Genomic DNA, 72,089 nt, shown 5'->3' with positions numbered 1-72,089 from the left:
CTTAATAACTAAGGGATATTATTAACCAATACACACACACACACACACACACACACACACACATACACACACGTGATTTTTTCTTACTCTCTGGGTCATCTAAATACTAGGATAGAAAGTGGAGTTACATATCACTCTGGTATTAGAAGAACATCCACATAATCTTCAGGCCATCTCTTCTTGCTTCCCTGGTCTTCACTTACATGTAGCTCATCTCCATTTGATTTGCTTTACTCTGATTGCCTTCACTGACCCAATCTGTAGCCTTACACTGGGTTTTCATTACTGGAACCTGTATCATCTCTCTCTCTTTTTGTTTTTTTTTTGTTTTTTTTTCCAGTATCGGGAATCGAACTCATGACCTTGCGCTTGCCAGGCAGGCGCTGTGCCGCTGAGCTAAATCTCCAGACCCTGAACCTGTATCATCTCATATCCAACCACAAGTACTTCTGGTATCCTCGACTAATCATCAATTCTGAATCCGGGGTGGGAGTTTGATGCCTCAAAATCTTGGTTGTTTTCTCAGATTACTCTGTGTGTTGGTAACTTGGTGACACTGCACAGATGTTGATATGAAAATTTCCTCCAGTAATTGCCATTCTACAATTTAGGCAGGGAGTTTTCTATGGGGCTGTCACTTTCTATATTACACAGTAAGAAGCCAAGTAATTGGTCCTTTTTACTTTAAACTTAGAGACCAACATTCTCTCCTTTAACGAAACTTAGTCAGGTTCTTCTGAGTCTTCTGCTGGTGTACTCCTAAACTTGGGTTTCCTTTCTTCTCATTTTGGTGTCCAGTATGAGCAAAGATCTTGCTTAGTTTGGAGGAAACACCCATGTTTGATATCCAAACACTCTCACTATCTCATTGGAATTGATATATTTGTTTGCCTTTAACAATAATCCTATAAAGTAGATTTAATCATAAATCCCCTTATCCATGATGTTTTCCCTTAGTAATTTTCAACCTACTGAGCCCTACTCAGGTTGTTGGTTATAAATCCTCACTTGTCCTTGTGTCATCATTGAGGCCAATCTCTCTCTCAACTCATGCAAGATCCTGCTGTCCTCATGCCCATACCCACCAGCATAGCTCCTCTTTGAATAAGGTCTACCTTACATCTTTAGAAATTACTTGAGTAGCTTTTCTGTTTAATAAGATTTACAACATTTTCTTCATTATTTAAGGCCACGTTCAGAAAGCAGGACACTGGGCATGAGGACAACAGGATCTTGAATGAGTTGAGAGAGAGATCGGCCTTCAGTTGAAAGTGTCTTTACAAAACACTATCTCTACCATAAGGTTAGACTTTCAGAAGTAAAAATTCAACTCCTTGTTTGTTTTTTTGGTTTGTTTGTTTTACTTTTATCATCTCTTCTCTGAGTATATGGCCTGTAGAAAAACCTCCCTACTGCTTCTTTGGCTGAGAATTAGAAGAACATGGTTTCAATGTCAAACATTTCCCAGGTGCTTTCACCACTGCCAAAGAAATATTAGACTCAAGAGTATATGTATTTACCTACTCACCCACATGTGCTTTCTGACTCAGTGGTTCTTTCCACATATTTGCCTCTTCATATCTCCAAATTTTATGCTAAAATCCAAACTACATTTTTAAACAGGGCGTGGTGGTGCATGCCTCTAATCCCAGCTCTCCTGAGGCTGAGGCAGGAGGATCCTTGCTAGTTGGAGACCAGTGTGTCCTGCAAAGTGAGCTCAATGCCATCCTGAACTGCATAGCGCAACCCTGTCTCAAAAAAAAAACAAAAAAAAACAACACAACAGCAACAAAAAACCAACTAAAAATAAACTATGGTTTAGTTCCTGACTCCCACAAGTCACTTGCAGTCTAAGATACTCTCTTGCTCACTGGAATGGATATGGCAGCACATACGCACTGTTGTCATGACATAAGATAATTCCCACTAATAATGGACATTTTTGTTATGATTTATTTTCTGCATAGTATTTTAAGTGTCCTAAATATATCTTCTTATCAAAGTTCCTTATTCATCACTAGAGGTCTTGACAAGTGAAGTGTCTTGTCTTTGGAAAAGAATGAAATTAATTAACATATATGAGTGCTGCTGAATGAAACATTGCTTCAATTTCCAACATTAATTGGTCAAAGCCCTTAGATTTCTTCAGAGTCTTTCAGTATACATCAGTCTCCTAGCTCTGCCATAACAAAGCCCTACCAACTGGGTGACTTAGAAACCACAGAAATTCAGCTAAGAATAATGTGCATCTCAGCAGTCTTTGAGGGTGAAGCAGGAGGATTGCAAGTTTGAGCCCAACCTGAACAATTTAGTGAGAGTGTCTCAAAATTTTAAAAATTAAAAGTATGTGTGTCGGGGTATAGTTCAGGAAAAAGCCCTGGGTTCAATCTCTAATAGTTAAATGTTGTATCATTTACATTTATGTTAGCTACAAGTCCAAAATCAAAGCAGTGCCATGTCTCTTCCAGGTTTTCTCTGAAACACAAAGGGACAAAATCCTCCCTTCTCTCTTTCTACCTTCCAGTGGTGTCTGTCAGTTTTTGGCGTTGCTTGGCTTCCAGTCCCTCACTCTAATCTCTGCCTCTGTGTGGCATGTCTTCTGTCTTGTCTTTTTGTGTTTGGACCTGGTTGCCATGCTTACTGTTCATGTCTATGTCTGAATTTCTCACTTCTGGTAAGGACCCCGATCATACTGAATCGAGGCTCACCCTGATGATTTCATTTTAGTTTCATTTCATCTGCAAAGAATCTATTTTCAAACAAAGTCACATATACAGGTACTATGGGTTGGACCTTCAACATATTTTGGGGGAGATCCCTACTCAACTCGTAACAATGCTTTTCACATAGTAGGCATAGTAGGTATGATATAATAGGTATATAGTAGGTATTAAATAATAATTGAGTAATACAAAAAATTGATATGAGGTATTTTCATAACTTAATTGTACCTACTATGTACATAGCAATTTATCAGCATTTAGCAACATGCTAAATTTAATCCATGGACTTAATTATTGTGTTCACACAAAATTTCTATCATTGCCTACTTCTTTCTAAACAAGTCTTCATTTTTATTTTAAATAGTTTTGATCTGAAGCCACTTGCTACTGTGACTTTCCTGTTAATGGGCTGAGCCAATTCCACTTAATTAGTTTGGGCCCATTAACCTATTTCATTACTAATCACAGAATAATCAAAGCCAAAAGAAATAAAAAATGATACTATAAAATACATTTACTTATTTACATTGCTTACTGTAAATAAGCATTTACATTGTAAAATACATTTATTTATAGTAATATACATTATAGATTATAATGTATAATGATTACTTATAGTAAAATATAAGGTATATAGTAGGTATATAGTAATATACATTATATATTATAATGTATAATAATTACTTATAGTAAAATACATTACTACATTGTAAAATACATTTACTTATTTACAGTGCTTATTTTAACCTAAGCCTATAGGTCAACTGTTCCATTTCTTTTAAAATAAATTTAACGTAACTCACATTTTTCAACAAAGAGTGATCCCAGTATGTGTCATAACTGAAGTGTCTCTATATCATTTTCCACAGAATCGGCAGCCATGAAAACTGACACTGCATTGTATCACATAAATGGCATGTGTAGCTATTGATAATGATATAAAAATTCAAGGGTACGTCACTAATACAGTGGGTCAAATGACAACAGATTTGTGATTTCAATCAAAATTGCTTTCAACAAGAGTGAATGATTGGACTATTATCACAGTCCCACTGGAAGACAGTAAACTCCCACGATATTAAATTCTATAAAACAGCATCACTTATATTGGACATTACTCTAAAAATTCCAATCAAAATACTTTACAGCCACTGCAAGGTATGCATAATGACATTTCCAACATAGTAATGCATGAGAAGGCAGCGAGAGATAATGTTTGATATAAATAATTTTGAAAGTGTTTCCATGTGCAAGCGTAATATAAACCTTTTAAAAATCCACAAATAGACATTCCTTGAAATTTCACATTAATGTTGTAACTTACTGAGGAAATGTATCACCAAGAGTATTCAAATACACTTCATAAAAAACTATTATCTTTCATACAGTACAGAAACAAATAAGTCTGAAATGTTTGTAAATGTTTCGTAGTACAGAATATATATTGTTATTTAACATTGTGCTTGAAACTCTAATCTAATAAAAACAACTCAAATCTTTTGGTGTTTGAAGAAGTGACTTGCTTTCTTTCCTCATTATATTCTTGTGCCTTCCCTTTCCCTTCTTCTGTTCCTGTGCATGTTGGCCCTCCCATTCCTACGAGCGATGGTGAACCTTTTAAAGCTTTCAATACCTAACAGCCAGCTGTGGCATGTGTGCTGTAGGTTCACCTCCACTGGCCCCATATATTGTCTCTTTTTTCAACTGTCCTTTAATTAGCATAGTCCTCTGGCATTTATACCTTTCCCAGTAGAAGACCTCACTTAAAATCAACATGCATGTATGGTTTTGTTGTTTCTTTTTCTGATCAGTATTGTGTTATAATGGTGGCTCAGATATTTACTAATATCTTGAGATCATGTAGCATAGACTATTTGCCTGTAAGTTACTTCATGTGTAAAACTAGTATTAACTGGTACACTGATGTTTGAGATATGATAACGCAGTCTTCAAATAGGCTAAAATACAGTTTGGCATGAACAAATAATACCCCCTTCTCAGAACTTCTTGTCAAAGAGCCACTTCCAGAAACATATCTAAGTGTTCTAATGACTGGGAAATGAATAACATCTATTCTCTTCTCAACCCAAACCGCACTGGGCATAAAACTTATGATCTCCAGTAGGCTCTTTTCCTCTCCAACAATTGCTTCTATGTTTTACCAATTTACAGCCTTGAATACTGCTGTTTAGGATTTACAAATTTACAAATTCTAAAAGTTGAAGAAGATATTAAAATGGAAATAATATTGGTTGATGGAATTAATACTGTCAAAATTCTCACTTACCCAAAATAAAGTATAAATTCAGTGCATTTCCCATGGGAATACCAGTAATTTTCTTCAAAGAACTAGAAATAAATCCTAAAATGCATACGAAGCACAGAAATCCCTAAATATCCAAAGCAATTGTAGTACCTGATTTCAAGACATAAAAACAGAATGATACTAACATGGTAACCAAAACAGAATGATACCAATGATACCAAAATTAGACACATACACCAATGAAATACAATGTAATACCAGAAATAAACCTACATATTTACAACGATTTAATTATCAACAAAGGCACCAAAAACTCGCTGAGATAGGATAGTATCTTTGATAAATTATTCTGGCAAAATTTGATATCCCCAGGCAGAACACTGAAACTTAACTCCTATTTTTCACCTTGTACAAAATCAGTTATACAATGGTCAAAGACTTAAATATATGTATTATGACATGAGAAAAATACTAGAAGAAAACCTGGGAGAAACACTTCAAGATATTCTTGTGGAGTAGGACCCCAAAAGCACAAGAAATAAAGCAAAAATTGAAAAGTAGGAGCACATTAACCTAAACAGCTCTGCAGAGAAAAAAACAAAAAAACAAAAAAACAATAAAATGAAGAAACAGCAAACAAAATGGGAGAAAATATTCCCAACTATATATCTGAGAGAGGGTTAATATCCAGAATATAAGAAACTCAAAAATCTTTTTAAAAATGGGCAATGAAATAAATGGATACTTCTAAAAAGAAGAAATACAAAGGCTAATGAATATATGTAAATCATGTTTGGTATTTTAAGCCAACAGGGAAATGCAAATCAAAGCTAAGAAGAGATATTATCTCATCATAGTTAAAGTGGATAGTAATAAACAGCATAAAACAACAAATGCTGCTGAGGACAAGGACATAAAAGACCTTTTTATTGGCTTATATTTACAATACATAAAATTTATTTTTCACTTAGGGGAATCATACAAATGTACTAAAACATATTTTAATCATTTTTGATTGCCTCTCTCACCTCAGCATTCTCCCTACCACTTCCTCTCTTGGTCTCTCCCTGCTCCAAAAGATCTGCCATTATATTTTTAATTTATAATTGGGCTGGATGCTCATGTGGGAGAAACTATAGATGGATTTGTGACCATAATAAAAAGTAAAATAAGTCAGAAACAGATATTTGAAAAAGAACTCTTATACACTATTGGCACAAGTATAAACTATTGTGGGCATTAGAGAAAAAATAAACATTATGAAGACATCTCAAAAATCTAAAACTATGTCCATGATATGATCCAACTATACCGCTTTGGGTATACATGCTATGATCAAAAAATTGATTACAGCAAAAGACACACTGCCATTAATGTCTCTGAAAATATTCTTTACTTTGAAAATACCTATCCTATTTCTCCTGACACTTTATGAAGAGATCCCAGAAGTCCTGCTTTGTGGGTGTCCTTACAAGTTTGTAATAAAATATATAGTGAATGGTAGTTCTGAGTGTCATCCAACAGAGACAGGTTCAAAAAACATGGTGTTTCCTCATCTACCTCGTTCACCAAATCTGGTACCATGTGACTTCTGGCTCTTCCTCAAAGTTAAAAAGACTGTGAAATGTGAATATATTTAATCAAGTTTGGACATTTTGGCAGCCACAGCAAAAGACATGATAGAATGCTTCTAGAACTACTTTAGAAAGAGGCAAGAATAATGGGATAAATGTGTTTGAAGAAGAGGGGAGGATTTTGAGGAACTATCATGGTAAATGTAACTTTTTCCTTGGTTAAAGAAACTGGAATAAATATACAATGAAATATTCAGTTTAGGATTCTAACAGAAATTAGAATCCTGTTATCTACAGCAAAATAAACTGGAGAATATTGTATTAATAAGGCAGACACAAAGATACTACATGTCATTTCTCATATGTTGAGGCTAAAAAATTTCAAACTGAAAGTCTAAAAAATTTCAAACTGAAAGTCTAAAAAATTTCAAACTGAAAGTCTAATAATGATTACTAAATATTGGGAAGGGGTGGATTAAAACAGATTGAATTTGATCTGTGCATCCTGTACATTATGGAAATATATATATAATTAATGCTTGTGAATTAAAAAGCAAAACAAAAGATAAAAGAGGTAGTGGATAGATAATAAAAATAATATTTAACATAAATATATTGTATCCCACATGTGAAAAAAGATAAAATGTCTTTCCCATGTATTCATAAACAATTAATATGGCCAGAAGCTCCTTTATAAAAAACACCAATAACTCACATAAGATGAATATTATACAGATAGCAATTTCTGATTAAAGAAAAATAAAACTAGAAAATTGAAACATCCAAATGAGAAAACAAAGTGTCTTTGCTAATAGAAAATAATACAATTTTCTTTATCCAAAGGGGAATATCAAACCAAAATGAAAAAACATAGTTTTAACTACTCAACATAGTTCAATCAGTATTTTAAAACATAATTTTAAAAGCATATACAAGAAAATAAAAATTCACAGACATTCTGACTCAAAGTGTTGTAAAATAAATCACATATCCAAAGAAAAATTAGAGAATAATTACTAATAATAAAAGAATAAATTATATATATTTATAAGTTGAAAAATGTGTACCTAATAATATTAGAAGTTTTCAAAATAATCATATTGTGCCAACCAAATGATAAAAAGTACACGAAAATTTAAAATAGGGAATAAAAATAAAAAATGAAAAACTTTAAAGATTATTAAAACTTTCTGATTTAACAATAAAGTGCATTTGAAAATCTGGAGAAAATAAACAAATTTGTAGAAACTTTGCTCCATTTCCCACAAAATTCTAAGGTAGTCTTTTTGCACAGAAGAAATAATGGTAAAATTAAACCACCCCCAAAAAATGCTAGGTAGAAATTTATAAAATTCTTAATAAATGGATAATCTCAAACGTATTTTTAACTCCTCCAGAACATAGATTTAAAAGTAAAGAGCTAAGTCATTTTTTAAAGTCAGCATAACAGATACCAAAATCTGTCAGGTACTTTAAATTTCATATTAATATCATTTATCATTTGTACTTAAATAACTCTACATGAAGTATTAACAAACTGAATTCAAGAGATTATTACAGAAATATTATATCATTTCTAAAAGAATTGCAGTCCTAAATTATGAGGACTGTTTAAAATTTGGGAAGATGTTAACATAATTTTTTTTTTTTTCCTCCAGTACCGGGAATCGAACTCACGACCTTGCGCTTGCCAGGCAGGCACTTTGCCGCTGAGCTAAATCCCCAGCCCCAACATAATTTTTTATATTAATGGGCCTCAGGAAAAATGTCATGTCACTATAAATATTAATGCAATGCAAATATAAAATAATCAAAATGGAATAAAATATTTTCTTCATGCATTGAAATCTATTCACTTCAAATCAAAACACTGATCTTGAACTAACACTGCACCTAAATTATTGGTCAAAATGATTTTACATAAGAACCTGGAGCTATATAATTTGGAAGTAATGTGTGTGTTTTTACCTATAAAACAGAAGAGAAGCCAGAAAAAATATGGTAAAAGAAATCCAGAATGATATACAATAAACAAAATGTGTAAATAAACACATGAAATACAACCTGAACCACATTGGAAGGTGATTTTCGTGGTCAGTAACCCACAAAAGATGAATAAAATCAATTAACAATGACCAATAGCAACCACAAAAATAATTAGTAGGAAAAAACAACATTTAAAGGAGTACAACAGTGGTACTGAAATTGTACGTAAGCATAAACAGAAATGTCTTTTTGTCTGTAAACCTTTAAATGTGAATGAAGAAGAATGGAGAAAATTAGAATATAATGTGATTTCAATAACAACATTTATTTTGAAAAAAACGATTTTTTTTTCAACATCATACAAAATGAATGTGAATTTTCAGGAAAAGTCTTTATGAGAAATGTCCATAATTAAAACAAGATGGTACATTAATAGAGCAATCGACCACTGAAGTGAAGAATATACTATGAATAGATCTTAGTTTATGTGTATGACACTTTAATATTGATGTTTTAAATCTCAAATTAGCAAGAATAAAAATGTTCCATTCTAAAAAGATATTGAAGAACCTGAGCATCCATCTATAAATTGAAAATTTAGACATAGTCTCATATAATTACTGGAAAAATTTCAAAATTTATCAAGTATTGAAATGTCAAATTTTGGCGATGGCATGCCATGCAGGTGTGCAATGAATGACCTTAACTTTCTCTTGCAAAATCACAATCACCCAATAATTACAGATCTCATTTTCTACTTCTTAAACTACCATCATGCTTAATTACTTTTCAGCTGTTCATTTCCATTTGAAGCTCTAATCCTTGCCCAGTGATTTCAGGGTTCAAATGAGGCTCAGACCAGGCCATGAACTTGTTCAGGATGTCTTATATACAGAGAATAATAAAATACTACCAAGAATTAGGAGAAGAGGAAGAAACTTCTAAGAGTTCTAATTTCTTTTTAATATAAACAAGACTAGATGAAGCTGTCTGAGCCTGTGGGAAGTTCTCTAGATTGACCTTCCAATGAGAACAATATTAATAAACATCCTTTCTAAAGAGGTAAATCTTATTATCTCTAAGGATATTTGTTTTGCTTTGTTTTATGTAAGCTGAGACACTGTTGTCAGCATTCTTCCTTGCAAATGTTTAGTTTTTTTGGATGCAAAACAGGGACTTTGGAGAATAAGATTTGAGTGGACACCCACTGATTAGCTTGTCCAAAGACGCGCCTGCTTCTCTGTGTTATAGAGACTATATCTTCTCAATTCTTTAAAACTTTGAAAATTTCATCTCTCATGTTTCTATTATTTCTTTTTGAAATTATTTTATTTTAAAGATAAAAGAATGAAAATATTAACAAACACACACATTTACAAAATAACACAAAAACAATACAAGCAATACTGAATTTCAGACATGATAGGAAATCAGCAATGGTTGTTGTATGACATGTTGATATCTTCAAAGTGGTTACACAGGTAAACAAATATAGACATGTAAGATTGATCAGTCAATTAAACATTAACTGTTCCTGTCAATAAAGCTATAGAAGTCAGTAGTACAACCATGTTAGCTATCTTGTGTCTACTATTTCTTAAATGTTGTGTTTTCCTAGATAAGACAATCTGTAGAAGTCTCACCTATTTGCATAACTCAAAAACATTTTAAAAAACATTTATGTTTCCAAAACCTATAAAATATACTTTTATCCTATGAAGAATCTGAAATCTTTAGGGACAGGCAAACTATCCTGGTTCACATTCCAGGTAAGCCTGTTACTACCTGCGTGATCCTGGGTAAGTTGCTCAGTTTCACTGGACTTCAGTTTCTCTAAGTAACTAAAACAATTACAGTAACAGTACTTCATAGAATTTTTATATAACTAATTCTTGTAAAGAATAGAAAAAGTCTAGCATAAGGTGACAATTACATAATTTTTAAATGTATATAAATAACAAATCCAAGTATCTTATGATGGGTGTGTTCCCAACCAAACCTCCAAAACACTTACTCACATGCTATATTAAGCCTCTGTCATTCAGAACTTTGATGGCCTCTGTCTTGGTTACTTTTCTCTCATCGCTGGGATAAAATACCTGACACCCAAAATTAAGGAAGGAAAGGTTTATTTCGCTCACAGTTTGTGGAGGTTTCAGTCCATACTTGGCAGGTTACAAGGCAGAGTGGCACATGGCAGAGGGCTACAGCTGATGGTGGCAGAACACAGCAAAGCAACAAACTCAAAAGCCAGGAATAGCTCATGCTCTCCCTCACATATGCAAACTATCCACCCCAGGGCAGGTGCAGCTCTCACACCCATAATCAATCAAACTCTAAAAGCCTGCCCCATGACCACATGAGGCTTTTGGGGGCGGGGACACACAGACACAAACCATAACAGCCTCCTAGCATTGCCCATGACAACATGGAGGTGGACAGCATGATAAACAAGATATGGCCCTTGCAAACCTGATGTATTTCTTCCAAGAACAGTTAGACATGGTAAAATGCACAGGGTAGAGAGTGAAGAGACCTCCCATGTGATGGTCAGTGATAGTAAAAAAATTAAAAGACAGATCACACCTCCCCAGATAATGGCCCCAGACCCTACCTCTATTATGATAAGTAGTTATTAGTTTAGAATCATAAATAAACAGATTTCTTTAACAATTTAAATTAGAAAGAATTTATAGAACATAAGCAAGACATCACTACTTGTGTGACACCTGTTGAGAAAGAGAAATTTGATACTGTACATTTGAGGGCACTGATTAGAGAAAATCATTTTTGATCTTGAGCCTCATAAAATGAATACTCTCCAAGAAACTGTTACATTACATATAGTTGTATAAAGTTATGACCTTCAAGGGGCAGGCCATGATGTTCAAATGGTTCTGGTTAGAAAAAATTTGTGTGAAATTCAAAATATTTTCATCAAGTAGATAAAAGGTCAATAGGATCTGACAGAAACCAGAAATCACTCAGAGTAGCTTATACTAGAGCTGGTTTTATTGCCACAATAACAAAAGGCTAATATTGAAATGACTCTTTTCTCCTGATATAAGTAATTTAAATAAACTCAGGAATTTCTGCAGGCAGATAGGCACTTCTTTATACACACACATTCCAATTTGAAAATTAAAGTCATATTTTAAGCTTATCTTTACAGAGAGAAATTATATTCTTAAATACTGTTGTGTTTTATTTCTAGATGTCCATCCTAAAGCCTCGTAACCTCATAGGTGGAACTTTTCAAAGGTGGCTGGATCTAGAATGTGTTACGATGGGATTAGGGATTTATTCATCGTGTGGGACATAAAAAAGGCTGCTGTTGTCACTGCTTGCTGCTGTTTCTTCACTACCTCATGCTTTGCTACCTGCTACTTGCCATGAACTGTTTCTCCCCTGTCATTACCCCCTGCTATGCCACTCTGCCTTAGAACCAACCAAGTATGAACTAAAACCTCTCTTTTGTGAGCCAAAATAAACCTCTTTAACATTAAACTTGGGTGTTGGGTATTTTGTCTCAACAACTAGTAAAAAGTAATTAAAACAAGTACTATCTTCCTCATTCAATGTTTCGTACGACTATATAATAGGTGAAAATGATAAACAAGGCAGGCAATGAACAAAATAATAAACAATCACAGACACAGTAATATTTAAAGAACAGCAAAACACCTATTAAACTGAGAAATATTGTTCCCGTTACATTTTATTGATTCATGACCTGATTCTCTCCTTCTCAAATAGACCTATTAAAATCATTCTAAAATTAGAGTAATAAATGTAGGATTGTTTAAAAACTTAAGTCAGCTTATTAACATAAAACAATAATGCAACAGTCACTTAGCAGGCATTGAATATAGGTAAGCTGTGGGAGATTATTATTAATCCCTGAAATGTAAAAAGCTACTTCATTTCTGCCAAAGTCAATGAATTTGTTAGAGGGGATAGTTGAGACTTGATGCCTAATAGTTGGGAAAAAGAGTTATAAGACTCAGTTTTAGATGACTGAAAGGATGAAGAGTGTAGAACAGCCTGGTATGAAAATATTAGCATATTAAAAAGCAGATCATAAACTCTCATTTGTAAAGAACGAGTCTTTTGGGGAAGTCAGATTCAGCTGGTTCTTCTTGTGCTTAAAATATCTTACCAGCATTCTTTTGCTTTTGAACTCTCACAGAAGATCCAAAGAGCACCATGAAAGATGGATGACATAGGAGGATGAGAGTGCTATAGGACCACGGAGGGAGAGTTTGCAGCAGTGCATCAGCAGCCAAGGGACTTGGAGGACTGCAGCCAACCCCTAGAAGCTGGAAACGTCAAACAAGGATCCTCCCCAGAGCAGTAAGAGATAGCATGCTCTTGCCAACATCTTGATTTTACACTTCTAGCCTGCATATCTCTGAAAAAAATGTAGTTCTGTTGCTTAAGCCACAAAGAACTTTATTATGACAACCCTAGAAACTAATACAGATTTTGGTTTTAGAGGTCTGGCTACCATATGAAAGACTAAACACGATGGGGGTGGAAGATCTCTGCTTTGTGTTAGTTTTGTGATTGTTTCATTCACAATAGCAAGTAATCCTAATATAAATCCACACAATTCTTTAAAAGTATTCACCACAAACAACAGCTTCTCCAAGTCAACTTCAGATGGTTCCCTTACATTTCAGACATTCCTTATACTTCCAGAATCACAAGATGTATCAGTACCTTGATTGCTTCAAAGCATTTCCTTCTTACTCTTTCAGCTTCTTCTCTTTCCTTCCTTTTCTCTCTCTCCCTATCACTTCCTTCCTTCTCTTTTCCTCCCCTCTTTTTTGTCGTTGCCTTTTATTTCTCAACTTGTCAAATTTTTGTTTTCAAATACTGCCCTGCAGACTCTTCGGGAAACTTATTTTAAGCATTTCTTCTGACTCCAGCTGGTTGCACAGCTAGAAGCATCTCCAGGGTGTTTTCCTTCTTCTCTTCTATATCAAACTTTCACTGAAGTTTCTCCAGATCCCTTTGCAAGAAAAATATAACATAAAAAGATGGTTATTATTCAGATATTACCTATTTAAGTGGTTCTAACACTGGGGTCCAAGGATTCGCTGAATCAGCAACACAGCATTATTTGGGATAACAAATTTTCTAGTCCCGACCTAGGTTTACTAAATCAGAAGCTCTGGGATTGCAACTACACCATTTTTATTTTGTAAGATCTCCAGGCAATTCTGATGCATGCTTAAATCTAGAACTGCTGTCATATATGATTCTCAGCAAAGTATTCTCCAGTGGAAGAAAGCTACTTAGCAGCTGAGTCAGGGCTGAGCGGGAAGTATGTCAGCATGGTTAATTAGAGAAATTGTGAAAAGATAAGCACTGTGTACTGAATTCTCTTACTGATGTCTATTTAAACAACACATAGAAGGATCATTATCAGCTAGCTATCCCAGTTTGACTTATTTATTTGGTGAATATTTATCAAAATTTTCTTAGACAAAGGGGATACTGAAGTCAAGTTAAAGACTTTGTTTCACAGAGTGAAATAATAGAGAAGACAGTGAATAAAATGCAAATATTATATAATTTTAAGTAGCAGTAAGATCTACATAAAAAGCATAGTAAGGTATTAGGTGAGACTGTTTTGGTTTGATAGGGTAAGTACAGAAGGCCATTATAAAGGGAATAATTAAACTGAGAAATGAAGTTGGGGAGGAATTCTTCAATCTAAGATCAATATATTTTAGCAGAGAAAATAGAAAAATGCAAATTTCAGTGCCATAGTGTAAACCTACTTTGAACTTAAAAAAAATTTTGAAAAAAATGCAAAGTAAGCACTGCTGCTGCAGTTAGCCAAAAGGGAAAATGTTAGGAGATAGTGAAGACTAAAAGATCAAGTCATGTAGGTCCTTCAGGACATCCCAAGGGTTCAAATTTTATCCAGAATATTATGTGAATGCTCTGTAAATATTTTCCACTGGAGAGGCTGGCATGATTTCCTACCGCTGGGGAGAGGCTTTTGTACGTGGGGCTAAGAGTCTAGTGCAGAGACCCAAACCATCAATATTGGTAACTTGCACTAGAATGGCAGGAGAGGAAATGAAAGAAACCGACAGGTTATAGATATATTTTAAAGGCGCACTTAGCAGAATGTGTGAGCAAACTGAATATGAGGGGAAAGGTAGATTACCAGTTTGACAGCAACCTGAACCGGCAATTGAGCGTATTAGCAAGACCCTATCTCAAAACAAAAATTTGAAAAAGCCTGAGAGTGTAGCTCAGTGTGAAGGCCCTGTGTTCAATCCCTAGTGCACATGGGCGCGTGCATACACACACACACACACACACACACACACACACACACACACAAAGCGGGGGAAGGGATAGTTCTGAAGATAACACAGTCTATAACCCATGAAAATAAGGAGGAAAACATTTGCAGGTAATTGGAAATCTGAAACTCTTTCCTGCGAAATGGAATGCCCACTTAGAAGCAAAGTGGCATGAACTGGGGTAAGCACCCAAAGATACTTGCCAGCAGTGCAAAACATACTCTGCTAATGAATGTATTTGGGTAGTTTAGTAAATTGCCAGATCAATAGGATCCTAAACTCTCTTTCCATGGATACCTCTCAATCAGCTAAAAATTCACACTGATTTTCCACCAATTACGGAGAGTTAGTGACTTTTTCCCCACCTTTAGTGACATGTACTTAACAAGTAAAAATTGAATACATTTAAGATATTCAATTTGATGCTTTGATGTATATAATTATAAAGTAATTACCACAGTTAACCTAATAACATACCCATTACCTTATATAGTTACCTTTTTTTAGTGATCAGAGCATATGGATCTACTATCCTAGGAAATTCCAGGAATATTATACAGTTTCACTAACTATAGGCACGTTGTTGTACATTAGATTTCCAGAATTTATTTATCTGGCATAACCTAATCTGTACCTCTAACTATCTCCCCATTTATCCCCCAAGTCCCTAGTAAACACATTTTACTTTCTGCTACTATGAGTTTGGTTATTTTAAGTTTCATTTATACTGATATTTTAGCACAAAGACATAATAGGGAAGGAAAATTTCCTCAAAGAAAAAGTCAAATTTCAGATATATTTTTCTCAAGTCCGAATGAGCTGGAAGGGGATATTTATAGCAAATATATTATTATTCATAACAAAAACACTATCATAACAGGAGATCCATAGCCAAACTTTGATGATTTATGTAATGCATTACATTGTCAAGAGAGTTTAATAAACGTGTTCTATTCCCCATTAACTTGGTATACAGGAATAATTAACATGATTTAATATGTTTTCTTAAAATATTTCTATATATCTTCTTATCCAAGGTATAAAAATAACTGATAACTCTAAATATTTCTTATATTATAGCCTCAAACCACAAAATCTATTTTTGTGAACTTGTTAATATATATCTATTAAGCAAGTCTAATATTTGTGATAGAGAAACAAATTAATAAATATCAGTTCTATATGTTGTTTTCAAGTATTCTAATTTTAAACAGGTGACTTTTACATCTTATATATCAAAATTCCATATTAAATATAAGGAAGCCCAGAAAAACTATAGTTCAACAAGAAAGAAAAATACTAACAGTAAAATAATGAGAGATCCAATAAATTTCATGGCTTTTACCAAAAATACCAGTGGATATAAAAATTAGTCTAAAAGAAACTTGTAGGGGAAAACATCTTTTGTAAACAATACATTTTGGTTACATATTCACAGCAGTAATTTCATAGCAAATGTATAACACGTGTGCCACCATGAAGACAGGACATGCTATGATCAGACTGCTTTGTAAATTTACTAGAACAAAATGATTAGACACTGGATTTAATCATGCCATGTCTGGGAACTGGCATTCTAACAACTGCAGCACAGCTGCCAGCCCTCCACAGTGGTATGAACTTACCAGTTTTTTGTAATAAGCACATCTGGAGCTATTACTTTGATATTTGAGAGAAGGAAATAAAATAATTACATATATTATGTACTTTTTCAGAGGTAGCATGACTCATATGTGATTAGAGGCTTTCTTTACATATCTCACTACCCAATGATATCCCTGTGAGTGATCACAGCTATGATATCAGGAAATTGATATTCAAATAATTTTACAATATTAATTATTAAAATGAATTCTGAGAAGATGCACTAATACAGTGTTCTGAAAGTTGTCAAAGTATGTTACGATTCAAGGTAAACCCATCTACTATATCATACCTAGTTGTCTTTCCAAGATGTAAAATGAGATATATTATTATAGAAATCTGTTTCATGACTTTGATTTTGCTGCCAAATAATATACAATAAAATACAACTGAATTTATCTAAGGTTTGTAGAAGAATTAATTCTTCTACGGTAAGATGTTGAAATGCCTCTGGTTCCCAATCTCTCCAAAATCACATGCTAGAGACTGGCATCGAATTTTCTGTTTTGACAACTAATTTCCAGAATGATGATAACATTATAAATAAGAATTTCATTAAGAAAAGACTGTCTTCTCAGATAAATAAATCCAAATGGCAAATAAATACATGAAAAAATGTTCAACATCATTAGTCATTCGAGAAATGCAAAATAAAACAACACTCAAACCACTGTGGACATCAGTCTGGAGATTCTTCAGGAAACTAGACTATCATATCACAGCGATATATGTGCACCCGTGTTTACAGTTGCTCAATTTGTAATAGCTAAATCATGGAAGCAACCCCAATGCCCATAAACTGAGGAATGGATAAACAAGATATGGTATTTGTACATAATGGAATATTATCCAGCTATAAAGAAAGATAAACTTGAGGCTTTCACAAGTAAATGGATGCAACTAGAGTCCATACTCATGAGCGAAATAAATCAGACCTGCAGGTGTAAATTCTATATTATCTCACTAGTGTAAGAACCTGAAAGAGTAAACAAAATATGAAAGATATAATAGATATTGTGAAAGGAAAAGAAACTGCTCAAAGCAAAGGAACAACTGGGATGAGGGAAAAGAGACAAAAAAGGGAAAATTACATACACACACAGGATAGCTGAGAGAGTGGTACTACTGACTTCTATTGCTTTATTAAGAGGAATAGTTAATGTTTAATTGTTTGATCAATCTTACATGCTTATATTTGTTTAACTGAATAACCAATTTGAAGATAACAATATGTAATACAACAGTCATTGTTAATTTCCTATCACCTTGTCTTAAATTCTGTATTGCTTCTGTTGTTTAGGTGTTGTTTTGTTTATATCTGTTTATTTGTTAATGTGTTTTCATTCTTTTGTATTTAAAATGAAAAGAAGACTGGTAAGGAATACTAAGACTTTGGAAAACTTTGTGGTTTAAAATATCATTGCATTATATAGACAAAGACTAAGGTGATCATTTGTAATTATCTCAGCTGTATTCCTGAAAGAGAGTAAATAACGCAGGCTATTGTGATGGCAAACCAAGCTCTAAGTTTATTTCTTGCACTAAAATCTATTTCTTTCTTTGATGCAGATATTTCTTTCGGGAATCACTTCTCACATTGCTCTTTTATTCTTGTGTCTTTGACCTTGCCCTGTGTTTCCATTCAGATGGTGAATAAACATTAGGTAAGTCAACTACTGTGCATGGAAACTTTTTGCAATCTCGCCTTGGAGTGACATAATATCACTCCCACATTTCATTGAGAAAAAAATTGCAAGGAGATTGGAAATAGACTCTATTTATGGTTCTAGAAGTGAAAGGTGAATATACAGCAATTTCCCAAATTTTGTTTGGCTGAGACCTGACGAATTATATTGTGAACTTGGACCATATTGTAGAAGTGACCCTCAAACATCAATAATGAGTTAGATATTAAAAAAGTGGATATATAAGAAAAAAATCAAGTTTAAAACAGCTCTGACAATACTATGACAGTTATAAGACAAAAGTACTTTATTTCTTAAAGTATATTAATATTAAATTAATTTTCATAAATATTAAAATTAGCTTTAAGTGTGTTTGCAGTAGGACAAAAGCAACGAAAACATTGAACTGACTAAAAAGATCCAAGTTCTTTTCTATTTAAGGTTATTATTCATCACTTCCTGCCGCGTCTAAGCAAGCAGTCTTTGTAAAAATGAAGTACACTGGTTTTTACATTGGGCCTCTATGGAGATAGAGTTCCTTGCTATTTCTGAAGAAAACAAGTATTTACATTAAATCCAAGTTTCTGTGATGGGAAGAAATACACTTTCTTCATAAGCACTATTGTAGCTCTTTGTTAAATTACATGAAAACTATGCAAAATGAGGAACTAGCCATATTGTTTGGAAAGGCATACAATCAATGTATAAATACATGTGTTCAGCACTTCAAATTAAATATTACAAAAATGTAGCTGCCTGCATATAACATGTGGTGTAACAGTCCACAAAAGACATTTCCCAGGAAGTATTGTTAACTGAGATTTATAATTGAAATTCACCTCAAAGTCGTTTTTTCAAACAAATGACATTGTTTTCATGTAAATGGCTGGGTTTTTCCCCAGGCTGCCACATCCCAATAGCCTCAAAGTTCTTTTCAGCTACAGACATGTTACTCTGACAGATGTTTCCAGCAGAAATGATTATTTCAATATTAGCAGAGAAACAGCTGCTTCTGGAAGGAGAGAGTTGTCCTTTTTATTTCTCCAAATCTTTCACAGGTCAGTGGCTCATCACCAAAAACAACTATAATTCATCTTGGACAAACATATTTATGTTATTAGAAATGGACAACATTTCCCTTACTATTCTGTGAAAATAAACTTTCCATTCAACTACTTGAATTTGTTTTCAATTCTGTAAGTTTTCATTTGTATCCATGAAACTTAAAAATAGCACAGGTGATACAGAAGACATCTAATTCAGCTGAAAATGATTGTAAAAATGTGATGGAAAGGAGTGCAATTTTAAAAACAATCAAGATTTTTACTAATCTGTCATTACAAACTTCAGCCTTAAAAGATACTTTTCTCATTATGAATTGAAACAAAACTAATATGTTCTTGAGTTCTGGGATTGCACGGAAAAGTTTTATTTTCACTCAAATTTTATCTTCCAAAGTATTTTAGAGTAAACTGAATTGCATAACTCATGGCACATATCTTATTGTTATTACTTTTTAGGAGAAAGTGAAACTACATGAGCTCCAGTGAAATAACTATCTTAGAAATAAAAATAGTTTTCATAAGCAAAACCCAACCTTTCTAAGGTAAATAAGATTACAAACTCTCTACTAGGTATAAAAGTAGAAACGAAGATAGATTGAACATTTCTCTCAGCAGCAAGTTGAGCATAACAGAAATAGCTATTGATTTCACTCTATGTATTTTTGTCTAAGCCAAGTAAAAATTAATGACATTATCATTTTGAAAGGAAACAATCTATTCAGCAAAATAAATATAGGTATGTCACCTTAATACATATATTCCCCTCAGCGCTGTGACTAATTCTCAAAAAGTATAGTGAAATAAACTTATTTGAAACTTGAAAATACTAATGATTTCTTAAAGGGCTTCAAGTAGTTCATGTAAATTCAGAATGTTTTTACATACTGCAATGATGACTGCAGCAGGTAGGTTAAGGGCTAAATAACTTGGTTTTCATAGCTGCATAGATATATGGCTTGGACAAGTGAGTTGACCTCTCTAAATATCATCCTTAATTCATAGGATTATAACTGATAATTTTATAAAGTTTTAATAACATTACCTGACCTACAGTAAACTATTATTGCTATTAATTTGCTATTTGTCAAGTAAGATAAAAGGGTTCGTTGGAGAATATAAAAGAAATGTATAGTCAAGTGTCACCACTTTTATTTATTTATTTATTAATGTTTTCAAAGGGAGGGAAAATTTATTTACCTCACAGTTTATAGGGGTCTCAGTCCATAGATAGTTGGCTCCAAGGCAGGGCGACATGACTGAAAGGCATCACAGAGGAGAAGCAGTTCTGGGGAGGCAGAAGGTAGCAAAAGTAAGTAAGTGATATGAGACAAGCCTCTGTCTGCCCCTTAAAACTTATCCAGGCTATGCACTCTTTTCTTTTTTTTAATTTTAAAGAGAGCAGCAAATGAGAAACAAACAAACAAAAAAATAGAACAGTAGTGGCATATCATTATCACAAACATAAACAAATCAAAGCTAGAGCATTCAAAGTGATGCAGAGTCTCAAGACAAAATAATACTAATCAACAGTGGTTGTGACGTTACATATCGCTATCCTCAACTACATTGCTCAGATTACCAGGTGTAGGAATGAAACATTGCTCAAACCATTATAGGGAATAAGAAAATAATTCTTTGATAAAACAGTAGAGATAATACAGTTTCACTAGACAAGGTGGTAGGAGTTCACCATTGTAATTCCATTGCATATTGTTACCTTCAGGTCAGTTGCCCAGACCACCAGACACCAGCATGCACAATCGATCAGAACATAAAAAATTGTAATCATTAACTGTTCATTTCAATACTCCACCAGATATCAGCAATACAGTTATCTCAGCTACTCATATATATATATATTTATATTTTGCTTTCCTTCTTTCTTTTTTCTTCTTTCGCTCATCCCAGTCGTTCCTTCCTTTGAGCAATTTCTAGACATCCTTATGCTATATAACAACCATTGTTGAATTCCTATCATCTTGTTTAGTGAAATTCTGTATCATTTCTAACTTTTTTGTTATTTTTATCTCTTTAAAATAAAACTGACAATGGTAATTTTAAAGACTTATAGCATATAGAAGTTGCTCCATTGTAGTTCGCTTAAATATAAACAATTGTATAATACTATCTAATGACAGAAGTCTCTGAGCTCTCTGGTGGCCGGGCACAATTTTTTTGTTCAATCCTGCAGTCATAGTTCCTAATAAGTTGTCAGATACTGATGATGACATAAAATATTTAATGGATGAGTGAATGAATGTGGTGTATATCTTAATCTCATTGGTTTAAAATTTAAAAACTGAACAAAAAAATTGTGCCCCGGCCACCAAAGAGCTCAGAGGCTTCTGTCATTAGCTGGTATTATGCAACTGTTTATATTTAAGTGAACTGCAATGAAGCAACTTCTATATGCTATAAGTCTTTAATATTAACATTATCAGTTTTATTTTAAAGAGATAAAAATAACGAAAAAGGTAGAAATGATACAGAATTTCACTAAACAAGATGATAGGAATACAACATGGTTGTTATATTGCATTTTGATGTCTTCAAATAGTTGTTCAGATTACCAGATATGAGCATGCAAAATTGGTCAAAAATTTAAACAGAAGAAAAAATTTAAGCATTAACTGTTCCTTTCCACAGACCAGTAGAAATTAGCAGTACAATTATCCCAGCTATCCTGTGTATATACATATATATTTTTTTCCCTGCCTTCCTTTTTCTTTTCTCCTTTACTTCGTCCCAGTTCCTTTCCCTTGAGCAGTTTCTTTCCATTTCACAGTATCTATTGTACCTTTTGGATTTCAACAGTTGTTTTACATTTGTTATTTCTAATCTACAAAGAAAACTATAGGGTATCTATTACATGGATTTAATGCCTTCTCTGACTCATATGTCTGATGCAGACACAAAGTCAGAATTCAAATACCTACTTTTATGCTCTACGTCAGCTATTAGAAAGCAAAGATCCACCTGTGGAGACCCCTTTGCATCTGTATTATGTACACTTTCTCTTTTTCAGTGCTTTCTTTTCTATCAGGGAACCATTTTCTATTTCATCTCAAATCATTATGTAATACAACAATCCTTGTTAATTCTGGGTTGCCTTGTTTGTAATTCAGTATTGCTTGTACTATTCTTGTGATAATTTGTAAATGATTGCATGTTTGTTAATATGTTTTTGCTCTTTTACTTTTAAAATAAAAAAAATCAGTGCTTATTTAGCCATTGGTTCTCAAACATGCCAAACCATCTGATTTACTCATTATTCATAATGCCACCATGGCCTGACCATTGGAAATTCCGATTTAATTGTTCTGCTGTGTCACCTAGATATTGAAAAAAAAAATTAAAACTCCTCACATGATTTTAATGTAGTGGAAAAGTTGAGAAGCAACGAAATAAGACATAAATGACTATTTGGATGATGCTTTAAAAAGGATCAGATATTTAAATTAAGGGAAATAAGTTATAAATAATTTCTCAAAATAGCAGATGACAAGAGAAACAAAATGTAAGAGAATAGCTGGCATGTGACATGGAGATTTAAAAATGTGCATTGATGATAAAAGAGATAAAAAGGGATAGAATGATGTCTGGAAGGCAAGGAGGGAGAAGGGATTTAAGGAATTAAAAATGTCCAACATTTGGGCTTTGAAAGATGATGAAGTAGAAGCAGGCTACACTCACCAGTCATTCCAGGAATGCGAACCTCAGTCAGGTACTTGGCTCTGTGAGGAGACAGTGCAAACAGAGGAAAGTGCTGAATTGCAATGTGAGCACCTTGGCAACTGGTGAAACCAGATTTGCTGGTGGTTAGACAAGTACATAACTGAAATTTCATGCACAGGTACTGAAGAAAATACTGCTCAACAGGCAAGAAAAAGTCCCTCATACAGTGGTGAGAGAAAAACTGGAGTGTATTCTACTGAGCACAGACTTTGTTACTGGACAGAGATACAGCATGAGCAGAAAGAAATCCTGAGTTTGCCAAAAGAAATAGGAACGAGAGCGATGGTAGTAACTCAGAGCATTAGCATTTAGATTTAGTGTCTGGTGGGAACCATCTTGGAAGCAACTTTTCTCTCCCTTCTTAGAACAACTAAGAGAAAAACTTAAACAGAATGTAAGTTGGAAGCCATCTCTCTTCATAGTGTTAAAAGCAAAAAGCCCAGTCAGTGTGTTTTATATCCCCTCTCCTTTGACAACATCTCCTTTACAGGGAGGCAGTGGCACCTGCCATAATGGTTGGCTTGGGACCACAGGAATGCTGACTGTGATAGAAAAGCTAATGTCACAAGACAGAGAGAAACAGCCCAATGCTTAGTTTGCTAAAGACCAAATTTCAGTCTGGGAAAGTCTCAGGGGGACAACCAGATGACATGAATCCCAATACATGATGCATACCTTCTACCAAGCAGAGGTAAATGCTATAATGAAAGGGATCAGGAAGCAGGAAACAATGGCAGTTTGAACTTTGGGATGAAAAGAAAGCTCAACCATGTGGGGTTTTTCAGAGGAGAACTGAGCATGAAAATACCACTGCCGGGCCGGGAAATAGCTCAGTAGTACAGCACCTGCCTGGCAAGCACAAGATCCTGAGTTCAATTCCTGGCACAAAAAAAGAAAAAATTCAGAACCCAGCATAGAGCTAAATGGCCACAACTTCTCACTCCAGTGCAGACACTGCATATCCAACTGCCTTTCAGAGTAAATGCAGCAGTAACCAGGTACTGGCCAGCCACTACTCTAAGAGCACAATTCAAACCAGAACTTTGACCCATGGCCTAGATCTGGTCATGGACAACATAAGCATAAGATTTGGTGGACAGCCTGGGTGTTTCTGGCACCCACAATGCCAAGTATAGAGGAGTTTTAGTTTGTAGCTGTGGGGTAATCAGGTGGACCAAACACAGTGTTCATCTGTAACCACAAATGGGGAGAATGTGCCCTCCAACCAGTTCTAAATTGCTGCTCCTCCTAGGATCAAAGTGGAGCTAGAGAACTCTGGATGACGGAGAGAGAAGAGAAAAAATTAGAACGACAATCACTTTCTTCTTTTAGACAGGTGGCATCCAACAATGGAATAAAATTCAGAGAGAATTAAAAGTCTCCAGTTTAATTACCTCCTCAAAAGGAATAGCAGATCTATCTAAAGTGTTTTTGTTTTTTTTCAAATGGGTGTTTGTGTAGATGTAGGTGTATTTAAAAGTGCACTAATATTAATTATTGATTTTGTCTCTCTGGGGTCTTAACTCATTTTGTCATATTTTCCCATGCCAATGGTTCCTTCATAAGGTTTTCTAACTTTTTATCTCCATTAGTTACTGAATTAGATTCTCCTTGTACAAAATTAATGAATAAATTATATCTTCTCTCACTTTCCAATTATATTTCTTTATTTTCTTCCCTTCTCTTAGGTCTTTCCTCCTCCTCTCAAACCCATTCCTCTTTCTCTCCCTATTTATTAATAATATTATTAAAGAATTTTCTTTTTTCCTAACCTTTCCTACATTTTTACACTCTTTTCCTAGATTAATAAAATATTTGAGAACCTTTAAGACAAGATCAGAAAAAAGCAAAATCACCAATAATCATAAACCCATAAGAGTAATGTCAGATTTTTCAAGAGAAACTCTAAAGTTCAGGATGGCTTGAAACGATGTATTTCAAACCCTAAAAGAAAATAATTGCCAATCTAGAGTACTATATCCTGCAAGGCTATGTTCACAAATTGGAGGAGAAATAAAGTGATTCCAAGATAAGGATAAAAGAAATTTGTAGCCAATAGAGCACAATTGCAGAAAGTATTAAAAGGAATCCTAAACAAAGACCAAGAAGGCAAAAAAACATGAGACTGAAGGAAAGTACATATCTCAGGGAGAGTCAGTAAATATATATTCATATCTTTCAAGAATAACACTTAATGAATATGGGTTTAATTCTCTAAAAAAAACATATAAATTGGCAGGTTGTATCAAAGAAAAGAAGAAAAGATCTAATTGTATACTGCCTTCAAGACACGCAACTCACTTACAAAACACACAGACTGAAAGTAAAAGGATGGAAAATAATACTCCAACAAGCTGGAGTCCAAAAACAAATAGGGGTAGTGATATTTATATCTGACTAAATACCTTTGAAATTAAAATTAGTAAGAAAAGACAAGGAAGACTACCACATACTGTTAAAGAAAACAGTTTTCTGGAAGTGATACACAATTTCATAAAATGAGCACTATTTGACATTAAAACTCAGAGTCAGACAAACCCCAACACCATCACAATGAGTAACTTCAACACCTTACTTTCACAGAAAATTCAATCACACTAAAAATCAGAGGAAAGCTACACAATAATCAAAGAGACCTAACATATATCTACAGAATTTTCCACCCAACGATAACATACTGCTCATTCTTTCCATCAGCCCATAAAACTCTTTTCAAGATAGACCATATTGTAGGCCATGAAGCAAGCTTTAATTCATAAAAAATTGAAAAATATAGTTGATCCTATCAGTTTACAATGGGATAAAGTTAAAAATTCACAGCAAAATAAACAATAGAAGCTACAAAAACACGTAGAAATTGAATAATACTCTGCTGAATGGTAAATAGGTCACTGAAGATATCAAGGAAGAAATTTTAAAATTCTTGGAGTCAAATAATAATCAAAATAATAGAACATATCAGGGTCTCTAGGAAACAATGAAAAAGAGTTCTGAGAGAGAACTTTACAACTATGAGCCTACATGAAAAAAACACAGTGATCTCTAATAATAACCTAATGCTGCATGTCAAGGTCCTAGAGGAATAAATACAAACCCAATCCAAGTTTGCTAGAAGGAAAAAACAAAGAGAAAGTTTAGAGTAGAAATAAATGGAATCGAGACAAAAACAATGTAAATGATCAAAACATTAGAGTTGGTCTTCGAATAAACAAGATAGATAAACCTTTAGCTGGACCTTCCAAAAGAAACAGAAGAACCAAATTAATAAAAGTATAAATAAAATAAGCAAAACTATGATATCACTGAAATGAAAAGGATTATTAGAAACTATTTTGAATTGGAAAATCTTAAATAACTAAACAAATTCCTAGACTCATCTGAACTCCTAAAATTCAACTGAGAAGATACTAAAAAGCCTAAACAGATCAATAGCAAGCAATGATATTGAAACAGTAATAAAAATGTCTGAACAAAGAAAGTCCAGGACTCAATGGATTTATTGCTGAAATTTACCAGTCCTTTGAAAAAAACTGTCACTAATATTCCTGATATTTTTCTGGAATAGGTAAAGGGATAGAGTTCTCCCAAACTCTTTCTATAAAGCCAGGTTTATCCTGACACCCAAACCAAACTCCAGGCAAATAAGAAAAGGCAAAAGATTTATATGATCTGAGGAGAAACCAGAGTATCCAGGTAGATATATAAATACATAAATAAACAAATTATGAAAAATAGCTTTGGTAAACATAAATGAAAAAATGCTCAATAATGTTATTATCAACAGAACTCAGTAACACATAGAAAAGATCATACACCATGACCAAGTACGTCTCATTCCAGAGATGCAAAGATGTCTCTTACCATGGGCTGGGGATTTAGCTCAGCTGCACAGCACCTGTCCCACAAGCGCGAAGTTGTGAGTTAGATTCCCGGTACCAGGAAAATAAATAAATAAATAAATAAATAAAACAAAGATGACTCATACCAATCAACATCAATACACTACATAAATTAAACCAACAGTTAGAGTGACATGATCATCCCAATAGATGCAGGAGAAAAAACCTTTAATAAAATTTAACATCCCTTCAAAATAAAAACCCTGAAGCAAAAACGTACAAAGGGATTTTTACTCAAAATGATGAAAGACATATATTACAAGCCCACAGCCAGCATCACTCTGAATTGGGAAAAACTGAAAACTGTTTCCTATAAACTGGGAACAAGATCAGAGTTTGCACTTTTAACACTCCTGTGTAATAGAGGTTTGAAATATTAGCCAGATGAATTAGACAAGGTTATAAAAGGGACACAAATAGGAAAAATAAGAATTCAAATCATCAGTATTTTCAGATATTATCCTTTATGTAGAAGATCACCAGAAGATTTTTAGATCTAATATCCAAAAACAGCAATCTGGCTGGAAATAAAATTAACATACAAATACTAGTAGTTTTCTTATACAGCAGTAATAAATATAATGTGAAAGACATCGGAAAAGAGCTTCATTTCATTTCACAGTGCTTCAAACACACACACACACACACACACACACACACACACACACACACACACACACCCCTAGGATAAACAACACAACTGAATGGTGGAAAAAATCTATAATATAATGAAAATTACAAAGAGCTAAAGACACTGAAGAGAGCAGAAAAATAAAAAGACCTCCCTTTTCTTTGGTTGGCAGACATGACATATAAGTTATATTAAGGATATGCCTTGAAAGGAGAATTGTGACTAAATTCAGGGTGAATGTCACTCTAAGCAATAAATTTTGCAGGTTAATTTTGACTCATAGTAATTCAGCTCAGAAGAAGACAAAATCAGAAGCAAAAGATGATCAGAAACCCTGTCTGGGCACATGCACACACACATGCACGTAAAAGCCTTCATAGCATCTATTATGGCATACTTTTATGGTTTATTTGCCTTTATCCCCAACCTATGGTGACCTCGTTAATGAAAAATCTTTTATCTCTTTGCTCTGCTGCTGTCATAGTAGAGAATGATGAATGGACAAATGACTAAGTTGGGAAGAGGTGTAATGGTTCACATCCTGCTTACTCTTCATCACAGGGTTTATGTCCAGTGCTGCTGAATACTGGACTGAGCAAGAGCCAGCATTGTGACTCATGAATGACATTACATACCTCATACACAAGCACATGCCTTCTGAACGTTTAGAGTATTTTGATGATGTTTACCATATTCATCTATCCAACGAATACATACTGAGTACCTATTGTAAGATAGCCATTGTTTCAGGTAATCATGGAAAGTTATTGAACAAAATAGTCATAAATTTGTGTTCTGTTTATATACATGTTGCTACTTCCTAATCCTTCGTATTAAATGTTTTATAATCTATTTGATGCTGTGTCTCCTGTAAAACCTAGTAATTTTAACCATAGTAAACTCACTTTTATTGGCCAAAGAAATTTACACTGAACCAAAAGTTAAATCATATATTGACATTTTAAAACCTAAATTCGCTCAGCGGCAAAAGCGCCTGCCTGGCAAGCGCAAGGTCGTGAGTTCAGTTCCTGGTACCGGAGAAAAACCAAAAAAAAAAAATAAAAAATAAAAAAAAATAAAACCTAAATTCATGGTGAACCCATATGTTCATGCTACCACCAGCTCTACAGGAGCTATTCCTCTTCCCCCATGGAATAAAACTCAGGATGTGATCTTGATGAGATGCTGTTCTATGGTTCCTAACATCCCTTGGTCTGAAAATAGTGATGCAGGCAAATGCCAAGTAATGTGGTTAAATTTCAAGCATCCCCTAGAGACAAACAGTTGACTCCTGAGGTAGGACTTTGATCCTATTAGTGATACTTGAAATTCAGATTTCTGCATCAATTTAGGTAAGGCACTTGAAAACTATGGAAAAAATAGCTTAATTTTACCTATAAAATCTATCTGTTTTTCAACTGGTACTTTTAAAGAAATTTTTATTTTGATTTTTAAAAAATACTATTTTTTGAAACATGCACTTTCAAATATTCAAACACTTAATTTACTAGCTCCAATTAAAGTTCCTGTCATTCAAGTGTTGCCAAAAAGAACTTTTCTTTTTTTGAGAAATGAATGCTTTTTTAACCTCACCGAAACATTTTATGTGAAAGCAGTGTTTATTTCATTGTTTTGATTTTGCTTTCCCAGTTTCCCAAAACCAAAATACAATTTTATACTTTTCTTTATCCTCACAGTCTAGTCTGTTCTTTCCAAGAACAATATGTGCAGAAAATAAGGTTAAAAAGACAGAAATGTGCACTTTAAGACTAATTAAATATTGAAAGCTGTTTGGAACATAAAGACCAACTCTTAAGCATTTTAATTCTTACCATCCCTTCAATTTTAAAAAATATATAGTATAATGTGTAATTCTATTTAGAAAATTGTCTGTGGTATATTCCCTACATTAATTAACTATTTGTGATACAATTTTGAGTAACTCTTCTTTCCCTTATAGAAAATTAAGCAAATTAAGCCTGGTAAAAAGGTTACATGTTCAAAAATATTTTATCTGCTTAGATTATCCTTTCTTGAATAATTACCATATTATCATCATTTTCAAAGAAGTAAATAGATAATTATATATGACACTGATTCAGTCAGTAGGCTTTTCAAACTCAAGAATTAACTTATTTTGGTTCATTTTACATTCTTACCTGTGTTACTATGTATACACCATAATTGATTAAATCTCTTTAAGACTAACGTATGCCAGTTCACATCAGTTTACCTCCATTAATTGCAGGATCTTCACCTAATAAAAAGATTAGTCTATTGGTTTTTATATTATTAAATTAAAATTTAGGTTCTGGACAACATTATAAAAGCCGGAAATGTAAACACTTCATTCATCCCTTCCTTGGTAAAGCATTATTTAGCAGTAGCAAGAACAAAATTTATATGTTCTGTATAAGTAAAGGTATGAAACTCAGTTTTTCCATTTGGAAATGCCTACATTAAAGATGCCAATATGATACTTTCATGCAATTCTACATGGAAGAAAAATCCAAGAATATAACAAGCGTTTAACACTGTGTGAGAAAAAGAAAATGTCAAAAACATAGCTCCAATTCAAAAGACCTTTTGCAAAAGACCTTGGAAGAGTCACTAGGGATTTAATAACTTAGAGAAGCCTATCTTACTCATACAGGGCAAAAGTCTGTAAGAAACTTCCATGCTGTAATTCAGGAATGGCTCAAAAATGTTTTATACAGCAAAGTACTAAGATTGAAACTTACAGGTAATATGTGCTCTGTTACAAACTAGAAAATACAAAATACCACAGGTAAAGTGAAAATATTGGATTGTTCAGCATATTAGGAACAATGTGAAGATTCTGTATGTGATTCCCCTACAATCTGTTTTTAAACAATTTTAGCTAATTTACTATTACTACTGTGGACAGGAGTAGCACAATCCAAAGCAAACTTGTCAAGTCTTGAGAAACTCTCAAGTGATTGAAGCAGTCAAATAAGGAAGGAATTAGTAGGGCTGGGCATATAGCAGCATAAGTGCCTGCCTGACAAGCAGAAGGTCCTGAGTTCAATTCCTGGTACCTAAATAAATAAATAAATGCTGCATGTAAAGGAAGGAATTACTAAGAAGAAGGAGTTGTTGGTATCTTTGGTGATATCGTCCTGGGAGTATAGAATCACTGCTGTCATTCAAGAGTATTGTCAGCATTTTCTGAACTCTCAATTTAAAGGAACCCCAAACTTGATTTAAGCCTTGTTCCCGCTTTTCACTCTTTTTTATTCTAGTGCTTATTATCGTTTGCCATGGCATGTATTTCAGTTGTTTAGCATTATTGCCTTGTAAAAAGCTAACAGCTCCTTGAAGGGTTGTATTTTTATTACATTTGCTATATATTTTTGGCACTTAAAATTGTGTTTGGTACATAATAGGCACTCAATAAATAATACCTTAACAATGAATGAAAAAAATTTAAAATACTATATGAGAAAGAGCAGTAAGGCAATAGCTACAACAAATACTTAGATGGGTGAAATAGATTTTGTTAAGACTTTCACCTATATTTATACAAAAATCAAAGACCTATTAGAGAGAGCAAGTTTGAAGATAGAAAAGAAAATCAATTGATGCTGGAATGTTCTGGAGATAGAGAAGGGAGGATATTGTTCTTGGGAGTCAGAGACCAAGTGCAGAAATTAACCTTACTAGGAGAAACACTCTGCTATACAACAAACATTTCAGTATGACTGAATCAAGTTGTGGATATTTTCTCTTAAGAATACTAGTAGAAAACTTCAGAGGCAGATCAAGGGTGTTATATCATTAGGGTAGTTCAAAAGACTGGTGGTGAAATAAAGGGTTATATAGGTGCAGGCTGAAGAATATAAGAGGACTATAAATGTTACCAATAAATCAACTTATTTTTTTATTTTTATTTTTTTGGTCCTGGAATTGAATTTTCAACCTTGTGCTTGCTAGGTAGGTGCTGTGCTGCTGAACTATGTTCCCACTTAATAGACTTAATTTTAAAAAATATTTGGAATGTAGGAAAAGAAAGGAGTAGGTTAGGGCTTCTACAGGTTAAAAAGTTGAAATCTTGCCTTTGGTGCTATTATTGGTGATGCAGCATTTCAGAGGAATTTTTTTTTTTTAAGAGCAGAATATATTTACTCAGGGAAAGAAATCTTCTGTCCCAGAGAGGAACAGAAGGGGTTCCAAGTGGGTTGCCAAGGAACCTGCCCTTTCCATGGATTTTTATAGAGCAAAACCACTAGGTAAGGTGTGTCCAAGGTGGAAAACATGGGAACTGGCTAGGTGAGCATGAGGTAGGAGAAAACTATGGTCAACCATTAAGTATAGTCAACCACAAACTATGGTCCACCACAAGTATAGTTGTTCTGGTAAAATTGATTACATTGGGATCAAATGGGGAAGTGAGTCACATAGCAAGTGGGCATGAATACAGGGGCTTTTCCTGTAGGGGGTTGGATTAGTGACTTTCTGGCTTTTTCAAGGTGACTGATTCCTCTTTAGAATATCAGACCCTGATGTCCACCCCTAGGGAGGTATGTGGGTGCATTTGTTTCGTCTTTTGCTTTGAGGTCTGGCCCACAGCAGAAGTACTTGCCTCTCCCAGAGTTGCAAGGTATCTTGTCTTCCACACTGGTTCCTTTGAGGGCCTAGCCCTGTCTGACTGACTATAATATTTTTATCCAATATTTTTGTCTACTCAATTGCCTACTGCATTTCCCCTTCTGAAGAAGTAATTCAAACTTCCATGAGAGAATAATGGGCAATGACCGCTCTGGCTTCTTCAGGCTGAAAGGGGTCATAGTTGTTGATTGGCAGTTAGAGATACTCTCCAGACTTTTCAACTAAAGACCCTTGTTCGACACCAGGCATTTTTCTCTTGGGTAGGTGTATAGTTTGAAGTCTGGAGGAGACAAAACCAAAGATACAATTAAGTATGCATAGGTATGCATAGGCCAAATAATAACATCAATGGAATAATTATGAGGACAGTCACAAAGATTTTTACCAAGAGAAATCAGTAATACACCAATAGCTTCCCATAAAGAGGATAAGGTCCAGGGAATTTTTAAGTCTGACATGTCACTGATTTGTCATCTAATATCCTGAACAGCTATTGAGATAGTAGCAGAAGAATCAGGTTACAATCATTGTAGTTTTTAGTTTTTACAATTTAGTTTTTACAGTTGTAAAAGTATCCCCCTGTGCTACTGTTAGAATATCTAATACCACCTGGTTTTGGAAGATAGCCTGTTTTATTAATTTTACTTCTTTATTTAGGAAAGCAATAGAGAAAGAGAGAGGAGCCAGCTGGGATATCACTTAAGGCCTGCAGGGTATAGTTAGTTAAGTCTTGATATGTGTCCTATAACCCTCTCTCGAGACAAGATCTGGTGTATCCCAGTAAAAGGACACTAAAAATAATCTAGCACATTTGTTATAGGTTTTATCTGTATGCTTGCCTGGGGTTTGGCATCCTTTAGGCAAGGAGAAATTCTTAGAGGTATTCTTAAAGCATGAAAAGACAAAAATAAATCAATAAAATAAAAAGCAGAGAAACATATAATTTAAAATATATTAATTGCTTTCCTTACCGAGGAATACCTGCATATGATCCTCCCCTGTTCAGAACCCAATGTCATTGTCCTGGAGGATAAACTCCTTTTGTATACCTCTTTCTTTAATGTTTTAAGATACTCATATGTTCCCCAAAATAGGTCAAGGTCTTGTACAGCCGGAATGCACAATTGAAGTCTCTGGACTTGGATAGGAAAACACACTGTTGGCTCTGTGGTCCTCAAATGCTCAAACAAGAGCAGGTGTTGAAGCGCATTCCAATCACATGTTCTAAAACGAGAAAACTGATATAAAAATCTTCTAGGAGGAAAAATGTAATTTGGAGCAAAGATGGACACAAATAAAACGTGAAGAATCTCAGCTGCTTCCTCTGAAGTAGGAAGGAACAAACAGGAATTAAAATGCAAAAGAAGATATAATAAAAATGAAAGAATTACCTGGATTACAACAATATATATAAATATAGCAAACTAGGTAATTTTTTTTATTTTAAAAAGAGTACTAAATGGGGGGCTGGGGATTTAGCTCAGCGGCAAAGCGCCTGCCTGGCAAGCGCAAGGTCGTGAGTTCGGTTCCCGGTACGGGAGGAAAAAAAAACAACAACAACAACAAAAAAGAGTACTAAATGAGAAAGAAACAAAGAAAGAAATAGAACAGTAGCAGAATATCAATATCACAAACATACACAAATCAAAGCAAGAACATTCAAAGTGATACAGAGTCTCAAGAAAAAATAATACGAATCAACAGTGGCTGTTACATTACATAATGCTATCCTCAGCTACATTGCTCAGATTAGCAGATGTAAGAAAGAAAGATTTCTCAAACCATTATACGGAATAAGAAAATAATTCTTTGATAAAACATTAGAGATAATACAGAGTTTCACTAGACAAGATGGTAGTTCACCATTGTAATTCCATTGCATATTGTTACTTTCAAATCAGTTGCTCAGACCACCAGACACAAGCATGCACAATCGATCAGAACATAAAAAAGTGTAACCATTAACTGTTCATTTCAATACACCATCAAACATCAGCAAAACAGTTATTGCAGCTATTCATATATATATTTATATTCTGCATTCCTTCTTTCTTTTGAGGAATGGATAAAAAAGATGTGGTATTTTTATAGAATGGAGTATTACTCAGCTATTCAAAAAGATAATCTTGAGGCTTTTGTAGGTAAATGGATGCAACTAGAGACCAGACTCATAGGTGAAATAAATCGGAACCCAGATGGGTAAGCATCATACTATCTCCTTGGTGTAGGAATCTGAAAGACTAGGTAAAACTCAAAACATACAATAGATGTTAGGAAAGGGAAAGAAATTGCTCAAAGGAAGGAATGACTGGGATGAGGGAAAGAAGAAACTAGGTAAATTTTAAAGAAAAATAATATTGTATTGAGTTGTGGATCTGTGCTTTCAGGTTTGAAAAATTTGAAGAATCAAGGAAACACATCTGTGACCAAGATAACTTGCTATAATGGGACATATTACAAAGGTCCAGTGGATGTTAGGTAGTATACATTTGCAGTTTAAAATATCAATTAATTGTCAAATGACAGCAACATTCACTATGGTTCAATTTATTTGGGTTTATTTTCTCAGTAACAGATGTCCACATTATTTTCTAGTTGCCAAACCGCGTGAATCTGTTTTGATAGTAACTGTGGGGCTTATTTAAAAATATGATTTGTTTTACTGGACATAAACTGAATATTTAAATGTTAACAAATGAAATTTTTAAAAAATAAGGCTACAGAGTTCCAGCAAAATTACTCACAATTCTTCCATCTGTTATATAAAAAAATTTCAGGCTTGAAAATTTTAGTATGTATAAACACTTGGCTTTAGCACTTGCCTATATACTGTGATTCACTAAACTGGTACATTAAATGCACAGAAAGAATAAAATGAAGATGGAAGCAGCAAGAACTGACAGGTTTTTTTAGCCCAGTGAGACATTATACAGAAATGTCAGGCTGACTACATACTGAAAACTGCTTGGACCCTCAGTTCTCTCTAAATGTCACCAGCTTGTACAAAATAAACACTATGGATTGACGTGCTACCAGCTTATATGATGCTCTTTAAAGTTATCTATATTTCATTCATTCTTTGTCCATCCAAACTTAGAGGAACATTGCATTTTATTTTGCTTTTCTCCAGCAGAAAGTCATACTGTTCTTGTTTTCCTTTCCCAGCAAACTTCTATTGGTCAAATCCCTGCACACACCCTTCCAATACTTCAAGGCCAGCTGCAATTCAGCACAAAAGAATACAGGATTGGAAGTCAGAGTTTTAGTTCAGACTGTCCTTTCTTGATGATGTGCTTGAGCAAGCCTTGATCCTTGTGCACTAAATTCCTCCTCCGGAAAATGGAGATTCTGAGTCCCTTTTTTTCAGCATTCGAATTCTGACATTCAGTTATATAATAAAGTACAGAAAGCAGAAGCAATAAGCTAAACAATAAAATTAAGGTCAAAAAGAATATCAATAGATATTTCATAGAAAGAAATTTTTCATAGAAAATTTTCATAGAAAGAAAGCTCAAATTTCTACATCATTATTGCCTCAAATTTGGCATTTGGAATTCAAAACTTGTAGTGAGACAGAGTATATTTCTGAATGTCAGAAAGAAATGTATATGTGTTTATACTTTTGCTATATATATTTCTAAAAAATTTTATATATATTTTAGAAATTTAATATACTTTAGAGTTATATGTGTGTTCTAGAAATCATTTTTAAATCCATTGAAGTCATTCACAAGGTACAACTTGACAATGTTAAGGTTTGCTTACTTGCTAAAATATATCCAACCATGATTGCTACAAATGTAATCACATAAAAACATGGCATATATTGTTTGTATAAAAATATGCTGCAAATCACCACAAGATCAAGCTAATGCCAAGTACTTGTTATGATTCACAAATATTTAAATTATTTTGATGAAAGGGCATGCCATTTAGAGAATTACAATAAATGTGAATTTACATTTAGTTTTTATTTGTTTTTTAATCTTTCAAATAAAACTAAGCTATCTTGCTATTATCCAGAGAATATTTATACAGAGAGTCTTCTGAAATGAACTATTTCAATGAACTTGTAATTTATTTTCCATAAAAAGAACAATTTCCACATACACATATATATATAAATACATGTAAATGTATATGTTAAATAAGTGATATTGCCATAACATCTTAAAAATTCAATAATCCCTTAATATTTCATCAAGATTTAACATTTCTAGGTAGTATGAATTTACATAACAACAAAACTAAGGGCTACTGCAAAGATTTTCTTAAAATGTACTGCTTTTGTTACTTACAAATTTGTAAAAGTTGTGCATATTCACCCAAGTCAAAAGGTAAATTATACAGACTACTATGATGAAATTATGCAGAAGAAATCAAATCAATTCCAAGAACTCTTTTATATTTTACGACATTGACTAAACCTTTATCTCAAATATGCAGAAAGTTGTTAAATTATCTCCTAATAAGTGACTTCAAATGTATGCATTAAGATACTGTGGGAGTGTATAAGACAACTTTGTTATTCTTCATAGAAATCCCTTAAACTTTTATAGCTTAAAAATACTCAGAATGAAACATTAGATTTTTAGTTACATTAATTGCAATCTAACTCAGGAGAGAACCCTTTACATCAGGGTACAAATCTTAAAAATGCCATTTGGAAAACAAAGTCCAAATTTTCTGTCACTCAAAAGGTCATAATAGATCATTTGACTAAATACTTAATGTGGTTTAGAAAGTTACCCTTTAATGTAGAAAGTTGCAATGACAGTGAAAGTGCTTATGTCTTCAATAGCTCATAGGAGCTGAATTGGAATATTTTTCCTTTGTTTCAAAGATTTTACATCTTAGACAGGTTCACATCTCTAAACAGCTCTGCCTTTCCAGGTTGCTCTCTATAATCATTAATCCTACTCCAATAACTGTCAATCATTGAGGCACTAATCCATTGCTAGTATTATTTTTCTGCTGGCCAATAGTCCCTTTGTAGTCTCATTGTCCTTTTATCCACTTTAGATTCCTGGCTCACCACATGTTTCCTATTTTTTAAATAACACAACAGCTCCCTTGCCCTCCTTCCCTTACCTATACTAACTTAAAAATAACAGCAACTCAGTTTTCATTAAACTTATCCATACATTTTTCCACACTTATTTTGCTGAGTGACTGCAGAAAGCAAACACAACTTTGTTGTTTAGACTTACTTTACATTTGTGACTGCTTTGCAACAGGGACTCGACAGCATGCTCTGTGATTCTGATGTATAACCCCAGTGAGTTCAGTGTGCCGGTAACTAAGTGCACTGCACAAAATGAAAGAGAGAGAAGAGAAGAGAAGAGAAGAGAAGAGAAGAGAAGAGAAGAGAAGAGAAGAGAAGAGAAGAGAAGAAAGAAAGAAAGAAAGAAAGAAAGAAAGAAAGAAAGAAAGAAAGAGAGAGAAAGAGAAACTCTCTCCTTTTATTGATTTATCTGTTATCTCTGTTAAGGTGGTTGTGTCTATACATCTGTATTCTGAATTGTGCTACTATTACAAAGCATGAAAAGTCCCTACCATCTACCTAAGGTTAATATGTCCACTTGTATCCATTTTATCTACCTCTTTATCTCAAAGCCTTTGTTCCTCCATTTCCAATGGAATTAGTCAGGCTTTTCTCTGATTGCTTGATGATTTCTATTTGCACACAAACATATAACAAATCATTAAAGAAAAAGAGAAATATCTTTATATGCTATGTGTCCAGTTAGTTATTGTGCACTTTCCACTTCAGCAAAATTTCTCAAAAGGTTTGTGTTTATTTCTCCATGTCACATCTTAGGGCTTTGATGACAACCATTCCGCTAACATTACTTTGTTCAAGGAAAATGACAAACTCCGTGTTGGAAAGTTCTGGGGGTTTCTGGTCTATATTTAATCCGAATGTTGCTCTATTTCTCAGCAGCATTGGACATAAACATTCCTTCCTTCTTCAAACATTCTCTTCAGTTCCAAGATACTCCACAATCCCTCTTTCTATTTTATTGTTTACTTTTGCTCTGACCCATATTCTGTTTTCTTTCTCTTTTTGTTAAGTGGTTAAATGATTCAGAGAGCTTGGTTTTTCCTCGGTGATGTTCTATGCACCGTCACTTTCTACCTGTCGTCATTTAATCTCAGGTTTTGGAAACTGTGTATTTATGTCTCCATCTCAGAATTTCTTCACTGTCTCTTTCCTTATTCATCTGATGGCCAAATGTCAGTGTCCCTATTTGCATCTTTAACAGACATGTCCCATTTCATACTTCTAGAAGAGAAACTGGATCCCCTTTCCCCCCAAAACTTCACATTACTATCTGTCCAAATAATTTGCCAGGCCCAAAATTTTGCAAGTGTCTTTTTCTTTTCTCTTATTCAAATCTCAAGCCTTAAATCTTGAGCAATTATTTGGCACACTTTAGGATTACTTTAGTAACTCCACAGTATCTGGAGTGATTTTAATTGTTAAAAATTTGATTTTGATTATTCCCATGTCAACCCCCTCCCCAATGGCTTCTCATCTGGTGTATCACAAAAATCTTATAGCCTCATAGATCTTTCATGATCTCCTTTTTCACTGCCTCTTAAGCATTATCTCCTGATACTTTCACCCGTGTATTCCAAACTCACTGTATTTGGACTTATACCTGCTTTCTCATATTCTCCTCACCCATATTTAGAAGCTCTGTCCAATTTTTTATTCCAGTATTTTTTAAACCTAGCTCCCCAGAGACTCCTTTACTTAAATCCTTTCTAAAATTACCCTCCTTTGTCATTCTTTACCTTTAGTCTTTATTTTTCTTCATAGCACTTACACCAAAGAAACAGCACAGTGTGTGTGTGTGTGTGTGTGTGTGTGTGTGTGTGTGTGTGTCTTTACTGACTGGTTCTACCAATGGACTACAAATCTGTGAAGATATGCTTTCTGCCTTACTAATCCCTCTGTCAATAATAATATTTTCTAGTAAATAATGAAAGCACAATAACCGATGTGTTGAATGAACTAATGATCAGAGAATAGAAGAGATTAGCAGAATCACAAGAAAAATTCAAAATGATTCTATTGAAGTTTTATTATCTAGCATTTTTTTCATAAATATTATAATCATAATATTGATAATGTAATCATATCATATATTATATATTATATTGTATAATCACATCATATATCTTGGGTTTAGAATATTTCTTACTATGCTCCTTAACTTTGTAATTTAATCCTAAGAGTTGTGGGCGGTTATAAATCTATATTACTTAGCATTATGTACAAAGGTAAATCCGACTGAAACTGAATCATATTCATTATAGGATCTTACTTTCTCTAATTCTAGCATAGCCACTTTGGAGTCAAACTACCTTCTAATCTAGAGACTCTATTCTTTACTACTTATGTGGACTTAAAATATGTAATATACCTCCCTTTGTAGCTTTATTGTTCAGCTCTCTTAATCAAGTTGACAAGTAAGATTAAATGGTACAGAGATAATCCTCATAGCATAAATTAAATATTACAAAATTCATGTAATTTAGTACCAAGTTCCCAACTTCTACTCAAGAACTGTTATCTATTATTAGTATGTAAAAACATCCCTGAGACTCTCCTGAGTGCTCTGTCTTCAACTTAATGAAAGAGAAAATAGTTCTAGGCACTCTGTCTTCCTTCTCTCTGTAAATTATTTTATGAAAAATCTTGCTCTACACGTTTAGAAATAAACTAGAAATTCTAGAATTAGAACATGACAGCCCTTTTTTGTCATAATATTACTGTTTGGAACAGCTGCCCTTGGACTCTGTGTTAAGTTTATATTCCTGGACTTCAGAGCTCTGCCAATCTTTCCTGTTCAGGTCCTCAACAGTACTTCCCTGTTTTCTTCTATCACTTGGCTATGTACCTATTGAGTAGGTTACTTGCTCATGATGTGCCTATATCCTAGCAATATTCTCCTGCCATTTGCCCTATGATTGTATATTACATATGGAAGGCAGTTATGTTTAACCTTCTACTGACATTTATAATCATATTTGTGGTTTCAATTTTCTGATCTTGATCCATTTCTGACAATTTTCCATCACAAGATTGCATATTTATTCTACTATGTTACTATGCCACACTTTTTAGCACATTTTTTATTATACTCTAAAGAAGGCATAGAGATAAAATAGCAACTGAATTCAAACTCATGTCAAACATGTACTAATTCATTACAGGTTGTCTTGTCTATTTTATTTTTCAGAGAAATGCTTATTTGCTTACACATATTTTGTTCCTCTTCATGTCTCTGAAACTGATGTTTAAGAATGTACACTATGTATTGTCTCTAATGTTCTTTTAAATTATTATTTTCTTATCCCCTTTAATGATTTGATTAATCTTCTATTCTTACATCTGGTAATCTGAACAACTTTGTTGAAGATAACAATATGTAATATAACAACCACTGTTAATCTCTATCCTTTGGTTGGAAACACTGTAGCATTTTTAATGTCCTTGCTTTGTGTTGTTCATATTTTGCTATTGTTCTTTTTTGTACCATTTTCTTTAAAATAAAAAAATTAAATAAAAAAATTAAAAAAGAATATACATGATCAAATCAAAACTGTTCTCAAACATTCTTCCGCTTGTTTTTTTCAGAAATACTTTATATGAGGGCAATTATTCTCAGACACTAATTTCTCCTAAACTATAGGAGGAAATATTATGTTATATTACAGTGCTTGATTTAAATTTTGAGCTAGAATTAAAACAAATAAATAGTTATAGGTTAATAATAAATGAAAAACACAATCTTCCAAAATAAATTTCTATTGCTATTCTTGAAGTCTGACAATTGCATTGGATTGATTTGAAGCATTCAGTTAAGGTAATTTAATAAATCACAACTAGTGTTCTCAATATTTTTCATCTTTAGGTGAGTATATTGCTGGAAAATAATATGACAATAGACCTGGCTTTAACGTACACTAAATTCAAAAGTGTAACATAAGTACGAAGAGCAAAAGAGTAAGACAAATTAACTATGAATTTCATGAAAATGTATCACCATCATAGAGCTAAACTGCAGTGTTCAAATACAGATATTTTGTACTCTGGATTAATAAAGATGAAATTGCAGAAGTAAAGCAACACAAATATGAAATGTAATATTTAAACAAATAATTATGGAGAATACAGTAAGTTTTCAAAATGAGATTGAAGTCTTGAACATAGTCTGCTGTTAAAGTTAATGAGTACTGAGGTGCTTGAATAGGTAGTAGAATTCAGCAGCATAGATGGACAGTGGTGCTTTCTGAATTGCCTTAGTAAAAGATACTGCAGAAGCTTTCAACAGTCCTCAAAGGAAATCCTAAAGTATGAGTCTGAGGAAGTGTGATATGATATTGCAAGGACAAGAATACATCAGAGAAAAGTGAATAACTGCTCTTAAAGGACACTGAGGCATGAGCACAGCACAGGATTAGGGAGAGAAGAAAAATGCAGAGCCCTCTAATGAAATAGTCCAAGAGTAAGAATAGATACATCCTATACTGACATGAAGTGAAGTTATGAAATCAATTGCCTAGGGAGATTTTTAACATAAACGAGATCTCCATTTGATGACATAGCTGAACACAGTGTTTCTCTTTTAAGTGCCAAGGTGTTCACCAGACTTCTATACCTGTTTTCTAAACAGCCTTATTAAAAGACCAACTGGCACATCCCTTGGCATTTCATACAACCTCTGTGGCTAGGCATTTCTCTCAAATGGTGCTTCTTAGCTTAGATCATATTTTAGAATTACAAAAAGTAAAACAGAATTTAGAACCGTAGCACCTGATTCTGAATTCCAGTCTTTCCTACTAGGGCAACAGTGTAAAGAGTAGGATTACTTGTCAGCAAGAACAAACCCATTCACCCACATTAATGTTAAAGATTCATTCAACCAGCCATAGCCATTATCATTGATTCTTAAAATATGTATGTATAAATTTAAAAACTAATAAAGCAAGCTGTAATCTTTTTTGACATGCATATTGATAAAAGTATTTTATATAAATCACAAATATTCTCTAGTCATTCTGTTGAGTGTATTAACAAATACAAATAAACACAAAGACTTTTCCATGATTATTCATAATGTCCAAATTCAAAAGCGTGTGTCCCAACCCAGAAAATCATAGAGAAAAAAAGAGAAGTCAAATTTAGAAAAAAAAACTCTCAGTCACACTGGAAGAGGGCCTTGTCCCTTAGTTCCAAGGTTATTATTATAACTGCTTTCTAGTCAGAGGAACTGGGAATTGACATCAGAAATCCAATCTGCACATGCATAGTTGTTCATCATTATGCCTAAATAAAAAATAGCAGATTGCTCATTCCTTAATGGGTTTAGTCACTGCCAACAAATCTGTTTGTCACTGTCAATAAAACCGTACTTTAAAGAGAAAGAGAAAAAGAAATCTTTCAGGCATTCCTGGGAAAATCTCCATAAACTAGATGAGTTACAAATGAAAAAATTAAGATTAGTAGTTCCCAAATTTGAATCTGAAAGAAAGTTCAGGTCAGCTAAAGAGCTAAAAAGAGCTTGAAGTACACTCGCTTCAGCAGTACATATACTGAAGGGCTTGAAGTACGAAATTTTAGTATTCAGCAACAGAATTTTAAATTGTAAATATGAAGTGTAGGTGTTTGAAGATTATTGTAAAACTTTCCATAGTTACACTGTCAATTATACATACTAAATAACTGTCAATTACATACACTAAAGTTATAAAAATATACACAAATATACAAATATAAATCAAAGTCACAATAAGATATTACTCCAGGATAAAATATTTTACTATTTGTTAATCTACTCAGCAAATGATAGGTTGAATAATATGAAGTTACCATTTTTAGGTGAGAAGTATCTGAATGTTAATACGAGTCTATCATTTTACTTAATATTTACTGAATTGACTTCTGGAATTCTTCATAAGTTATAATCACTTGAGATACAAAATGAGCAAAACCAGAATCTGATAGGTAAGTAAAGAAATCTTTCTGTAGTTTTAGTGGCCTCTTAGTGTCTCTATGGCTATCCTAGAAGGCTGTTTTCAATCCATCCAACCACCCATCAACTCACCCTTGTATTAATTCTACAGGCAATATTTTGGCAACTAAAACATGCTAAGGCCTGACCTAGGAATTCAGAATACAGTCTTTATCAAACTACATATAATTCTTGTGCTAATGAGGTTTAAGCCTTAATTACAGAAATAGAGAATAATAAAATTCACAACCACATAAATGTATATAACTGTAATATATACATTAAAAAAGTAAGTATAAGAAGCTTTAAAAGAATAGGCCACAATGATATTGTCTAGTTGTTGTGATTCCACATGACATAAACTGGAGTGTAGTCTCTTTGAAACATCTCAAGACTATGCTGAAAGAACTTATAACAATGGTCAACATCCAGCATAACTTCAATATTGGATATACAGGTTTTATCTTGTTTAGTTGCTGTGTCAAACCATACTCTGTTCTGGTTGCCAATTGGTTGATCAAGAATTCAATTTAGTGAATGTAGTACTCAAAGACATAAAGCTTCTTAGTTACGGTACAGTATTGGAATTCACACTCTACACTAGGAGTGGTGGAGTATGCCAAAAAGCCAGCACTCTGGGAGGGTAAAGTAGGAAGATTGCAAGTTCGAGCCCACATGGGCAACTTAGTGGCTTAGCTAGCCCTGCCTCCAATAAAACAAAGAAATAAACAAAAAGATTGGAGGTATAGCTCAGACTGAGAACCCTAGGGTCAATCTATAGTACAAAAAGAGGAAGCAAACAAGAAAAAAAAATTATATTTTAACAGTGTTCCTCCAATCCCTATATCAAAAGCCAAACAGCCATGCCTATATTACCTCCTAAAACAACCTTCAGTTATCCTGCCTGGCCTAGAACTCTAGAGTCCTAGGCCACAATATGCCTAATAATTATCCCTAGGTTTTTCCAATTACATTTTCTCATTTTGAGTTGAGATAAAATTGGGAAACAGCAGATCAAGAGAATGCTGACAATTACTGGCATGGTCAGTCAGCCAAGAAATGCTGACAGTGAAGGTAGTCCTCATCTCTTTTCACATAAGCCTGTGAAATATTGTGTGAAATTCTCTTCCAGCTTAAGCCTGATACCTAATATAGCATTTATGAATTAAAGCAATCTTTATATGCACACGCATGGTGCACAGAGCTAAACCTCACAGACAGTGGCATCAGAGTCTCACAATTCTTCTCTCTTTTTATGCTCCTTCTTATTTTAAAGAAAAAAAACTAACAAATGAACTTCAGATTTTAGCAGATAAAGTTAAAATGTAAAAACTAAGGAAAACACATACAATGTTAATTCCCTAAGCAGACTTAATGTAATTTAAACAAGTGATAAAAGTCTCAAACGCTTAATAGAAATTATTTGCAAGCTATTAATTTCATGGCAAATGACCCTCATTTTTCTGTTCTCCTAATCTCTCCTGACAAAAAAGATACTGTACATACTTTACCACTTAACCTGAATATGAAGAAAAACATTCTAGATAACATTATTACAGTCAGCAAACACCAATTACAGAAGACATGGTTTCCCTCATTGCCAAATTCCCTCTTTGAATGCTCACTTCTTTTTTATGCCTGTAGAAAAGAGGTATAATGTTGGGCATTTCCCCAGTCCTCATTAATCAGGAGCATTTGCACCATGTCCAGAAATCATAAATGCATATGTTTCATATGTATGTCTTAATCTATATGTAATTGCCAGAATTATTTTGAAATTCATCATATTTGTCAGAGTTTAGTAAAATGGACCATTATTTGTGTCATGCAAAGAAAAAGTAGTTTCCGATGTGTAGTTATGACATCACATGTTTCCTTGTTTGCAAGCAACAGAAATCAACATGGATACTTCAATTTTAAGAAAGGAATATATTAGAAAAAGAAGAGTAAATGTGATCAGAGGAAGACAAAGAACCATACTTAACACCAATAAAAACAGACAACTACAAATTATGCCAGACTTACCAAGGCATCAATGCCAATAATTTGTTCTATTTTGAATTACTGAGCTGAATATTCAAATCCCTCCCTCCAAAGAAGGGACTCTTGCTGAATAAGTTTTGATCATATTCTCTGTGTTCTTCCTGAAGGGAGAAGCATTCTAGTAAAGTTTTAGTAAAGTAGCCTCTCAAAATCCCGTCTTGTACTGGAGTAGGACAGTCTGATATATTGTTTTGTAAAGCCTACCCATCAATGGTGAACCTCTTCCTAAAAAGAAACCAGGACACAAGTACAGAGGATAAGTCAATATTAGTTGACCAAAAGACAAGAAAACTAAATAATGTGTTTAGTTAATGTGTTTACTGTACACTGAAGGTGTGAGTCCACATGCTGTAAATTGCAATGTAGAGTAAAACCTTGGAATGCTTGAAACTTGTTCTAAAAATGTTCTGCAAGATGAGCTACCTTTTAATAAATTTTAACATGATAAATGGAGTCATTTCTTTCCATATGAAGAGTACATGATGGTAAGGTTCACATCATCGCATCTGAACTGAAGGTTCCTCTCCCACTCACTGTGGCATTGTGGGTGATCATCTCTCAACAACAACAGGTTGATCTCATTTTCAGAGGAGGAGGAGAGAAAGGCAGAGGAATCCTTCCCTTTAAATGAGATTGGGGAAATGTACAAAATACAGGAAGCAGAGCAAACTTTTGTAGAAAATCACCACTCAAATAAACGAATAGCAGTGGGAGCAATAAGTCTGCTTAATGGTAATGCAATGTCAGATTTCTATAAAATCCTTAGGAGGAGGCAAAAGCAAGTGTCATTGTGTAGGTTCCTTGTTATAGTTGCACGAAAAGCAAAAGATCCTATTGAGTGAACAGATAGCAGTGAGTCCATTACTGATAGTGAAAGTCATTCTAAACAAAAACCCTCCTCTCTCGTCTCCCTCACGTCAGCTACAAAGGTTTGCAAAGGTAAGTATAGGTTAATCGGTTTGTTTTTTTACATTTTGTATGTTCTTTTTTGTTTGTATATTACAGTATTATAACATTTGTATATGAATATTCTTGAGTTGTGGAATGAATCACCTCAGTTGGCAGTACTTCTTATTGGAAAATTCACTTTGACATACAAGTGCTTTGGATTGCGTGAATGGTTCCAGAATAAATTATGCTCCAGAAAACAAGATTGTACTGTATATACAAATCCTACGACTGGTATTACCACTCTTACCAGAAGTGAAATGCATACTTTTCTCCCCAAAGGCTATGTATAAGAGCACTCAGAAAAATGTTATTTAGTAGGAAAAATTATAAATTACCCAATTAACAGTAAAATGGATAAACATCACATGCAATAGCATAGGTGAATCTCACAAATATAGTGCTAAGTAGAAGTACAGAAGTAATGAAGAGCACCTCATGCACGATTCTGCTGTCAAGTTTAAAACTTGGCAAGACTGACTTATGATATTAGAAGTCAAAATACAGAAGAGCCTTACAAAGATGAGGACAGCCAGAGAAGAAAGCAGTACTGGGGACCTATTTCTTAATTCTGGTATTGCTAAAAGGCTGTGTTTAGTTAGTGATAAATTATTCAACTCTGGACCCTATGACTGGAACACGTGTGCGTGTGTGTGTGTGTGTGATTTGTGTTATATATTTGCATCTGAAATTCAGCAATGTAAATGGGGAATAAAAGTGTAGAATAAAATTTTGAAATATTAAAGGAATATATATACGTAGTCTTTCTAATGTACGAGTGATCAAAAACACAAGGCTGAAGTAGCATAACATTCCAATTGCTTGTAAGGAAATATAAAATGTAAATCATATGCACAACATTGTGGTTATATGCATGCTCTCTGGGGTCAGAGAGACCAGGGTTCAAACACACACACTCCCATTTACTCATTTTTAACCTACTAGTAAATTAAAATATAAATTTTCACTTGTTCATCAGTAAATGTGTATAACACATCTGCATCATAAAATGGTAGATATTATACAACAAAACAGTTATGTAAATGGCTTAGCATGGGTTTGGACACATAGTGACAATTATTGCTAATGTTGTTGAAGTGCTTTCACATGTATTATGTGCAACTCACTCTAACCCTACAGAGGGATCGTGCCAGGTGAGATGGTGTGCAGTGCTCTCCACAGTACCCACTGGAGACACACAAACTGAATACAGAAGGCATACAGGCATGGCCTTAAATAACACTGAACTGCACAGGGAGAAAATTGTGCTCTTTCAAAGCCTTTGATTACATTAAGAAAGTTCTCAGTTTGGCGCCAGTATGTCTTCAACCTCTTTCTATAGCTTGCTAACCTCCCTTTGTAACAAAGAAATATAAAACCTCAGGCTAGCGTTTGATAACACTGATTTCCTTTTGGTTTTATGCTGTGCATGTGTTTTATGGACACCTCCCATTTATGGTAAATGTTACTGATTATCCATTTGCAATAACTATATGTAATTTTCCTTATGTAAATTTATTTAAGTTAGAGGGGAGTCAATTAAAACCTATCTTGCTTATACTAAAACATTTGGAACACACACTGTGAAAAAATGGTAATTTGTGATACCACTTGACTGAAAAAAAAAATACTGATAGAACTGGTGAGAAGGGCAAAGAAGGAAAAGTAATTGTATTTGCTGTCTAAAATATACCTGTGTCTAGCTATAAAATACATAGTTAACATAGTCTGTCTATAAAATCGATTAGAGATTACAACCCAAACCGGACCACGGGGAGTCTCTAAGCTCTGGAGCAAGATTCTGCCTCTGAGTTTCAGCTTTCTTGAGATCTGTATTTTAGAGTTATGTTAAGAAAATCAGAAATGGTTTAGTGAATATACTTCTATAAGCAAAACACCATGCAAAATTAAATCATCACTATTGTTTTAAATGCCTCTTTTTTTTTTTTAAGAATAAGGAACACAGACTTTTAAATGATTTGTCTAAGATTGCCCTGTTAGTAACAGCAGATAAATGCACATGGCCTCCCAAGTACCTTAGGACATTATTGTTCTGTCCAGACCACACCTGCTTTCACATTATGGGTTCTCCTAGCTTAGAGGATTTGTTTACAGAAATTGTAGAGAGGAAGAGGGAAAAGTGAAGTCCTACAGTTTCAAGTGTATCAAGGTGTCTTATTTACTTTCCTCTCATTGCTAGGACACCCAAAATTAAAGGAGGAAAGGTTTATTTAGCTCACAGTTTGTGGAGATTTCAGTCCCTAATCAGCTGGCTCCAAGGCAGGGTGGTATGGCACAGGGGCAACGGTTCAAGGTAGCAGAAGACAGCAAAAGCATTAAGAGGACAAGGGCTGGGGGAGAGCAAGCCTCTTTTTCTCCCTTATATTGTATATTGGATATCCGCCCACACCCACAGCGTCTCAGTGCCCACTCCTTCCACAAACTGAGGATGTTCACAAACTAAGGACCTTGGCTCCCTGCTGAGTTGCATAATTAACCTTCTAAGCTTCTCAAGGTGACACAATATATCAAGCATAACATAAGGTAAGGTCAAAGGAATGTCTTTGCTTGGATGACACTTGAAAGGGGAGGGTCCAAGCCAGGGAGCAGCACCTCCTTGTGCACTTAACAGAGAAGAATTGTCATGCAAACCTGCATGAAGCAATCTTTGATTGCACTGGACTTAGTGGCTCTGTCACTGTGACGATACCTTGTATAAAAGCAAGAAATTATTTTCTAAAATCAAAGGCATATGTGAAGATTATTTGTAGGTAAAACTTGCCATGAGAAATCACTTATATCACCTATGACTTAATATATATATTTATTTTTCTCTATGTATTCCTCCATAAGTTAATCTTCTACATGTTAAAATTTGATAAGGGCTGAGCCAACATAAGAAAGGAAGAAAATGCAAACACATTTTTATTTCATTTGACCAAACTTTTCATAGCTAATGAAGGACAAATTGAGTACTATGTAATATTTGTATTTGCTTTCATCTGTTTTAAACTTCTGGCTACTAAATTTAACACCTTTATTTATGATGGTTGAATTTATTTTAGAGGGGGATTGCTTAAGAAAATTTGAAATAAAATTAATTTATACTGAAGGTTTTGTAGTAATTCAACCATATCACTGAAATGTATAGACACATTGAGAAGAACATGGTGCCTTTTCCGTGTAAAATTTATGCACTACATAAAAATCTCTCTAGGTGACTAAAATTTCTTCAGATTCTGAGTTATGAAAAATAAAACAAAAATAAAAAAGTAAAAAATAAAATAAAATAAAAAATAAAATAAAAATTAAAAAATAAATCAAAAATATTAAAAATGTTTATCAAAAAATAAAATAAAATAAAAAAATAAAATAAAATAAAAATAAAATAAATAAAAAATATTTCCAGCATATACCTGACTTTGTAAAAATATGGAATATAACAGTATATGAACACATTTAAAATATCCACACATTACTTCAACTTACTATGGCTCAGCTTATGATGTTTTTTCTTTTATGCTGGTGTACAAATGGTATACTATATTTAGTAGAAGCCATGCTTTAAATATTTTTGTTTCAGTCTTTTCCCAGGCTAACATTTAATGTGATACTCTCTCACAGTGGTGGGCAATGCTAGCAAATCAAAGCTCCCAGTCATCTCTATGTGATGTATCTCTAACTTGATACATTGTGTAATATTTAAATCAGGTTAAATATCTATTCTTCCAGCATTTTTCATTTCTTTATGGTGAAAGCTTTCAAGTTCCTTTCCAGTGGCCTTTGAAAATATACAGCACATCATCACTATCTGCAGTTGACTTACCCTGTAATAGTGCACCAGCACTTCTTACATCTAACTATAATAGAATATCCACTGATCAGATATTTCCCTTCCCTCCTACACTTTCAGGGTCTTATATCCCACATTCTGCTCTGAACTTCTATGGAAATAACCTTTTATTTCAGATATGAGTAGATTTACCAGTACTTGTCTTACTTTTCTTGGCATATTTCACTTAATTTAATGATCTCCGATTCCATACATGTTGGTGCAAATGACAGTATTTAATTATTTTATGGCTAAAGAGTATTACTCTGTGTATACATGTCACACTTTCTCTGTCCACTTATTAGCTTGTGGACACTTAGGTTATTTCCCTTTGTCAGCTAATTCAAATATGGCTACAATGAACATCTGAGTGCAATTATATTTTTAACATACTGATTTCATTTCCTTTGGATATGTAATCATGAGTTGGGTTACTGGGCCATGTGGTAGTTATAATTTTTTTGAGGAACTTCCATTCTGTTTTCAGTAATGAGTGTAGTAATTTACATTCCCACCAACAGTACAGGTAAAGAGCAAGATAATGGCTGAGAACTTCAGGTAAATCTTGTCATAGGCCCTGACCAAACATTTCTACACTTTAGGAACTCAAAACATCAATTGTTACAGCAAAGAAGAAACTTATCTCACTGTCACTTCCTCTTCTCATGTTCCCTGTAATTGCCAGTCTACAAAAGATCCCTATCAGCACAGGAGCATTAGCAGTAAATGGAGAGAAGATTTAATGCACACAGCTTCAGAGTTTAACTATGGGTGACAAAAATTTTAAATTCTGAGTTGAGATTATTTGCAATTTAGGGAGACTAAAGTGTCAGCAAAGACTTATAAATGTAATAACATTTTCATAAGAGGAGTAGAAATTTAGCAAAAGTTTACAAGTATGATAGAAGGCAAAAACTGTCTTGATTACATGACGAAATGTGCTTATTTGGCATAGTATTTCACATTTATTAAGTAAAAGGAAAAGCAAATTATTCCTATAGACTGATCATATGAATGCATAAAAACTTATATTTTTACCTAAATAATATTTTTCTGTACAGAAATAACTAGAAGGACATACAGAATTTTCATAAAATTCTCTCAGAAAGCCACTCTCAGAAAGGCTGCACTAAATATATAAAGTATAAAATTATGCTTGTAAGAGGTAGAAATATTTCAAATTAGAAATCTCAAATTCCATTGCATAACAATATTTAATAAGAAGTTATTATTAAACACATATTATGACTCAAGTAAATATTTCTTTCAGAAGACTTAGTAATTTTTGTAGTATAAAATGAAAATAAGGTAACTCACAATGAAAACTTCATTTACCTTTAAATTGTAAACTGTACCATGAAGCACAAATGTATATTTCAAGCCCACACCTTCAGTGATTTAGAGAATATTTATCTGATTTTTATCTGTACCCAGAGCCACTGTACATATGTATACACAATGTTTCATAATTCCTAATTCACTCTACATATATTCTGAATAGATACTTAATATTTCAGATTTTTCTTACCAATAGTAAACAATGGTGAAAAAATTCACTTTCTTCAGGAAGCATTGAAGAGATAACTGCAAGTATAACACATTTCACAAAGAGTAGGAAACAAAAATGCTTTACAAAAAGCCATAGTACTGTCTTTTTCTTCTTTCCCTCATCCCAGTTGTTCCTTCCTTTGAGCAATTTCCTTCCTTTTTCTATTATCTATTGCACATTTTGGGTTTTATTTACTCTTTTGTGTTCTTACACCAGGTAGAAAATATGATGTTTACACATGTAGATTGATTTATTTCACTTAACAATATGGTCTCTAGTTGCATCCATTTACCTATAAAAGCCTCGAGTTTATTTTTTTTAATATCTGAGTAATACTCCATTGTATAAAAATTCTACATCTTCTTTATCCATTCCTCAGTAGATGGACATCTGGTTTGTTTCCAAGATTTAGCTATGACAAATTGTGCTGCTATAAACATGGGTGCACATATATCGCTGTGGTATGATGTCTTTAATTGTTCTGGAAAAATACCCAGAAGAATAGCTGGGTTATGTGGGACTTCCAATCCTAGTTTTGTGAGGAATCTCAAACTGATTTCCACAGTAGTTTCGTCAATCTACACTCCCACCAGCAGTGGGAAGTGTTTTATACATATATATGGTAAAACTGTACTGCTGATGTCTGATGTTTTATTGAGAAGAACAGTTAATTATTAAAAGATTTTTTTTATATTTTGACCAATTTTGCGTGATTATATCTGGTAATCAGAGCAACTTATGTGAAGACCACAATTTGCAATATAACATCCATTGGTGGATTCCTACAATCCTGCCTAGTGACACTATGTATTGTCTCTAATGTTCTTTTAAATCATTATTTTCTTATTCCTTTGAATGGTTGGATCAATCTTCTACTCTTACATCTGGTAATCTGAGCAACTTCATTGAAGATAACAATATGTCATATAACAACCACTGTTAATCCCTATCATTTGGCTGAAAACCCCATGTCATTTTTAATGCCCTGGTTTTGTTTTGTTTGTATTTTGCTATTGTTCTTTTTTTGTACTATTTTCTTTAAAATAAAAAAAAAAATAAAAAGTGGGAAAGTATGGTTTCCAAAATAAAGTATACTCCCATAAATGAGTGAAGGAAGATTGCTCAGTATTTTTGTGAACAATTAGAAATTTAGTCACCGAAACAGTTTCAATATGTTATTCAATGTTAGTCAAAGTGAAACTGCAATACCAATAAAATATAATGGTAACACTGATTTCAAATCCATTTTGGCATTCCTTTAAATCAGCTGATGCTGCTGTACTTCAGAGCAAACATTTAAAAGAAATATTTTGTTCTTCACTCTACGTGATGTCACAGAAATTTTACTAGGAGAACATGAGACTCTCACAGTGATTCACACAGGCGATTACATTCTTCTTCCGTTCAGCTTTTCAGAGTGCTTTATGTTACTTCAGTTTGTCTTGTTTTCTCTTAAATTGTTAAATATACAGCTGTGATCACAAGGTTCTCTGTCCATTTCAGTGAAGAGTCAGAAGATAAATAAAGAATAAGACAGTCAAATAAGCACCCATTGAAAAGATCTCACAGGCAGCATACTTTTATAAGGTGTCCCAAGGCACATGGGAGGTTAATTTTGAGTTTGAAAATACTACTTTAGAAAAACAATATTGTTTATGTGAAAGAAAAATTGAAAGAAACGAACAATGGGTTAGGTGAAGAGCAAAACAATTTACAAGAAAAATAAGCATGAAGGAAAAAGTAAAAACAGGCCATGTGGAAAAACATATTTCTCTGCTGTGTTATGAAAAGTATCAAATACTTTACCAAATCACACCGAGGAAGAAGTGTTTCTTCCTAGTGATTTTCTGCAGATGTCAGCTGTGGCAGGCCACTAATTTATGTTCAGAGAAATAAATACGATGGAGGGATTTGTTTCAAGAATTTTTAGGTTTGATGTTTAAGCTTTCTTGTAAGGAGCACAGGCTGCTTTGTATGCACAAGGCACCCTTGCAAACACATATTAAAAGCAATGTTATTTGCATTATGAATGTATTAATGATCTCTAAAAAATGAACACGGCACTGTGCTAATAACATAAACAACTTTAGCCCCTCTTTTCATCCCCCACACATAGGAGTTATTCATCTTTCTATTTCTGTTAACGGTTTCAGAATTCACCTGGCTTCTGAAGTTGAACACAGCTGTTAAAATGACAGATTTGCCATTAGACACCCACCTGGTATTCAGTTCTGTCACCAGCTGTTTAATCTAAGCAAAGTACTTCATCTCTCATCCCCAGTCACTTTTCATGAGGATAATAATACTTGTGATATAGAGTAGGAGTTTATCATTTGAGGTTGTATAATTGTTTTCGGGATTATTATGTGTCTTGTTTATCTTTCATCGGACTTCTTACATATTACTTTTATCACAGACCCTGTTGACTCTTCCTAATGTCTCAACTCCATTTCTTCCTTTATATTCCCTATTGTTCCACATTTCTTGGGTGCAGGTCTGTGTTTAAACCTCTTCCTAAGCAAAAGCAATTTTCCTTTTTTATACACCTGTGCTTTGCTCTAAGAACCACCTGTCTTTTCCACCCCCCTGCCAAATCCACCCAAATGTGGCATCCCCAGCTGCATGAAATCACAGTCAAACAGGCAATCTAGTACAAAATATTTTCAGATGGAAAACCTAGAATTACCAATCAAGGTAGCTGGTAAGCAGTGTCTTGTTCATTTTCAGGAAGATTACTCTCTCTGACCGGAGGCATTTAACTTCTGTCAGTACCTTTCATCAATGTTTCATCAAAGCTCTGGTTGCACTTTAAGAAAGAAAATCTGAGCAAAGAATAAGACTTTTCTCTTTTCCCATAACTATCACTGTCTCAACATGTATTCTATGTGGCCCTTTTGGTTCCTTACCACAAACACTTTAGAATACAAGTTGTTTAACTTAATTTTGTTTCTTTTTCTTGTCTTCCACCTTTTCATCTACTTTTCTCCTCCTTTTCCTCTACCCTTCTATTTCCCCCTCACTTATATTAGATTTGAAGTGATGAATGATGTTCTTTCTGAAGACCCTAAATCTGTTGGATATCTCAAGGTGCATTAGGGTTCAGCAATACTCTGTCACCTGTAAAGCTATCTGCAGTCCCTTGTTCTAAATGAGTGACTTAAAAAGTAGAATAAGGTGTAAATATGCAGCCTCTTTTGGTAAAGGCAATTCAACTTTTTGAGTTTATTTTCCATCTTTACTGTCTTACAATGACTAAACCCATTTTAAGAAAACAAAGCATGTGTACTTTTCCTAGAATGAGATAAAGATACTTCACCTCATTTCTGATGAATATTGGAACATTTAAAGAATGTCTCTGATTGATGTCAAGGAAATAGAAACTTAGTTTTGGCTACTAATAGTTCAAGCTCTGGACTTACTACTTTGTTCAGATCAGTAACAAGAGAATTGGAGGATAGGATTCCATGTGGAAGAATAAAAAGGGTTCCTGAAGGTAGGAAGGAGAAGGATCTAGCAGAGTAGTTAGGATTGTAGATATGGAGGAAAGGGAGAGGGAATCTTAGAGTTATTGTCTGGAGAGAAGCTTAAGGCTAAATATAGAACAGTTGACTGAAAAAGAGTCCTCAGAAACTGATAATCTGTCTTAAGACTCTACTATCAGTCATATTCAGAAATTTCAGTCATCAGAGAGGAAGAAAATTGCTCTTTTATGCACAGATCCTTTCCTCATTGTCCAGTAGGAAAAATATGGGACCATGTAATGAAATTTTTTCCCGATACTATCTTATTTTGTTTCTTATGTATGTCTTCCTATATTGCCTGCTGAGTTTCTCTTTGACCCAAAGTGGACCCTGGCAGTTAGATTACTGAGGAGCAATTGTCAGATTTTGAACTTGGGCAGCTAAACTTGAACACACTCATCGCACCACACTTGGGAAAAATGGACCCTGAACGTAGCCATTCCCATAGCTCCTGTCTAAGCAGTCTGCACTACTTGCCTCAACTCTACCTCCAAGTCAGTGTGGTTTCAAGGATTTTGCAATCATGTAGGCTCCATAAAAGAGCTAAAGCTCTAAAAAAGCCCCAAGATAGAACAAGCTAATATTCTAGTAAGTTATCAATAGTAATCCATCTATAATTTATGATAATATAACTGATATTAAGAATATCAATAGTTCATTTTATATTTTATTGGGGCTGATAAGGCTGAAGATCTTAGACTGGAGTTTATGAAAAAGGATTCAATAAAGACAAAATGTAAATATGGTTGGGGGAGTCTAGGAAGGTCAGAACTCTCTGATACTTAAGACAAGACTTCTCTGTATATCTGGTATTTCTTGGATTTACAATAAGTTTGTGTAGCATGAGCAAAAGTGAAAGAAAAACCTGAGATAAAGGTGAGAAACTGAGCAGGACCTTGAGATGGCAAAATAAGGAAATTCTTAGGTAGTAAATTTTGCCAATTAGGAGAGCTGCCTTATCTTTAAGGTTTGCAGTTTGTTCCTCTGAAATAGGACTGAGCCAACCATCCTCAGCTGCAACCTCATCTTGCCTTCAGAGACTGAATCCAGATCCAGAGAGCACTGTGGTCATCAATTTAACCCTGACACAGCCTGGCGCCCCAAAATGTTTCTTTATTTACATTTTGCCAATCAGAAACTTTCTCAAAAAACACTTCATTCAAGGAGGAAGTTGAGAATGGGGCATTATTGTTTATCTATCAATGGTTACAGATCTGTATTATTTAAACAATTTGTTTTTATCTTCCTTAGACTATTCAACGTTTCCCTATTCTGCTTGACAAATTTCAGGTGAATCTACACGCATCTTCCATTACAATGTCATCCCCAGTGTCTCCCACTCCGTCTTTCTATTAGAGCCCAATCACATCCCAAACAATCCACTGGGGGCTACTTCTCTGTGAAGTTGGCCAGTATATATAAAGTCATACATATGGACATAGAGCTGTTTGGCATGAAGACATTCCTTGGAACACTAGTGTGAAGTAAAAAATCCCTACGACAAGATGAAGGTAAAGGAAGACAAAATCATAATAGAAGCTTCATATGAATCATAAATGTCCTCTTCCTTTATGAGTTCAATTTTCCCATCTTCTGTAAGCTGCAATAGCACTATGCTGTATTTTACCTCCACACCTTTTGATATGCTAACTTCTCCTCTCTCTACCATGCCTCTCCCTTTGTAATATAGTTTCCATTGACATTCTAAAATATCTTCATGCATAAGCAAAATGTAAACCCTTCCAGGACGTTCACATCTTCTTTCAGTCAGCCTGTCGTGTTTTGTTGCTCTTTTAGCAAAAAAAAAAAAAAAAATTTAAAATGTTTCTGTCATCTGTGTTCCACTTCTCTCATGGTCTGTTGAATGCAGTGGGGCCTTCTTTCCACTACTGCACCAAAATGTGACAATCATTTCCATTGTTGCTAAATCTAATGGCTTCTCCTTGGTCATCATCTCATTTACTTTAGCTGTGACATTGGACAAAATTAACAGTACTCTCTTAATCATAAAACTTTCTTCACTTAGCCTCCATCATGTTTTTCCTCTTGGTTCAACTCTTAGTTTTTTGGAGATTCCTTAACCTACTCTCCTGGATTCTCCTTATTTTTTAGTTCCCTTGAGTTGAATTTTCAGCTCCTTATATGGCCACACTACATTCTATCTATTCCCTACTAATGCCTAACTTTATGTCTACAGCCCAGAATCCCTCCTCCCAATTTCATTCAATTAAACTACTTTAAGATCTCTTCATGTCAAACCGGCCATGTGACTTTAGAAAAGTTATTTTATTGCCCTAAGTGGATCGTTTACCTGTGATTAAAATTATTATCTACAGTTTAGAGTACTGAAAAATTGAAATGAAATATCTCAAATGAAGAAGTTGCGTTTCAAAGTGTTAAAGGTGTTAACATTAACATTAAACATGGGGTGAAACATTAGAGAATACCATTTATTTTACTTCTAACACATGCTCGGATATTAAAACTTTTAGAAGATCAAATATGCTGCTATTTTTCAAAATACACCCACTATTTAATATAGAATAAATCTATTTGGTAAGAATATGAATTTTATATGGAGCTCCCTAAAAGAATATGTTATGTTAAATTTTAAAATGTGTCTGGCAAACATCTTTGCTGTTCTTCAATGGGTCCTCCAGGAGAAACAAAATATGTTGTTTCTCCAAGACAAACCTAATGAAACAGTAACAGATCAACTCAGTAAGACAAACTCCATTTATATACTTGCTTTTTGATGAGTCTTTATGGAAAATTATTTCTAGGGAGAAACATAAAAAATGATTGAGGACAGCAATCGAGGAAATGTGCTGTTTAAAATCTTAGAGTTCAAACAAGAGTTCACTTAATCCTTTTACACTTTTCTCATAGAGATGCCACAAAGATATGGGCACAGTCAATGCTGCCTCTTGCTCTCTGAGTCTAATTATCCAAGGTTGCACTGGGATACAAAGGGGTTCAGCAGGGGATACAGTCGACTGATAAATGTGCATGCTATTAAAGCAGACTGTGCAAATGAATTTTTGCAACCTAATAATTTTTGAAAACTATCTGCTGGCTAATTATGACTAATCCAAAAGAAAATCTGGCAAGTAGGGCTTTTAATTCAATTTATGGGTGATTAGGGCCCTAAGATGGTAAGATAATAGCTTCCTTAATGGGGGAGGTTTTAAGCTCAAAATTTCCTTCTGAAGCTTAAAGAAAAACATTTTGAGAGTGAAGAACCCTGCAGAGATTATTAAATCCTCTGAAAAACATTCTCTATTCTCTAATAATCAAACAAAATAAAAGTGCTTCATCCATTCAAATTCAATCCTTCCATCCAGATCAGTCAATCCACCACATGGGCACATCTTCAATCTCATCTTCTTAAGAGCTCCAGTAATCTCAATTTCAGGTCTTTCCTGCTTACCAATTCTTCCGTAATTTAGAGTCTGCTCATTACCCTCATTATAACCTCCTGTTTTTTTTATTTATTTCTATTCTCCTCGGTTCTTTCTGTTACCAACTCTTTATTCCTCCAACATCTTGACCACAGATAAATATTTTGATCAAATTGTCAACACATTTCTGTTGAAGACCCACTAAAAGAAGCAAAGGGAATACACAAAGCGTCCATTGGTAGGACCAAATAGCAATCCAGGTTCTTATAATGATAAAAGAGGGGATACTGACATCTACAACAGCAAAACGCTAAAAAAAATATTGGGCTAGAAAAGAATTACAGTGACATAATGAATACCATAGAAAGTATTTCATCAGGTGGGAAATCTGGCTAAAAGCAAGATCCTCACGGCATACGTGTGAAAGCTGGCTACCTTTAAGTATCCAAGAATTAAACAGGTCCCATTATCCCTTCTGGTCCTATTTCTACATTCTGAGATGATCACCTCCTGAGAGACTTTGACTCACGCTGGTGCATTTCTCAGGTGGACTGTGGACTCTCACCGTCATTATTCTAATATTTTTGTCTTAGTGAGCAAATTATTGAAAATGTCTTTTAAGGCTTGTATCCAGTTGTCCTCCCAAAGGCTTGTGTGCTCATAGATTGGGCTTTTCAGAAGTGGCTGGATCTAGAATGTGTAATGCTAGAATTAAGGATGTGATGCTGGGATTGATTCACGGTGTGATGCTAGAATTAAGTGTGCCCCAGCCTGCGTGTGAGCGCTACCTGCCCTAAGGGCTGGTAGCCTGGATAGAATATAAGGCTGCTGTTGTCACTTGGTGCTAGTTCCTTGCTCCTTCTTTGTTACTTTGCTGTTTTGCTGCTTTCTGCCCCCCTCCCCCCGTGAAAAATTTCTCTTCTGCTATGCCTCTTCGCTATGACACCCTGCCTTCAAGCTAGCCAACTATAAACTAGAACCTCTACAATCTGTGAATTGCAGTAAGGCTTTTTTCCTTTAAACTTGAATGTTGGGTGTATTGCCTCAACAATGAGAAGAGTAACTAAGACAATGCCTATGGTATTTGTAAGAGTCATATATCTTTCCAGTGATTCTTTTGGCTTTCTTGTCTCAGGTCACTGTTCTCTTTCTTTGAGTATGGGATATCAGAAAGTGCAGTCCAAAGAGAAAGGCAAGAAACACTGGTTGTACTTAAAAATAAGAAAGTAGAATAACAAAATGAAATGCTATATAGCCTGTTGAATTATTTTAATCTGCTAGTGTGCAGAGTGAGTATGTACTTTTATATGTGCATGTGTATGGGTATGTGTGTGTGTATAAATTCCTGTGTATGTATTTTTATTTCTGTATACAACACTAGAATATCTGTGGATTAGTGTCCGGCAGAATACATTCTATCTTTGCTGAACATGAACATACATACCAGGCATTGCTTCGGCCATTTTTTGATTCCTTAGGCTGCATCATGAAAATTCATAATTGCTACTAGAAGAAAAAATTATAGCTTAAAGATATAAATACATAAATATTCTATAGTTCATGCATCTGTGGCTAGTAGGAAAGAGTTAGTACACTTCCTTAGGACTTCAGCTTGCTGGTTGGGTGAGCAGTGGACAAATGTTTTCAAATACAAACATAAATGGCCTCCTACTTTTATTCCAGGTTCTCAAATGTGATTTGCTTTAATAATATGAATATGAAGCAGAGTAATGCACTTCTAATATAAGACCAGGCCTCAGGAGACCTAATACATACCTATTGCACCTCTACCATTGCCAGGGAAGGCCATGTTGGGCTTACCTCCTGCTGGATCCAGGGGGAGAATGAGAGATGATGGAGCAGAGATAAACACAGCACGTGAATAAGAAAGCAGTGACCAGCCATGTTCAATGTAAATTAGCTCTTTGCTCCAGATGTGAGAAATACATGTTAGCTCAGTGTGTTGAGGGCTTCACTGCTGGCAGGATTTGGGAAAGTAATCAGAGCGGAATAACCACTAACGAAGTTATCATTTGATGGCCTTACTGGAAAGTGATGGGAATAGGAGATGGACCTTAGCTGAGTGGAGTGGGTCATGGGAACATGATCTTGAGGATTCTGTCTGGTCCCTAGACTTTTCCTCTTGGGCTCTTTTCCTGTCTTTCACTTTCTGGCTGTTGGGAGTGAGCAGCTTTTCTCTACTATACTTTCTGCCATCATTTTCACTTCAGCTCAGGTCCACAGCAACAGAATCCCTTGACTGTAGACTGAAACTTCAGAAATCATGAACCAAATAAACTTTTGTCCCTTTAAATTGGTTTTCTCAGGTATTGTGTTATAGCAACAAAAAAACTAACACCCATATTTGCTGTATCAAGGGACCCAGGCTGGCGAGATCCGTGATGCAACAAAGGGTAACTTATGCAGGCAGTGTAATCTCAAAGTATTTCATCTTAAAATGCATTTCCCCTTTGTGTTCATTGTGCTTTTCCAATAGTTCATACAACTTCTTTCTTAAGTCCCATTTTCTATTCATACTATAACAGCCTTGAAAGTAGTCATTTTCTGCATTTCATAGTTTAATTTTATCCTTTGTTGTATTTTAACTGTATTTTATGAAATGCTAATGGAAACACAGGAATGAAACACCATCTTAGTCTGTTTAAAATGTTATAACAAAATACCATTTAACATAAAATGACCTAAACTTGTTTGACTCATAAACAACAGAAATTTATTTCTCATGATTCTGGAGGCTGAGAAGTCTAAAGTCATGCTGCTGACACATTGAGTATCGAGTTAAAAGTCAGTGTTCTGGTTGATAGATGGTACTTTCCCGTTGTCTCCCATATGGTAGAAGGTGAAGACTAGCTCATTAAGGTCTCTTTTACAAGGATAATAATCCCAAGTACTTTTCAATGATTCCCACCCCTTAATACCATAAAATTGAGGGATAATAGTTCAATATGCAAATATCAGGGGATGTAAGCATTCAGACCACACCAAGTATTATATTCTTAAGAAGAAGAAGAGAACTTTTTAAATTGTCAATAAAACTCAAAATTAAATTTTATTGTTTTCTTGGATGAAAAAGATTTTAGGACTATCAGGTATAGCTCAGTAGTATAGCATTTCCCCCAAATGCCCAAGGACTTGGGTTAGATCTCTACCAGTACAAAAAAAAACAAAAACAGAGTACAGAAGTCTAGTACTTAGCTATGAGCTGAATTATATACCTCCACTTTTTCTTTGCTGTCCTCCTATCCCTATGACATCAGAATATGACCTATTTTGAAAATAGCATAATTGTGAATGTAGTTATTGGAATTAGGATATGAACTTCTTGGAGGAGGGAGTCACTAATTTAGTGTCAAGTGTCCTTATATTAACAGGAAACTTGGATACAGACCTGTGCATAGGGAGAATGCAACATAAAGAGAGAAGTTACTCTTCCCCAAGCCAAAGAATTACCAAAAGTTAGGAAAGAAGGCTGGAAAAGAGGCCTTTCTCACAAAGGAATCATTGCCCAACTAACAGCTAGATTTGAGATTTCTGGTTTCTAGGAATGTGAGACAAATTTCTCTACTCAAGCTGACAGCTTGTGGAATCTCATCACGGCAGCCTTAGCAAAATAACACAGATACTAATGCACACACTGATCTTTAGGAAAGGTGTATAGAACTTCCCAAGCTTATTTGATCAGCTATTGCTCCCCTCACAAAGCTCTTTTATGAATATCCTTAAGAATAGTGCTGAACAAATAAAAACAAGGCTGGCTGTGTAGCTCAGTGTAAAAGCCCTGGGTTCAACCCCTAGTACCAAAAAGAAGATAGCATTATTTACGTTCACTGCCTTTAAAGTATAAATTTAGAGTCCAAGATCTTTCATAGAATTTCTTTCCCATATCACCCTCAGAAAAACAAATCATCTTTTATTTGAACAAAATTTCTGACCATTTCTCATTGATGGCTTAGGGGCACATAGCCTATTAGGAGAAAGAAAATATATATATATGACTCTTGGCTTTTTCATAAAGGAGAGCTTTATTAACTTCACCACTGCTTGGCTAAAAATGAACTTTTGATAAAGAGTGGCATAAAGTCCCCTAAAGTGCATTTAGTAAGACTTTTCATCATCATCATCAAACACAAAGCCTACACTGATAGGTTTAACTCAGAATTTATACAGTACGAGAATGGGGGGATCTAATACAGGCATAACAGATGAATGACAATCATTTTAAGTGATTATAAAACACACATTATTTGTAGAACACTGATATATTTTCTTGAATAAGTGCTATTTGGGGTGATTGTACATACAATGCCTTTATATTAAATTATCCATGAGACCGAGTCTCAGCGCTTACATGGCTTCGTCTGCATCTCCTATATACCAGATATACCGGCCCTACTGCAGAGGAGGCATCCAATAACTTCTTGCAAAGTTTGTTTTAAGGTCTTGAATATTTTGTTTTGAGAGTTTGACACTTGTAATTTATGAAAAAATTATGTCCAGAGGCAAGGTGAAATGATATTTAAAGTGTTTCAAATAAATTGTAGCATGGTCCTGTAGGGAGATGGATTCCAGGTTAGTAATACACAGGCAAAAGTCCTGAAGTGGAGCAGACTGTGAACATTTAAACCTGCAAGACTTTGGTTTTCTTGTCTATAAAAAGAGACAATTGAACAAGATAATTGTGAAGTGTAAATTATTACAACTTAAGCCTAGATGGAACCTGTACTTAAGTCTGAGACATTTGTTAGTATAACCACCAATAGGTCATACTGGCCTAGAAAGTGTGTATTACATACATGAGGATTGGGATAGTGGGCTGTCTATTCCCAGCTCAGTGGAATGATTTTCAATATTCCTTGAGAGTCAGCGGGCAGAACTGCTAATGTCTTTAAAATGACTGCTATAATTCCTTCAAACTAGGAAACATTCTTTATCATATATACTGTCAATAAATGAAAGTTTTTAGAGAAAATATTATAGAAGATGTTGTATATTATATTTACACATCCATGTAATATACAGCTTGATTTCCAAAGCCATGAAATATGAAGGAAACTTGTGACTCAAACTGAAGGAAATAAAGCATCTGAGATATGGGGCATAGGCTGTGTTATACTACTATCTAAAATGATACTAAGTATTTATCATCTCTTCTCTCACTGAAATACCATAGTGATGGAGATCTTTGCCATCTTGTTCACTTTTTATTTTTACACCATGCTTGTTGTTTGACCTCAGGGGTAGGCAGAGAGTTCATGAACAAAAACCAAACTGCAAGACAAATACTTCAAAGAATCAACAACTGGGATCTCATCTTACTGAAAAGTTTTTCTCACATCTAAAGAAATCACTAGCAGAGTAAAAATAAAATCCACAAATTCGGAAAAAAATTTTATTTGACTGTCCCTCAAACAAAGGACTTCTATCTAGAACATATAAAGAACTGAAAGGCATCAGACTCCTCTCAAATTCAAAGACCCAATCCAAAAACGAGCATCTGACATAAATACACATTCTCAGATAAAGAAATACAAATGGTAAATAAATACATGAGAAAATCAATAATCAACATCAACAGTCATTCGTGAAATGAAAATTAAAAGAACACTGAGATTCCATCTCATCCTAGGAAGAATGGCTATCATTAAGAAATCAACTAATAACAAATGCCAGCAAGGCTGTGGAGAAAAAGGAACACTTCTCCACTGCTGGTGGGAGTGTAGACTGGTGAAACCACTGTGGAAATCAGTTTGGAGATTCCTCAGTAAATGAGGACTAGAGGTCCCATTCAGTCCATCTATTCTCCTCCTGGGTATTTTCCCAGAAGAACTGAAAACAGCATATTACAGCAATATATGTGTACCAATGTTTATAGCTGAGCAATTTGTAATAGCTGAATCGTGGAAGCAACCCAAATGCCCATCCACTGAAGAATCTATAAAAACGTTGTATTTTTATATATTGGAATATTACTCAGCTCTAAAGAAAGATAAACTCTAGGCTTTTATATGTAAATGGTGACAACTAGAGACGATACTCATAAGTGAAATAAATCAGACCCACATGTGTAAACACCATATTGTCTTACTAGTGCAAGAATCTGAAAGAGTGGATACAAATTAGAAGGTATGATAGATATTGTGAAATGAAAGAGAACTGCTCAAAAGTAAAGAACAACTGTGATGAAGGAAAAGAGAAAAGAAAGAAGGGGAAATTATGTATATATGTATACACAGGATACCTAACATAGTTGTACTACTGACTTCTATTGCTGTACTGAAAGGAACAGTTAATGCTTAATTGTTTGATCAATCTTACATGTCCATATTTGTTTACTGGGTAACCAATTTGAAGATATCAATATGTCATACAACAACGGCAATTTCCTATCACTTATCTGAAATTCAGTATTGCCTGTATTGTTTTCATGTTATTTTGTAAATGTATGTGTGTTTGTTAATGGGTTTTCATTCTTTTATCTTTAAAAAAAGAACTTTCCATCTTTGAGGGTTCACACAGTAAACATGACGGTATTATTGTGAACAGTGCCCATAGCATACCAATAGTGTGTGGCTTCTCTCTCACATAGTTTTGTAGAGAAGACAACAGCATCACTGTTTATAAGCACATGAAAGTCACCACAACACATAACACAGACCACAAGAGTGAGTTGGAATTCCTGCAGTATTCCAGAAAATACAGCAATCTAATGACATTTGGGTTGCCTATAAAGGTGATCTTCAAGAAGATATGTTAAAATCATACCATTCCATGTATTCAACAAACATTTATTTATCGAATGCCCCTATGTAACATGCTAAGTAAAAAGACTGCGAATTGAAGAAGATAAGATTTCTGCTTATGCTATTCTACTTCCCCAGCCAAAAGATCACAATTCTACTTGAAGGAGAGCAAATGATTTTTAAAATTTTAATATAAATGTTATTTAATTATAAGCAATGTTTTTCAAACAGAATGACAGGGGCATTAATTCTTATATCTTTGAGGAAATAAAAAGTTTTGTTTTTCCAAAAATATGTAGACTACTTTAAATTCCTGCCAAAAGTTGAGCCCCCAAAGTTAAGTTCATCGTGCAAGAAAACGGATCAGCAAACCTAATGTCATCCGTGAAAGTGAAGTGCTGACACTGTATGCAACTACAAAACACAAGTATGTTTTAGTGAGAATAAAAATACAATCGTATCATTATCAAAAAGAATCCGCAACTGTAGAGTCAAAAGCAGAGTGTGAGGGTTTGTGTATGGTTCTGTTGTCTCTATAGTTCTATGTGTTGATCCAAACCCAGCTGACAGCGCTGAGAGATGGTGTAGAACATTCAGGAAGTCATTAGGATATTGGCAGCATACTCTCAAAAAGGATTAAAGTGTTTACTCATGGGACCCTGGTTAGTGGTCTTCAAAGGATTAGTACAAAAGGAGCAAGGCTGCCCCTACCCAGCTCTGTCTAATTGCTGATTCAAGATGTAATCTTTCCTCGTTTGCATGTTGTACTTTCTGTCATAGGGACCCTGTTAGAATTGATGCTGTGCTATTTGCTTTTAATGCCAAAATTTTGAGCTAAATAAACCCTTTTGCTTTTAAATGGTAACTACCCTCAAATATTTTTGTAATAGTGATTAAAAGCTGTTCAATAAAGACACCTTGAGAGAAACTTTTAGGTAATCATCAGAAACAGGGAAATACACTGAATTATAGTATTTGAAAGATTCCAAGGAAGCTCCAGTGTATAAAAGCAAGGTATGTGTGAGATAAAGCAAAATAAATTTGAGAAGGCAAGGTATACGCAAATATTGACCTTTTCTAATAATTATCTTAGTTTGATTGTTAAAAATGTGATACTTAACTCAAAATATCCTTAGATTTGAAAAGAAAAAGTCCACATTGTATTTTTGTTTCTAAGTAGAATACAATAGAAATGGCAATGCTCCAGGTTTTTTTCCTTAATTGATAGGACTCCATTCTAGGTTTTAAATCATTTATTTTTATCTGCACTGAGTAAAGGAAAATGTCAAAACAAACAAATCAAGATTAAATGCTAAAAATAGAGGCGTGATGAGTGAAAGAAAACATAACTGAGGAGTATGTATGATTGGTACATTGTTATGGATAGACTTTGAATGGAACAAGAATCTCTTGTGGATTCCCTTACCTGGAAATCCCTGAGGTAAAAAGGATAATATGAAAGTGTAATGAAATAAAGGGAATTTTCTCCTATTTTGAATAATCTGCTCACATCCATCATTGTCTCTCTCCCCTGTGCTAGGATTTATTACTAACTAGAAAATTGTTTAACAAAACTTTAGATTCTTAGTAACATATTAGTATAAAATTTATATAAATTTCAATAAAATCCAAATAATCACGTCAGCTATTTTTCCTGAAGGTGGGAAAAGGTGATTGGGTAAGGGACAGAGGAAAATTACTGCTTTATCCCACAAATTCCTTCTCTCTAAAATGTAAAGTTTTGGGCCACATATATTAAAATATTGTAAGTGCATAAATAGATTTCATGCCTTTTACCTTCCCATGCCAAGGACATGGATCACCCTTATTTACTTAAGTAGTGGTAATTGATATTAGACACCCCAGAGAACTCTCTCATTTCTTCTCTTATGAGGATACAATGAAGTTAGCCTTCCACAACCTGGGAAAAAGGGCCCCTCACCAAAATCCAGCCATGTAAGCAGCCTTGTTTTAGACCTCCAGCCTGCAGAACTGGGGGGAAATAAATTTGTTGTGTATAAGCCAACTAGTGTTTGAGTCTTTGTGTAATATCGCAACTGAGTGTGACACTATTGTATAATATAAATATGTGAAGAAAGTGGTTACAGAGTAAGTAATCCCTAAGTTAAATACCCTATAAGAGATATAAGTGTGTTACTAATGTTAACCATTTCAAAAGTCTCATTTTATTGCATAAAATTATCTGCGACATAAGCATGAAAAATTCAATGCTTAAAAATTAGAATATATATATTTTTATCTAACATGAATTGAACACCTACTGTACATCAAGAATTGTTTTAACTCTTGAGAGAAAACTTATATAATTAATGACATCTATGTTACTGGTCTTAGCACAATAAAGTCAGCTCTGACCTAAGGAATGTTTCAATGAGTAGTATTTGTGCTTGTCTAGTATTCAGTGAATGCCTGTTTTGTCTCATTCACTCTTTTAGGATCTGAAGATACTTCAGTGACCCTAACATTCACTAGTAGTTACAAACAAAAACACAACTGCACAAATAAGTGTAAAAATAAATCCAGATTATGACAGATACTATAAATAAAAATTAAATACAATGAAATGATAGACTGTAGTGGATAGCTGCTATTTGAGATTAGGTTATCCAGGAAGACTTCTTTGAATGTAAAATATCTAAGTCAAATAAAATTGAACACACACAACATGAACAGAAAAATCTAAGGAATGGCTGTTCCAGGCAAAGTTAACACCAGACACAAAAGCACTAATATGATTATATGTTTGACAGATTCAAGAATATATAGACTAGTGTGTCTATCACAGAGATAATGTGTGCCCAGATCAGGTAGGACATGTATTGGGGCCTTGTCAAGCTTTGACACTTTGATCAAGCATGTAGCACATGCCTGCAATCCCAGAACTTGGGAGGCAGAAGCAGGTGGATTGCCTCAAGTTTAAGGTCAACCTGGGCTACATAGTGAGCTCAAGGCTAGCCTAGCCTACACAGCAAGACCCTATCAAAAAAAAAATCACATTTTATTTTAAGTGTTAAAGGAAATCTTTGAAGGTTTTTTAATACGAAGATGTAGGAGGACAAGTCCATTGTTTTTGTTATTAATGCCTGCTTTGACTCTGCCCAGGAAAGCTGTACAATATGGAACCAATCAACCCACCTTCTTGGACATTTCTCAGCTACATTCTCTGTACATCCTAATTCTCTAAGCAAAGATCTCATTATCATTTCCCATTACATCTGTCACTGTCTATGAAAATCTGTTCATCTTTTGAGGCTTCCAAGGTTCAAAAGCCACAGACCTTTCCGAGTGAAGCCATTTCTCTATCCACAAATCCCTACATCCCATGTCTTCTCTCCACGAGAGCCTATTTCTATGTCATTTCCTAGACATCTCACTATCAACTCAACTGTGTGTCATCAGTCAAATAAATGAAAAGGCCTGTAAAAATAGGGAACCATAAATAAGGAGATTTTCACATCATAAATATATTAAGTTACTCTCATTCATGGATGAATATTTTAGTGCAGGGCAAACACCTTTTCTTTCAATGCAGATTTATTGATTAGAGTTCTGTATAATTGTTCCTTCTAAATCACCCTTACAATTCTTTGCATACTAAGCTTAATTCAGTACTTTCATATTTAACAGCAATTTAAGTAAAGCTCTTTAGAAATGTGAAGGTGTTATGATTTTTGTCTTTTAGTCTCCTCCAGAATTTTCTTGCTCAAAGCATAATCCATGGATCAGCATCTACATCTTCCTACCTTATAACTCATTAGAAATACAGTATCTGGTTCTATGCCAGATTAATGCAGTATAAATATAAATTGTAATAAAATCCCCAAGCGATACCTGTAAACACAAAAATTGGATAATGGTTTAGCACATAGGTGATTCAACTAAAAGTACTTTTTGCAAATCACCTTTATCAATCCCTTCAAAATATTAAGCTTAGTTTTCATAAAAACAGCATTTCTGTATGCTCTCTCTCATTTATGCCTTCATATTTCTTTGGTTTATATATGTGCAGAAAAATATTAACATAGCAGGCCTGAGATTATTTTCTTTAGAAAAGTTGTATCCAAAGTTGGCCCCTGGCTAGTGTTAGACAACTCTACTGGTAAACAGTTCTCTACACTGGCATAAAAGCCTTAGATGATCAAAGTGGTTCACTGTACCTAAACTGTTTAAACTATGAAGTTATGATAAACACCTGCTCACTTCTGGCAGTCTAGAATTTTGGTATATGCCAGGCAGAGTGCACCAATGTGACTGACCCTCAATAAAATTTCCAGACTCTAAGCAAACATGAGCTCCCTGTCACACAACACCTTATCCAGGTTGTCACAATCAGTTGCTAGAGAAATTAAGTGCAACCTGTGTGAACCGCTGGGGGACAACTCCTGCAGTCCCACGCCAGCTTTTCTTCTAACTCTGCTCTGTGTTCTTTTATAATGAATCTCAGTTGTGATTACACCTATATATTGCATCTTTCGAACAAATCACTGGTCCTGAGAATAATCTCAGAAATCTAAAATACAACGCAGGAATCTCTTTTCTAAAGCAAAGCCAGCTGATTCTGCACATATTCAACTGATTTTTACTGAACAAGTAAGTCAATTACTAAGAACAAAAGTACATGAATATTCAAGAGTTACTATGCTCAACTAGCACAACCCATCCACAAGTCAGCAAACTTAGAGAAAAACAAGGTAGTGTTGGTTAATTCAGTAAATAAATAAAGTTTCTCTTATAATGTAGTGCATGCTTAAGAAATATGTGTAGCCCTTTAAGAATATAACAGTATGTCCTACTTGTCATAAGCTTTCAGGGAATATTTATTGAAGAATTACTTAACCATTTAAATAATTGCTTGAATTACATTTGAAATAAGGTAAAAGATTCATTAAGATAGTTTTAATGAAAGGAAATATAAATTATATACACAGCTAAATTCACATTAGACCTATATTTTAAAACTTAGGAGCTATATTTTTTAATATTTTTAAAAGAGAAGAGCATACTATATTGTCAGGCTTTTCATTATCAATTTAGTATGAAAACATACTGGATTTTGTACATCTCAGCATATATGAGAATATTCGCTGTATTTATTATAGTGAGTGTGGCTGTCTTTATTAGGTCTTATAGTTTTTATTCTGCTTCACTAAAGCTCGATAAGGCAGTAGAACTCCACAGTGAAGTTCTGATGGCAAAACAAATGTGACATTCTCCAAAGCCATCATTGTTCTTAACTTGTCAACAGATTCAGTTCAGTGTTGTACTGATATGAAGGTGGAACTCTGGAAACGAAGTACCCCAGGAAGCTATGATCCTTCCACACTCATGAGAAGGGCTTTGCATTTAGACAAGTAAATTACTGCATTTAGAAATTATTATGGTTTACTGTAATAGTCAAGAACAATTGTTAAAATGTTGATTTACCATGGTCTAAAATTGCTTCCCTTTACTGCTAACATGTTTTCCCACAGCTTTTGGTTACCTAGAGAGAGAGAACTTAATAAATACACGTTTAACATGGTTCTGATGTACATGCGCTAAAAATCATTTCATTATCATTTTTCCTAAATCAGAATCCTTTGACTGTCTAGACATCTGGTGCCAACCAAGCCTATGTAATCATAATTCTATCTGAAGTTCCAAAATTACTGGTCACCTTCAACTTGTACTGATCTGACACAAGTTACTCTGTGAATTACAATAGTAAGTGAAATTCTCTACCTATTCAAAACCAGAATGTCATGTTTTTAATAATATATAAAGAGTTGCATAATATTATCTTGCTAAAGATGTTTAAAACAAACATTGACAAGAAAAATAATTATAAAATATTTATAAATTCAATTTTAACTTAATTACAGCCATATCTTCTTTTAATATTTTTCTCCTTGAATTTAAAACAACGCAAAAATGTTACCATAAGGAAACAATTTGAGGTTTTTATATTTTAAAGGGAATAGAAATATTTCCTGTCATTCTAAGAATCTATGAAAATCAATTTTATATGAGTTATTATCACTCAGATATTAAAATTTTAGGAAAATTATTGAAACATCACATGGTACCCCATAAATATGTGAACATTTTATGCTTATATGCATCAATTAAAAATAAATTTAAAATGTTTTAAAAACCCATAGTACATAAAGTTTAAAATCTTTTACTCAGGGCTGGGGATATAGCTCAGTGGCATAAGTGCTTGTCTGGCAAGCCTAAGGTCATGAGTCTGATTTCCAGTACCAAAAAAAAAAAAAAAAAAAAAAATCTTTTACTCAGATGTAAAACCTATCACATATTGATTCAGGCACTAGAACAATCATTGATGAATAAAGGAATTCAATACCTCTTGCATTAAAGAATAAAGCAGCAAAGAATAATGAATGAATGTGTTGATTGGTGACAGATTTTTATAGGGAATGGATCTTGATATCTCTAACACTGTAACACCTACTAGAAGGTAATGAAGAAGCACCTACACACAGGATTTTGATGACTTTTTATTTTGATAAAACAAATAATAGAGATATTTGATAACAGAACATTCTGTCATATAGTAATTTTTATGCTCTATGATTTACTCCTCAATTTTTAATCTAAAGTCCTCAAATAAATTTATATTTCACAACTGTTTGTATTTAATCATGTGTTTTTCCTACTTTCTAATCTCCAAAAATAGTTTTGAAGGTGTTTGTAGAACATTTAAGTATATAATTCTCATTTTATTTTAAATGTGTTTTTCACCATCCCTCCAAGACTCTTAATCACTATATAGTACTCATTTTTAAAATTTGAAAGTTGGAGATGAGAGGATTGACTGCTCCAGA

The sequence above is a fragment of the Chinchilla lanigera genome, unplaced genomic scaffold (genome assembly GCF_000276665.1).
Source record: "Chinchilla lanigera isolate Chin_1 unplaced genomic scaffold, ChiLan1.0 scaffold00004, whole genome shotgun sequence".
In the NCBI taxonomy this organism is placed as follows: Eukaryota; Metazoa; Chordata; class Mammalia; order Rodentia; family Chinchillidae; genus Chinchilla; species Chinchilla lanigera.
The sequence above is the reverse complement of the archived record's forward strand: the minus strand, read 5'-3'. Positions refer to the sequence as shown.